General features: G+C 34.2%; 4 protein-coding genes across 5 annotated transcripts; 3 read left to right on the plus strand and 1 right to left on the minus strand.

Moving 5' to 3' along the window:
* Nucleotides 1–856: 856 nt before the first annotated feature.
* On the plus strand, nucleotides 857–28,216 carry LOC120148328 (protein ILITYHIA-like). Its single transcript, XM_039161485.1, has 60 exons — nucleotides 857–1,098; nucleotides 2,274–2,650; nucleotides 2,744–2,875; nucleotides 3,015–3,396; nucleotides 3,516–3,662; nucleotides 3,766–3,950; nucleotides 4,064–4,190; nucleotides 4,308–4,381; nucleotides 4,457–4,533; nucleotides 4,624–4,660; nucleotides 4,759–4,925; nucleotides 5,163–5,346; nucleotides 5,446–5,523; nucleotides 5,619–5,738; nucleotides 5,820–5,879; nucleotides 6,424–6,513; nucleotides 6,609–6,708; nucleotides 6,799–6,968; nucleotides 7,256–7,555; nucleotides 7,651–7,767; nucleotides 7,877–7,978; nucleotides 8,064–8,213; nucleotides 8,308–8,472; nucleotides 8,545–8,721; nucleotides 8,890–9,012; nucleotides 9,159–9,239; nucleotides 9,326–9,442; nucleotides 9,596–9,768; nucleotides 10,003–10,080; nucleotides 10,189–10,336; nucleotides 10,626–10,748; nucleotides 10,862–10,918; nucleotides 10,997–11,107; nucleotides 11,180–11,371; nucleotides 11,457–11,630; nucleotides 12,352–12,462; nucleotides 12,556–12,625; nucleotides 12,742–12,820; nucleotides 15,887–15,989; nucleotides 16,124–16,294; nucleotides 16,409–16,531; nucleotides 16,609–16,722; nucleotides 22,834–22,940; nucleotides 23,028–23,079; nucleotides 23,164–23,270; nucleotides 23,367–23,426; nucleotides 23,538–23,652; nucleotides 23,804–23,914; nucleotides 24,042–24,179; nucleotides 24,261–24,383; nucleotides 24,490–24,561; nucleotides 25,129–25,241; nucleotides 25,884–26,042; nucleotides 26,232–26,328; nucleotides 26,408–26,590; nucleotides 26,777–26,971; nucleotides 27,044–27,223; nucleotides 27,326–27,458; nucleotides 27,626–27,704; nucleotides 27,833–28,216. Exons 1-60 carry the CDS (start codon nucleotides 975–977, stop codon nucleotides 27,873–27,875), a joined length of 7,857 nt encoding a protein of 2,618 aa, XP_039017416.1. The 5' UTR covers nucleotides 857–974; the 3' UTR covers nucleotides 27,876–28,216.
* A 374-nt stretch (nucleotides 28,217–28,590) lies between these two features.
* Nucleotides 28,591–31,869, minus strand: LOC120147946 (secreted RxLR effector protein 161-like). The gene is made up of 2 exons (XM_039161176.1): nucleotides 31,710–31,869; nucleotides 28,591–29,054 (listed from the first exon to the last, which is right to left on the minus strand). The coding sequence occupies exons 1-2, from the start codon at nucleotides 31,867–31,869 to the stop codon at nucleotides 28,591–28,593; spliced, it is 624 nt and encodes a 207-aa protein (XP_039017107.1).
* Nucleotides 31,870–45,609: 13,740 nt separating this feature from the next.
* On the plus strand, nucleotides 45,610–48,942 carry LOC120148337. 2 transcript variants are annotated; one of them, XM_039161493.1, is made up of 3 exons: nucleotides 45,610–45,931; nucleotides 48,270–48,821; nucleotides 48,883–48,942. In XM_039161493.1, the coding sequence occupies exons 1-2, from the start codon at nucleotides 45,626–45,628 to the stop codon at nucleotides 48,804–48,806; spliced, it is 843 nt and encodes a 280-aa protein (XP_039017424.1). In that variant the 5' UTR covers nucleotides 45,610–45,625; the 3' UTR covers nucleotides 48,807–48,821; nucleotides 48,883–48,942. The 2 variants fall into 2 exon arrangements, with proteins under 2 accessions (XP_039017424.1, XP_039017433.1); XM_039161502.1 differs by having other exon boundaries at nucleotides 48,270–48,819; nucleotides 48,854–48,930.
* A 4,323-nt stretch (nucleotides 48,943–53,265) lies between these two features.
* On the plus strand, nucleotides 53,266–56,251 carry LOC120148352 (bifunctional TH2 protein, mitochondrial-like). The gene is made up of 5 exons (XM_039161509.1): nucleotides 53,266–53,678; nucleotides 54,475–54,583; nucleotides 55,154–55,444; nucleotides 55,566–55,980; nucleotides 56,057–56,251. The coding sequence occupies exons 1-5, from the start codon at nucleotides 53,473–53,475 to the stop codon at nucleotides 56,134–56,136; spliced, it is 1,101 nt and encodes a 366-aa protein (XP_039017440.1). The 5' UTR covers nucleotides 53,266–53,472; the 3' UTR covers nucleotides 56,137–56,251.
* Nucleotides 56,252–72,089: the final 15,838 nt, after the last annotated feature.

A 72,089-nucleotide genomic window follows, 5' to 3' on the forward strand; every position in this document is an offset into this window, starting at 1 on the left:
CTATTATATAAAAAAAGGTTTTTCGACGATGTTAAAAGAGCTAACACCTATTAGTGTGAGTTCCCACCGTGGATGAGATTAACGATGGGTGGTAGGAAGTAAGGGTTGACATCTAGGGTTTGATTTTTATTTTATTTTATATATTTTAAAAAATAAAAGGAAATGGAAAAAAAACTTGTCACATGTTTTGTTCTCATTAAGTAACCTAATTTTTTAACACAAGTTAACGACCCTTCGGGGCAAGGCGAGAAACTCAATGGTGGCAGTCGTGTAATGTACAACCAACTGTAGCCATCGAAATAGTCAGATAATAGTGTAGGAAAACTTAAGAATCTGACGACCCTTCGGGGCACTTTTCACAACGATTGGTACAGTTTCATGGTGGGTGGGGGAATGAGTTTTGGTCACGATTGCGAGACGGATGGTGTTAACGGTGATGGCCACGAATCGACGATGAATTTTTTTTTTTGGGTTTTTTTGAAATTATAATATTAATTTTTTTTAAATATATTTTTTGAAATTTTATAAGCATGACATGTGGCAGATAACGACTGTTATGGTCCAGACACCTAAAAGTGTACCGTTGGAAACGTTAGGAACTTATTTTTAACAAAAAAAAATTCTTTAGACACTAAAAGTCAATTTGAGGTATAGTTTAAACACTTAAAAGTGTATTAAGCCTGTTTTGAATAATAAGTTATATTTTATGGGCCTAGCATATCTTAGCCCAACCCATAAAGAAGATCCAGAACTATCACAAGTCTAGCAAGCAGCTACATCCATTTTTTTTATCTACCAAATGTCCAAATTAATATCTTTCTTCACTCCTCTAAAACCCTAACCTAAAACACACACTGAATAAACAAACACAGATAAAGAAGAAATAAACGTCTTCATTTCTACGATCTGAAGAACAAGAGGAGCTCCAATAACCGCAATTTCGGATCTGCGACCCGGATTATTTCTGGTACGAAATGGCGGGTTCTTCTTCTCCGATGGATTCTCTAATCACGATCGCCGGCTCAGTTTCTACCGCGTCAACTAAAAAACGGGTCCGGATCTTCCGCGAGGAACTCCCTCCCATTATCGCCAATTCAGGTATCTGATTCTCTTCTTCTTTTTATCTTTATAACTTCAATTTTTATTTTTTCGTTAAATTTTATTTATATGATTGTTTTATTTGTCTGTTGCTGCCGTTGTAAAATTTGGGATTGGATTTAATGGAAATAAAATGCATTTCTTTTAGGATTTGTTGAAGTTTTAGAAGTCGGAAGGTTGAGTTTACGGATTTGGAAATTTTAGTAGTTCCTCTAAATTCTAATCATTGTTGTTGTTTTTTGTATTCAATGAGGTAGGCGATTATTTGTGTGTGCATCCGTAAAATGTGGACCATCAGTTAGGTGAACTGAGTTGTGTTTGTTGTTCTGAATTGTAGCTACTGTGAGTGATAACATTTCGGCCCACTCAGGTTATTTATGAGATATTCAGTTTCATGAGTAAATACCGGAGGAAGGTTGCTGAAGTACTTTGAATTAAGGTTTGGAATAGTTGAAGAGAGAGTTCATGTTCTTGGTTGTCCGCGGATGTGAACTGGATTTAGAGTTAATGTTAAAGGTTTCCCTTATGGAGCATGATTTCTATTTTTTGCTGGTATCTGCACAATCTTCGGTTGGCTGATTTGGATTGATTGAAATCTGTGTAAAAAAATAGAAACATTTTATGAACTTGGAATTTTATAGTTTGTATTGACTAAAGTAGTCATGTACTTTCCTATTGGATGAAACAGATCTTAAGAATTTTGTGAACTTGGAAACTGTTAGGCATGAATAATGTAAAAGGTACAAATATGTTTCCTCTGTTTTACTCAGAATTCAAGTAATGGTTTTGTTTCCCCTTTTAATGCTTATATCATGCACCACAATCTGAAGAAATTATGTGGATGTTGTAACGGATTAGTTTTGTGAATAGCCTGCAAATATGTTACCTATACTGCGTGATTATCCCAGCTTACCTCTTATTTTTCTAATCTCTAGATTGAATATTTAAATGTGCTCATATATTAAGATATTCTCTCTTTTAACCACCACTTTTATGTAGCATATGTTCATTCCCCCTCTTTATTTCTCTCTGATTGTATTTCTCTGTCTCTCAATAACTGAATAATTGTTCACTCAATGCTGCAAGTATTAGGTAAAAAGCAGAATAACATGAACTTATTTCTATGCACATGCATCTACTGATCAGTTTTTGGTGCTGTTGCTATTTTTGAACAGATATGTCGTCTGAGTTTACATCACTTTTGATTGATATAATATTTAAAACCTATCCAATATATGATGATGGAGGGTCAAGAAAAGCTGTTAATGATGTGATTGTGAGGACTCTAGGTGAGGTTACATTCATGAAAAGTTTTGCAGCGGCACTTGTTCAGGCAATAGAGAAGCAATCGAAGTTCCAATCCCATGTAGGATGCTATAGTCTACTCAAGTGGTCATGTCTCCTCTTAACTAGAAGTAAATTTGCTAAAGTTTCGAGGAATGCGTTGTGTAGAGTGGCTGCAGCTCAGGCCTCTTTGCTGCATATTGTCATGCAAAGATCTTTCCGTGAGCAAAGGGCATGCAGGAAAACATTTTTGCATTTATTTTCTCAGGTTTCTATGGATAACCTTTTCTGGTTTTGAGGAATTTGTCAGCTGGTTATTGCAATAAACAAACTTAGGTTTTATTGTTGTCTCTCTTTACAGTCACCAGATATCTACAACATTTACATAGAAGAAGTAAAGGATGCACGAATTCCATACAAAGATACTCCTGAATTGCTCTGTTTATTACTGGAATTTTCTTCTGCAGTGCCATCTAAATTCGAAAAAAGCAAGGTAAGATTTTTTTTTTGTTTTAGTATTTATGTTGGAATTCTTTTTGACTTTTGGGAGTCTTCAAGGATTTTCAGTTTAACATTTACATATATTCAATGAGCTATGTCGAAGGTTTAACATGGTTGTTTTTTTTGTACAGCCCATATTTCTTGACATCTATGTTAAAGCTGTTTTAAATGCAAGAGAAAAGCCACCCAAGGGGCTTAGTGAATCTTTTTGTCCATTATTTGCACATATTTCACATGAAGATCTCCAATGTATTGTGATCCCGTCGTCAGTGAAGATGTTGAAACGCAACCCTGAGATTGTGTTGGACTCGGTTGGAATACTGTTAAGTTCAGTTGATCTGGATTTAAGTAAATATGCGAAGGAAATTCTTTCTGTTGTATTACCACAGGCTCGCCATGCAGAAGATGGAAGAAGGGTTGCAGCATTGGCTATAGTACGTTGCTTAAGCCAAAAGTCTAGTGATCCAGATACTTGTGAATCAATGTTTAATGCAGTTAAAGCTGTTCTTGGAGGTTTGATCTTCTCCTCCTGTTAGGGCATTTATAGATATCTTCATATTGTGAATGATACTTTAATATATCTCTACTCGCTAGTGTTTCTGTGAACCTTTACTTTAGTTTCATTCAAGCAGGCTCAGAAGGAAGGTTAGCATTTCCTTATCAAAGAATTGGTATGATCAATGCCCTGCTGGAGTTGTCTAACGCTCCTGAAGGAAAATATCTCAACAACCTCGCTCGCACTATATGTGGCTTTCTTTTAACTTGTTATAAAGATGAAGGTAATTTGCTTTGATGACTCTCAATCTCTTCTGTTTACTAGTAAAATTGCTACTTTTGTATTGGTAGGTGTTGAAAAAAAATGATCTTGATCTGTTCTTGCAGGAAATGAAGAGGTAAAGCTAGCAATATTATCGGCTATTGCTTCTTGGGCAGCCCGTTTTGCTGATGCACTTCAACCAGATCTAGTGTCGTTTTTTTCATCTGGCCTTAAGGATAAAGAAGCTTTACGAAGGGGTCATCTTCGTTGTTTACAAGCTATCTCCAAAAACCCAGATGCCCTATTACAGGTTAACGGCATTTTTTTGTTTATTTAATATTTCATGAATGTTCAGTAATTAATTATTTTGTAGACGTTATTCTTGTTCCATTGCATTGAAGCACTTCAAATGTAAATTTTCAGATATCATCATTACTGGTTCCTCTTGTTCAACTTGTGAAAACTGGCTTCACTAAAGCTGTGCAGCGTCTAGATGGCATATATGCATTAAATATTGTTGGGAAGATTGCAGCAGCGGATATCAAAGCAGGTGTGTGTCTTGTTAATGATTGACAAATTGGAATGCCTACCATCTCTTTCCATTCATGATAACTTGCTAGTTTGAGGGTTTTATATCTTTTTTGAATCCCTTCTTTGTCTTTTCCAGAGGAAACTGTGGCAAAGGAGAAAATTTGGTCCTTGATATCTCAGAATGAGCCATCTCTTGTTGCAAATTCGATGGTAGCTGATGCTAAATCTTTGGTTTTAGGTTTCTTTTAATTGGATTTTTTAAGCTATACTATCTACATTATGTAGGTTACAAAATTGTCGATTGAAGATTGCGTATCATGTGTAGATCTTCTTGAAGTGCTGTTGGTGGAACATTCTCGCAGGTTAAAGTCATTTATGCTGCACTTCCTCAAATATTTATATATGTTTGTTTTGGCTTATGGTTAAACTTAAGAGTTGCCTTCTTTGTGCAGAGTGTTGGAAACTTTCTCAGCTAAATTACTATTACAGGTAGATCTGTTACCAATGGAAAAAAAGATTTTTTTTGCATTTTCTCTGTTTTAATGATGAATTCAGTATTTGAAGCCTGATTTTGAATATTGATGCAGTTATTACTCTTCTTAATGTGCCATTCAAGCTGGAATGTTAGGAAAAAAACTTATGATGCTACAAAGAAGATAATTGCCGCTGCTCCACAGTTGTCAGAAGTTCTTCTGGTTGAGTTCACAGGCTTTCTTCATCTTGTTGGAGAGAAAATAAGTACCTTGAAGATGAGGTACAAAATGACAGTTCTCAAGTTTTGGTGCTTTTTATACCTTGCACAGTGATTTTAGTATTTTGATTTTGGAGATATTACTTTGGTCACCATTCATTTTATTTTATGGTTTTGCAGAGTGGGTTATCATTAGTATATTGTATTCTATTATTTCTGAGGCTTTATTTATTTACCCAAAAATTTGGTTTAGCCTTTTATCTTATCTTACGAGTGAAGTTTAAATCTGTATACCTGTAGTGATGCAGATAATTCCCCGGACAACCATCTTCATGTCCTTCCTTCTGTTGAGGTCTTAGTGAAAGCTTTAACTGTTATATCATTCACAACTCTAGCTACAGCTCCAAGTGTTTCTACGCAAATTATATTCTGCTCTCATCATCCTTGCATCGTCGGAACTGCAAAAAGAGATGCTGTGTGGCGGGTATATTGATTTTTTTCTAATTTAATTTTTGTAGTTTAATGAAAATTTTCTTCTTCAGTGATTAATTTTTGTTGTTTTTTTCCTTTTTCTTGTCCTTAGAGGCTCCATAAATGTTTGAGAACACTTGGATTTGATGTGATTGACATTATCTCTGCTAATGTTGGCAACATATGCGAGGTAAAATTCATGTTCTTATGGAATATGATTTATGCCACTTTATTGGTTGGAAAATTAACCTTTTTAGCTGACCTTTTTGGGGATGTGTTTTGTAGAGTCTAATTGGACCAATGGGTTTGATGAGTGCCAATCCACTTGAACAACAGGCATCAATATATTCTCTACACACTTTGATGTCAATAGCACCCGAAGATACATATTCAGAGTTTGAGAAGGTATTGCTTGTAATTTGTAAATGTCAGTTTCTTTTTTTTTCTTGGAGCTGAGTATTGACATGAGTTCCCCCCTCTCTGCAGCATCTTATAAACCTTCCAGATCGTCATTCCCATGATATGCTTTCAGAGAATGACATTCAGGTGTGGCTTCTAAAGTCTACTCTATTTTTGCTAGTTTCTTGGGTCATGTTGGCCATCATTTTTACTCCTTCGCTCCCTCTTAAGTCTTAATTGGTTTCAGACCTTGAAATGTCATTATGTACTTGGATTTATTAGTCCCCATTCTTTTTCTGTTCTCTCAAGGTTTCTTCAGTGTGTGCTTCATGCTCAATCGACACTTCTTTTCTTTCTTTCTCTTACCTAATGGATTCTCATTTTGAAAATTGCACAAATTATTATGGATTTAATATTTTGCACGTTTTTTTCCCACAAATTTCCATTTTAGCAAGTTGTTACCTGCAGTAATCTTTTCAGTGAGAGTGATTTGATACTCAAGGATGCTTTATTAATTTTTATGGAATTAATCATGTGAATAACTGTGTTTATGTTTAGTTGGAAGAATACTAGTTCATTAGGTCACCTTTGTTTTGCCTATTAGGTTCTATGTAGTTTTATGTTCTTGTCTATTCCCTTGTTCTTCTTGTTTTCTTTAAGGCTTGATTCTATCTTTGATATGTTGCTGTAGATTTTCCGGACTCCTGAAGGAATGCTTTCCAACGAGCAAGGTGTTTATGTTGCAGAATCTATTACAAAAAAGAATGCTAAACCAATTGAGGTCTCATCTTTACTTTTCTTTTTGCCCTCTTTGGTTTGCTGATCTCTTTTACATATATTTTCAGTCATTTATATTGTTTTATGTTATATTCTCAGGACAATAACAATTCTAACCATTATGGAAAGAGGGAAGTATCTAGTAGAGCAGCTGCTGGCAGTGGGAAAAAGGATGGTGGAAAGTTGACAAAGAAAGCTGGCATGTCAACATCGCCTTCACTTTATGGCTTCTTGATTTCTATTGCTTGATTAATCTCATAATATTGTATATGCCATTAAATCCATATAGATAAAGGGAAGACTGCAAAAGAGGAGGCACGAGAGCAGCTTCTTAGGGAGGAGGCATCTATACGTGAGAAGGTTCGGGGAATACAGAAGAATCTATCTTTGATGCTGAATGCTATGGGGGAGATGGCGGTCGCTAATCCTGTTTTCGCACACAGCCAATTACCTTCCCTGGTGCGTTCCATTTTCTGTCCTAGATCCAAGATTGGTTTCATCTACTTCTCTCAAATGCCTGTCCTTAATTTTTCCATCTTGAACTAAATTTACTCTGTTCTCAATTTTTATTTGCATGGTCAATACTCCTTTAACACAATTTTCTGAGGAACTTGGTTTCTATTTTTTTTTCTCTCAGTCGCATTAAATGCTTGATTTTCCTTTGTTGTTAATTTCATATTTGTTCACCAGATAATTGGTCTGGATTAATATTCAGGTGATGCTTTTTGATCTTTGACATTTTTCAGGTTAAGTTTGTTGACCCTTTATTGCGGTCACCAATTGTTGGGGATGTGGCCTATGATACATCTGTGAAGCTTGCCCGTTGTTTAGTGTATCCCCTGTGTAATTGGGCCCTTGATATAGCTACTGCTTTACGTCTAATTGTGACTGATGAAGATCGTATTCAGTTGGGACTCATTCCTACTGTAGATGAAGTAGCCGAAGAAAGACCATCATTGGGTCTTTTTGAGAGAATTGTAAATGGATTGTCTGTGTCTTGTAAATCTGGACCTCTGCCTGTGGACTCCTTTACTTTCATCTTTCCTGTAAGATGTCCTACTTCAATATGTGATCGAGTGCATTCAATGATGTTTCTCTTATTTATTTATTTATTTATCTATCTGAATATGCTTGTTACCAGATAATGGAGCGGATTTTATTATCATCCAAGAGAACAGGACTTCACGATGATGTTCTTCGGATTCTTTATATGCACATGGATCCTCTTCTACCCCTTCCGAGGCTTCGCATGCTATCGGTTACACAATCAAACTTTCAACCTAACAGATTTATGATTTATATTTTTTTATTGTTATTTAATGGATCTAACTCACTATATCATCCATTTATTTTTTAATTTATTGCAGGCTCTCTATCATGTACTAGGTGTTGTTCCATGTTACCAAGCATCAATTGGACCTGCATTAAATGAGTTGTGCCTTGGCCTTCAGCCAGATGAAGTAGCATCTGTACGTCCTTAATTAGTTCCTTATTTTCTACTGTAGTATATACTCATTTAAAATATGTGATCTGTCTAATAATTTTTTCTTACAGGCTTTGTATGGAGTGTACACAAAAGATGTTCATGTAAGGATGGCTTGCTTAAATGCTGTAAAATGCATTCCATGTGTTTCCGGTAGGGCTCTTCCTCAAAATGTTGAAGTTGCTACAAACATTTGGATCGCTTTACATGATCCAGAAAAGGTTTGGCTTAGAACTGCTTGCATGAATATTAAAAGTTGATTGCTTCTGGCTTACATAGGAGTAGTCATTCTCTTCATTATCTCTTTGCTTTCAGTCTGTTGCTGAAGGTGCAGAAGATTTATGGGATCGCTATGGATATGACATTGGGACTGACTACTCGGGGATTTTCAAAGCACTTTCTCATATAAACTACAATGTGCGCTTGGCTGCAGCTGAGGCATTAGCTGCTGCTTTGGATGAAAACCCAGATTCTATACAGGTTTGTTGATTTTTTACCTTTTACATTCCTCTTACATTGTTGTTATCTGATTTCTTTTGGTGGTATTTTCAGGAATCCCTCTCTATGTTATTTTCTTTATATATCCGTGATTCTGGTTTTGGTGAGGAATATCTTGATGTTGGTTGGCTTGGTCGGCAAGGAATAGCATTAGCTTTGCATTCGACAGCTGATGTATTAAGAACAAAAGACCTTCCTGTTGTCATGACATTCCTGATATCACGAGCACTGGTGCATATTCTTTCCTGACTTTTGGTTATAATTATTAAAATACACTGGCTTCGCCATGTAAGCTTGGAGTGGTTCCTCTAGTGTGTTATATTGCACAAGTTTTTTACTTTTAGTTATCCTTTTACTAGAAAATCAGAACAGCTAATTTATGAATATTTTGCATTTCAGGCCGATCCTAATGCTGATGTTCGTGGAAGAATGATTAATGCTGGTATAATGATTATTGATAGGCATGGAAGAGACAATGTTTCTTTGTTATTCCCAATTTTTGAAAACTACTTGAATAAGAAGGTTAGCCTTTCTTCCAAATTATAATTCTTTCTTATCTATGTTTTCTGTTGATTCAGTCTCACATATTCAAGTTCTTGAGTACATTGTTTTCATGTAGTTTTGCACAACCTGATGCACATTTGTGCATAATTGTTCTCATTGTATAGGCATCAGATGAAGAAAAATATGATCTGGTCCGTGAAGGTGTAGTCATTTTTACAGGAGCCCTAGCAAAACATTTGGCAAAGGTGTTGATTTACTGCTTCTTTCTCATCATATGGGAATATGTCATCATCCTAGTTTACCCCTAAAAGATCCATACTTCTGTTAACAGGATGATCCTAAAGTGCACGCGGTTGTAGAGAAGCTGTTGGATGTGTTGAATACCCCTTCCGAAGCTGTTCAGCGAGCAGTCTCATCATGCCTTTCTCCTTTGATGCAATCAAAGCAAGTATGTGTTATGTGGTGCTAAAAATGGGTTTTAAGGTTCAGAAATAAGAATTTGTATGCTTTTTTTTGCAGTTATGCATGGTAATTTCTACTTGAAGAAATATGATACTTCTCAGCATGAGGGTTCAAATTAATGTTAATATTTTTTGTACAGGATGATGCAGCAGCACTTGTTTCTAGAATGTTGGATCAGATGATGAAGAGTGAGAAGTATGGTGAACGCCGTGGGGCAGCTTTTGGACTTGCAGGAGTGGTCAAGGGGCTGGGTTTATCATCTTTGAAGAAATATGGTGTCGTGACTGTGTTACGAGAATCTTTTGCTGATAGGTATGACTTTCATTTTTATATAATGGAGGCTATTATTTCAGTTATTTCCTAACTCTAATTGCTCTTCTGTTCCGTCTGTTTTTTTGCTTTAGTCCAACATCCTTTCCCCTGAGCCTCATTTTCTCTCTTGTTTCATCCATATAAATCAGCATAGCTGTGGATACTTGTTATGAACATGGTTATACTTTTAGTGGCTCGTATAGTTCCTGTTCTCATTTTTTTCTCTTACTGTAGAAATTCTGCAAAATCTCGTGAAGGAGCTCTGCTAGCGTTTGAGTGCCTTTGTGAATATCTGGGAAGATTGTTTGAGCCGTATGTCAACAACCATTAAGGACTTTTTCATTTTTTTAAATTTCGTTTTTAAATATATTCATTGTGCTACAACATTTTATATTTTTGACTCCATGTGATCTTGATCAGGTATGTTATTCAGATGTTACCATTGCTTTTGGTTTCTTTTTCTGATCAAGTCATCGCAGTTCGTGAGGCTGCTGAATGTGCAGCTCGTGCTATGATGTCTCAACTGAGTGCACAAGGCGTAAAGCTTGTCCTTCCATCTCTTTTAAAGGTGACATTTGTGTTTATTTTCCTCTTTTCACCTTTTTCTTAAACTATGTTCAAATATAAAACTTTTGAAATATATGTTCAAGTGTCAACATTGCTTAATAATCGTGAATGGTTTAGAACACTAGTTGGGATTCTTATGTACTGATCTTATGGATTGAGTATTTTAGTTGCATTTGCCCAATGTAAACTGTTAGGCACTTATGATGAGCCACAAACAAGTATTGCTGTTTTAACTTTTGATGTCCTTGTCATGTGGTAAATGTTCTAAATACTTTATTCTGCATTTCTAGGGTCTTGAAGATAAGGCCTGGAGAACAAAACAAAGTAGTGTACAACTACTTGGTGCCATGGCTTACTGTGCTCCTCAACAACTTTCTCAGTGCCTCCCAAAAATTGTCCCTAAATTGACAGAGGTGATTTCAGATTCTGACTAATTTTTGTTATTTCATATTCTGGCTGATATTGTACCCTTGGTTTCATACCAATTTTATTTTGGATTTTTTATTTCTCGGCTTGTTAATTGCAGGTGTTAACAGATACACATCCTAAGGTTCAATTGGCAGGGCAGACGGCACTTCAGCAGGTTGTAGTTTGTCCTCTTTCCAAAGCTTTGGATTCTTCTTGTATTGCCGTTGTTGGGCTAATATACTTGTTCTTTTAGGTTGGGAGTGTAATAAAGAATCCTGAAATAGCTTCACTTGTCCCTACACTTCTTATGGGTCTTACAGATCCTAATGACTATACAAAATATTCCCTCGATATTCTCCTCCAGGTAAGATTCTGAACCTGAAGTTATCAATTTTGAGTGTTCTCTTTTGTCCTAACCTTGCATTGAATTTTGCAGACAACGTTCATTAATTCAATTGATGCTCCTTCACTTGCATTGTTGGTACCAATAGTACATAGAGGGTTAAGGGAGAGAAGTGCAGATACCAAAAAGAAAGCTTCCCAAATAGTTGGAAATATGTGTTCCTTAGTCACAGAGCCCAAGGATATGATTCCTTATATTGGGTTGCTCCTTCCTGAAGTGAAAAAGGTGCATTTTTCAACTGAAGTTTGAGAATTTGGTACTTTTTATTCTCTGTGCAAACCTGAATATTTGATGTTCAAAATATGAACAGGTACTTGTTGATCCCATTCCTGAAGTTCGATCAGTTGCCGCTAGAGCCATTGGATCTCTTATAAGAGGAATGGGAGAAGAAAACTTCCCAGATCTTGTCCCATGGTTATTTGATACACTTAAATCCGACAATAGTAATGTTGAGCGCTCTGGTGCTGCTCAAGGCTTGAGTGAGGTTAGAATTTATCAGTTATTGAATTTCTACATATCCGTGCTAAAAGTTGCAATGAGTTAAAATCCTTGCTTATCCTTCAAAGTTGCAAGAATATTTAACTTAATATCATAGGTTTTTTCCCTTATCTCCCCCCTTCTTCTCCTGCATGTCATGTTTGGACTATTCTTCATCAGTGTATTACTTGGAGGCTTGTCCTGTTTAAGGGATTTAGAGATTTTTGGTGGAGAAGAATACTGGAGTTAGATAAGATCTTGAATATTTTTGAGCTCACTTGTTTTGATCCTCTAAAACCATTTGTCCTCCACTGCATTTCTAGATATCCATTGTTGTAGAAGTTGTCATTATCTCTTAAATTGCTTCTGTGCTTGTACTTTTTTTTTTATAGGAATTGAGGCCTCATTAAAAACCCCCTTCATGATTTAAGGAACTCATATTGAATTCCTAAATCGGAGGAAGGAGGAAAAGAGTGCCTTAAACTTTATTAATATAGATACATAAGATACAATAATAAGATAAAACCCTTACAAACAACCTAAAAACTCAAAATAAGATATCCCAACAACAAAGAAAAATTAACCAATACCAGACTTAGCCAACCCATCAGCCTCAATATTGGCTGTCTTAGCTTGCTCTTCATGAATAGTTTTTAGTTTTCACCGATCAGAAAAAAGAAAAAAAAGGTTTGTATGTTGAGTAAGCATGGGATTTTATCCTTTTACAGGTCTTAGCTGCACTTGGTACTAAGTACTTTGAGAATGTACTTCCTGATATTATTCGGAACTGTTCGCATCAAAAGGCATCCGTACGTGATGGATATTTGACACTTTTCAAGGTAATCTCACCATACCTTCTAATATATTATTTTCACCTGAAGGAATTTGTTTGGTTGGGTTTTCCTAACAGATTTTTTTGAAAAAATTCTTAGTATTTCCCAAGGTCATTGGGTGTTCAATTCCAGAACTACTTGCAGCTGGTGTTGCCTGCTATCTTAGATGGTAAATATTCTTACTTGTGACCTTTTTGTATGCTTCAAATTCTTATTTGAATCTTCTTTGATAATGATTCTTGGCATGAATATTAATAAATCTAATTGCGGTTTATCTTATTGTAGGTCTTGCAGATGAGAATGAATCTGTGCGTGATGCAGCTCTTGGTGCTGGGCATGTCCTAGTGGAGCATTATGCAACAACGTGAGGATTCTTTCTGTTTCTATTTTTTAAAATTAATTCTGTAATTATGTGTATTTAAAAATGCTAGTGAGAGAAGCGGGAGCTTCTCTCTAGAACCCAGGCGATCTTAAAAAGTCCCTTCTCTGAAAACTCATCCACACTCCCCGGCGTCACTCCCTTCACAACCCAGCGGTTGGACACCATTTCGTAGCCGTGCCAGTCATCGTCAATAAGCTCTAACCGTCGCTCGCCGGAATCGGAAAAGGAAGATAAAGCCACCATTCGAAGCCTTTCCTCACCCCGGACATGGATTTGACGCTGGCTTTTTCTAAATCAAAATAGATCGACGTAGATCTAGAACAAGAACTTCGTATCTCTCGTTTTCCGACGAATCTCTCTCCGACGAACCAACAAACGAGAGAATGAACGATATTTCCTCAATAGAGTCTGCCCCACCGTAACGATTAAACCTTCTCTATTTTCCTTCGCCTCTCTCGATATTTCCTCGCCATCTCGCCCTTTTACTTACACTGTTCTTCAGATTCAGTATTTTGATCCGTCTATCTTCTTATAAACTTCCTGTTTGACCTTTCCTCATAGGTTCCACTGAGCATTTTCCGTATCTTTGAAGAAATAAGGATTCCGATCTGTTTTTAATTTCTGCTTTACTTCAGATTTATGTTATAATCTGAATTTAATTGCCTTCCGAGTTGCGAAATTGGTTCAATCTTCAACGCGTTTGCTTGAGTTATATCAGATTTGGTGTTAAATCCAAGCTTGAGCTTTTCTTCGGGTCTGGTTCAGTGCATAAAACATATGGAGACTGAGAGCACTAACGAGACTTTGCCGTTACCACAGCCGCCTCCGCAGAATTATGGAATTACGAAATCTATATCCCTCGCGGGACCAATTGAGGCTGATAATCAGCGGAATAAGGAATTGTAGAAGTTTCAGATAGAATCGGGGCTTTATGAGAGAAAAGAGGAAGCTGCGATAAGAGAGGAGGTTTTTTGTCATATCTCTGAAGATGGGTGTTGTGCTGCCAAATCTGGTGCAGTAGTGAGAAGTGGGAGAACCAGTTTTAATTATTGGTGGAAGGAACGCCGCCCAAACATCAGTAATGGGTACAGAATTGGCTGTTATATGTTATACATTGAAAGAGGTTTGGAGCTTTATTTTGCACCCACGGTTAGGTTATTGCTGCTTTCATTCCAACCAAAAGAAATTAAAAGGGGGTTCGTTTCGGGTTCATTCGCTTTGCAACAATTGGAGAAGCCAGGAAAACCATCTCAATGATGAATAGTTCTTGCATTGATGGTAGCAAAATTGGAGTCTCTTTGGCTAAATATAACCCTAGACTGTCTTTTTGGAGAAAGTCTTCGCCAGTTGTTCACCAAAAGTCTAAGATGGAAGTTGTTACAAGGAATAACCTCTACACAGTAGACAGTGTTGTTGACGAAGATAAATTTAAAGTGTTGAGTTATTGTCTAATGGGGTGGTGCAAGAACTTTATTAAAATTGACAATCTTGATAGACAAATGCAAGACAAAGGACTCGTTGGTTTCTCTTTAATGAAAGCTGCTGGGAATGTAGTTCTAATGATATTTGAAGACTCTGTTACGTTGTAAAGAGTGAAGAATGAACAATTAGATACTCTGGCAGAGTGGTTTTCCAGAGTTGAAGCTTGGTCAGAAAGTCTAGTGGTGGAGTATCGTCGAGTGTGGGTGGTTTGCGAAGGGATTCCTTTTCACGCTTGGAATTGGGGTACTTTCAAAAACATTGCAGCTAGGTGGGGTAAATTATTAGCAATTGACGAAAGCTCTCAATTTCCTTCATCTTTTGATCGGGCAAAAATTCAAATTCTCACAAAGGCTCAAGTGAGAATTGATGAGTCGTTGGGTTTGAAGGTTGGTGCTAATTTCTTTAAAATCATGGTGCATGAAGTTGAGCCTTCTTTCAAACCAAAGTCTTGGATCCCTGAGGAAGTCGATGATTCGTTAGATCGTGTTTGTTCTCTTGGGACCTCATCGGAGAATTCTCTGTCAGGATCATCGGTGTCTTCTTCTACTTTAAATTGCCCCGACGAAGAGGTTGCAATGGAAGTTGCCAACGTAGAAGAGGTTTCACTCCTGAAGACTGCCAAAAGTGATGAGAATTTGAGTAACAAATTTGGTGAGGATGATCTTATTAAAAGCGGGTCTGTCGGTGATAGGTAAGGAATGTCCCATTCCTCTTGTTCAAAATCAGGGTTTCTTTCAAAGGAGGCTTTGGATCAATCAAAATTAAATATAGTGGTGCTTCTAGTTGATAAATCAGTTGACCTTGCTGACGGAGCTTCCACCAGAGCATCGGAAGACGTTCTTATGTTAGGTCTCTCCACTTCTAATGGTATATCCGGTGATGCAATACAATTAAAGGAAGATACCCAAGCAGTGCACCCTCTCCCTGGGAAATTCAGGAATAATCGTGTGGTGAAGAAATGCAAGCAAAAGAAAAGAGTTTTGAATTAATTTCCAAGGATAGATTGATTGATGGTAACGAAGTGTGGTTTTGTTCCATTGAAGATATCTTTAAGAGCTGAATTTTTTGGTGGCTTTGGATCTTGATGGTTTTTGTGGAGTTCCCTTCAGAGGCGGTTGTTTTCTTTTTTATGGTTGCAGTTGTTTTTATGTTATGTCATTAAGTTTTGGGTTGTTTTTCTTTTGCTGGAAGTATATCTTTTAGGTATAGGGTGATTGTCACTAGGTTTTTGTGGTTGAGATGGCGAGAGTTTTAGGTGGTTCTGGTTTTTTGTAATGGTGTATATCCCCGTTTGAGGGTATTACGTGTCTTCATATGTACTGGGTGTTTTTTTAATGAAATATGAGGTACTCTTTTCTTCCTTCCAATGTTTGTTAACATACTTGTTAGTATGTGGATGAATACGAAGGGAGTTTTTAATGAGACCTCCAACTTATATATATAAAAAAAAATCTGTAATTTTTTTCTAGAAAATCAGTAGGAATTTTCCTGTATTTTCAAATTAATCTCGAGCATTTCCGGTAGTGACATAATGATGATCTTTTCTGTTTTCTTCTTTCACTTCAGGTCATTACCTCTTCTTCTTCCAGCTGTAGAAGATGGCATCTTTAATGATAATTGGCGAATTAGACAAAGCTCTGTGGAGCTTTTAGGAGATCTCCTGTTTAAGGTTTGCGTTACTTGCAATTTCTTGGCAAAACAGAAATTTTGATCTTCTTGGTCCTTTTGAGATCCATCCTGGTGATTCTTTCTTTCTGCCTTGGAGCTCAGTGATTTGATTTTCATGCTCTGGTTTCTATCCAGGTTGCTGGAACTTCTGGGAAAGCTTTACTTGAGGGTGGTAGTGATGATGAAGGTGCTAGTACCGAAGCACATGGACGTGCTATTATTGAGGTTCTTGGAAGGGATAAGCGAAATGAAGTTCTCGCTGCATTATATATGGTTCGAACTGATGTCAGCATTACTGTACGCCAGGTAATTTTCTCCATGTTTTAGTAAGTTATGTCAAATTAATTAAATGAACTAGTGACCATTTTGATAACTGTTTATTGTAAATAAACTTAAAAAAGTTCCATTCTCCATTTTCAGGCTGCATTACATGTATGGAAGACTATTGTGGCAAATACTCCAAAGACACTCAAGGAAATAATGCCTGTTTTAATGAATACTCTAATTACGTCTCTTGCATTGGCATCCTCTGAAAGGCGGCAGGTTTGGTTTTGAGCTGTTCTCCATTCTCATTGATAATGTTAGGGTTCACAAGTTACAAATATCTACCGATTATATAGGTTGCTGGAAGGGCACTGGGAGAACTTGTAAGAAAGCTTGGGGAGAGAGTACTCCCTCTGATCATTCCAATTCTATCTCAGGGATTAAAGGACCCGGATGCTGGTAGACGCCAAGTAAATCTTTCCTCTTCTTTTGATTCTATATTTTACTTTCTATTCCTTGCACTATTGAGTGGATATCCCTTGGTCTAACAACATAAAGCTATGCTGATCAACAATTATGGACGAGTTATGAGTAATTATTTTGAATCTATGAGAATGTTGTAGTTCATACCGTTAATAAAATCATTAGTGTTTGAATATTGGTGTATTACATTGTTATGATAGTCTTTTCTTCCTTTTCTTTTCTTTTGTCGTATGCTTGTTAGCATCATTTTTTGCATCTTTTCTTCTGTGGGGATTCCTTTGAAGGATAATGTTGTCTACATCTAATTTCATTATTGAAAATGATTATATTGGTGTCTTTACAAAGACTGGTTTGATATTTGTAACGATTTCATATGAACTAAATGATATAGTCTAGGTCTTGAGTATTCTGATAAGCTTGGTCTGTTCTGGTTTGTGTAGTGAAGGTTTCTCACATTTGTATATGTGATTTTAGTGCTTTGCCACTGGATGATTATTAGTTTTAGGAATTTGAAATTTTAATCTATATTACTTAGACTTGGGTAGGGTGTCCATGTATGTAATTGTCAGAATCATAACACACCGGGGATATGGCTACAATAGGTTGAAGAATAGACAACGGGTGCATGAATTTTTGAAATTTTAATCTATATTATTTTGAATTCTTCGTACAATTTTTTTATTAGGATGTTTTAATGTGGTCAAGGGGTAAAACAACAACAATTGAAAGGAATAAGGCTGAAAAGATGAGTATGAAAGAATGATGGAACTTTAGATAGGGTTATAAAAAAAAACTCTAGTTCAATTAATTCAGGAATAGCAAGGATAGTTCTCTTAGGTGCAACGCCTACAACTTACCTATACAGGCTTGCTTTCTTGTAAGCAAAGTATTAATCTTAATCCTAGATTTAAACCTAAAGATACCTAATAACCGTAAAAGTACTTAATAGCCCTAGCCTTAACCATCTATAAAGTCTAATAATTAATAAATCTTAAAAAAATAAAACTGATATAATAAAATATTATAAAATAAATAAAGCTCATGTGTCATTCTCCCTGGCATGTAAAATTCTTCTTTGACGAGAGAGTTTTCTCCGTTTCAGTATACATTCTTGATCAACTCTTTGTAACACTTATTCCACAATCCGAGTTACACTAGTTGTTTTGCCCAACCATTTCACCAAAAACCTCCTCTGTATTGCTTACCCTATCCATACCTGGCTTCTTTAACTTCCATCACATATTTAGTAGCTTCTGTTTTAGTCTTGGAAAACTGCTAATTTCAGCATCATATGGTCACTTTATCACAACAGTCGCAGCATATTGAATTTCCACAAATTTCCCAAAGCTGCTCGAGTTATTGTATCTGACAGCATTTGCTTTGCCAAATGTTTCCATGGCAAGATTAGATTCCGAGGTCTTTGCTCCATAGACTGTTCCTTTACGTTGTTAACTCTTCCCATATATGGTAGATAGTGCATAAGCACCTTTGTATTTTCTATTTTACCTCCTTTACTTTCACCACTTACCAAAATTGCTTGGCAAATTCCATTGATCGTTTGTCCATGGGCATAATTTGCAGCCGCTAATGGATGTGGGCTCAATACACCGTAATTGCACCTTTATACTTTTCAATCACAGTAGAATTATATTGACATCTTAAATTCTGCAAAACTCTAGGCTCATGCAAATATATTGTGTCATATCATCAACAACACAAGAAAAGGTCTTGCATAGACACTAGATGCCTTGGCCACAACCTCGAATACAGATGGCGAACAAAAGCAATGTATAACTCGAAGCAGTTTTATGAAGGGAAAAACATACAAAATGGAGTAAGAACCGTTGGATGTGGGATAGTACTTTCTGTTGAGGTGTTTTGGATGTTGGAATATTATTTTTGTATTCCGTTCTTAAGTGCTTTCTCAGAGAATTTGATCGTGTTGAAAACTAACCTCATAAATGGTGTATCGAAACACGGCTTAACTAGATCAAGAGCATCAAACAAATAATTGTTATTTAGACGCCAAGGAATACAATCATGCAAAATTATGAACAAAGAGTCCTCATTCGTACCTTTTCATGAATTTCATCCACTTGCCAACGACTTTCTCTAGAACCCATTAGAACTCATATTTTCTGCACAGCTTTTGGAAACTTAGCTTTCATGTTGATTGCAGGCACTTTTTCTCCAAAAATTCGCATCAACTTCACATGGTTACTTGCCTTCAAACTTCCCTGCTTTTTTGTGTGTTTAACAATGATTTCTCTCGGCAAAATCATACCCAGTTGTAGAATTGAATCTACCTTTTTTTAATACCAGAATCATCATCAAACGTTGTGTCCTTTGAAATATCAAGTAGATTTTCGACTCGCCCTTTATCCTTCCCTTCTTTTGAGGATGTGGTTGTCATTCCTTTATGAAAAACCAAAGAGTCTCCTTGAATCAAATATACATCGACTTGTTCACTTTCCTCAGGATTTTTATCATACATCGATCTTAACATGTCATAATCTTTCCCATCCACATGCAATGAAAATCATAATATTATGTAAATCGACAAAACAATACAAAAAAGAATCTCTTGTATTTCAATATTTTGGTTATAGGTTTTGAGACCTATATATACATGTATTTAGGATTCCTAATAGTAAAGCAACTATACAAGAAATATGGAAACATCTATAAGTTAGCCTAGTATTTAGGCACAAATCTGTCAATATTTTTTTTTGATAGGAATAGGAGGTCTCATTAAAAACCTCCCTCATAGTTGGCTCTTATCAAGAGGCAACTAATTGAAGGAGGAAAAGAGTACCTCAATTTATTAATAAACCTGAATTACAAAAGATACACATTACACTCTAACCCTGAAATACATAAGATACACATACACTCTAACCCTCCTAGGAAAACAAAACATAACGACAGGAAACAGTAAACCATCAGCCTATCCCTTCCTTAGCTAACTTATCTGCCTCCAAATTACAACTCCTAGGAATCCATCTAACCATAATGTCCTTGGCAGTAACTAAGGCTCCAATTTCTCCTACCATCAAACTGAGAAACACGGGCAGAAAAAGGCCTCAAAATCCACTCCACTGCCGTTAAGCAATCACTCTCTAGAACGAGTCTACCTTTCACCGCCCATTGAGAAGAAAGAAATAAATCAATTCCTTCTTTAATTGCTTTCAACTCAGCAAATAATGGGGGACCTGGTCCCACAGCAGAAGAAAAAGTGATCAGGATAGATCCATTCGAATCTTTCATAATTCCTCCAATTCCCCCCTTTTAAGCCATCAGCCCTTACTGCCCCATCCACGTTGAATACATCAACAATTTGAGCTCTTGAAGGTGTAAAAGGAATGCAAATCTTCTTATTAGTAATTTCATTTTTCATAATATGATAATCAACTTCAATGTGTTTTACCTGTTCAAATCTTTGAGGAGAGCTTTCAACCAAAATAACTCACATGTTTGATTCATGACACAATATTCTGCATTAGGTCTTGATACTATTGTTTGTTTCTTACTCTTCCATGTTATTAGATTCCCACCAAGGTTCAATAACCTGATGTAGATTTTTTATCACTCGTCATTGGCGTAGCTATCATCATAATAGTGAACTAATTTCACATGATTGTTATTTTTGAATCATAGCCCTTTATTTCTGGAGATTATATATCTCAAAATGTTACAGACAGTCTCCAAATGACCCTTCATAGGCTTGTCCATAAATTGGCTAATATAACCAACAAGTCTTATGTATTCCTGTCCAGTAATTGTTAAGTAAAGAAGCTTCCCAACAAGTATTATGTATTGTCTAGTCTTCAAAGTCATCCTCCTCCTTCAACAAGTCATGATTAGGTTCCATCAGTGTATCCAATGGTTTTGCACCAAGTAAACCAACTTATTGTAGTAGATATGGCTTACTTCTTTACCTTGGGAGACTTTAATACCATGAAAGTACCTTAATTGGCCAAGATCATTGGTGACATATTGATGTTGCAAGTGTTTGTTGGTTTCTTCAATTCCATTTACATTACTACCTGAGAAGAGTGTATCGTCGACATCAACAATAAGTACTATAATCCCCAATGAACTATGTTCCACAAAAAATGAATGATCATCTTGACTTTGCTTGAATCCTGATGCAAAAACAACTTGATTAAATATATTAAACCAAGCTGTAGGACTTTGTTTTAATCGATAAATAGCCTTTTTGTACTTACATACTAGATGAGTCTCTCCTTGAGCAACAAACTAGGTTGTTGCTCGATATAAACGTACAAATTCAAGTCTCAGAGAAACACTTTCCTGACATCTAGTTGATAATATGGCCAATCACGATTGACTGCAACTTAGATGAGCACACATAGAATTTCACTAGGAACATGTGAAAAAGTTTCAAAGAAGTCGGTGCCTAGAGTTGCTGTGCATCCTTTGACAACTAGTCGAGCATTATATTGAGAAGCCTTTAGGGTGTATTTTTATGTAAAAGACCCAACGACATGCAACAAGTGAACTCCTTCAGGAAAAGTTACCAATTTCAATCTTGTGTTTGCTGAGAAGAGTTGGCATCTCCTTATTCATGACATGTTTCCCATTAGAATCTTGAACTACCTCTATAAAATTCGTAGGAATAGATATGGATAACAAGGATAAAACTAGACGACAAAAAACATAACCAATACAATGTTGGTTATATGAACGTTTACCTTTTCTGAGAGCTATTGGCAAATCATCAAGATCATCAATAGAATGCATTTAAGGTAAAGATTGTGAAACATGAGGAATTTTCATCTTATTTCTTCTTGTGTAAACTTGTAAAGGTTTGACGGGAGATGGAGCTATTGTGGTAGGGGTGAAATTGGCTCTGACTTAGAGTTTTGAAAAAACGATTTAGACTCAAAAAAGGTGACATCAATTGAAACAAAATTTGTTTTTGACACTAGATCATAACATTTCTATCCTTTTTTGAGTTCGAGAATAGCATAAGAAAATACAATTTACAGCTCTAGGAGATAAATTATCCATACCGGTTTCAAATAAATGAATAAAGCAAACACACCCTAAGATTCGAGAAGAGTGGAGAGTTTGTAAAAAGAATATCAAAACGGAATGTCACACTAAGAGTAGAAGATGGCATCCAATTAAGGAGAAATCTAGCACTGAAAACAACATTACTCCAAAGGTATTTAGGCACATTCATTTGTATCATAACAGTACGAGAAACATCATCTGTGACACCATTCTGTTGTGGAGTATGATCAGAGGATGTTTGGTGAACAATGTAATTAGCAGAACAAAGATGTGAGAAGTTAGTTGTCGTATATTCTAAAGCATTATGATATCATAAAACACAAATATTGAGTCTTTATTTCATTATAAAAGGTTTGAAATACATCAAAAATAAAAGTCCTGGCTTTTAACAAATAAATCCAAGTTATTCGTGAATAATCTTCCACAAAAGTAATAAAATACTTATGACCACATAAATTAGGAATATCGACAAGATAATCCCGACTTCTGTGGATGATTATTCAACTCCCTTGTCTTTATTTCATGAGGGGACACACCATAGGTATGACTTGGGTTTTGGAATGATTATTCCCCTCAAAAATAAAAGTAATAAAATACTCATTGTCTTTTCTTCCCTTTGTTCGTTCTTGATTTTGGAATTTCCTCCATCTCAGTACTACTTTCCAATTTCAATTATATTCTTTTCCGTCAGATTCTTAGTTCTGATCTGCAATAGTTCCTTGTCCCAGCTCCTGCATAATTTATTGTGATAAAATTTAATTGAATTGAGGGAAAATATGTAACGTAGTTGAAGAGATTGATGGGTAATGAAAGAATTTTTTTGTATGGGGCATTGACTTGGCTCAATTAGTGGGTGATGATTTAGCAATTGTGGCAAATTTGACACAGATCCCTTTCCCTTTTCAGTATTGAGTAATGTCAACAAAGGTGCAGCAGCAAGAATGATCAGTCCTATTAACATGGATTTTGATTTCTTTCTGTGTAAAAATGGCCTGCGTGTAAATGTATTGATTTATGATACTTGTAGTTTTGGTGACTGAAATTCACATGATTCACAGGGTGTATGCATTGGTTTGAGTGAAGTTATGGCTTGTGCTGGTAAAAGTCAGTTGTTGAGTTTCATAGATGAGCTTATCCCTACCATTCGTACCGCCCTTTGTGATAGGTTTGTTTTAATCTTGTTTCTGTAAGCGATTGTTCTCTATTTTTAATTTTACAAGAAATTATTATGTTATACAATTTATTCCCACAGTGTTGCTGAGGTTCGTGAGTCAGCAGGCTTAGCATTCAGTACTCTATACAAGGTACTTTTTTGTTCACTTGTTTCACTTGAACTTGCTTTTATAGGTGTATTTGAATAGAATGAAATATAAAATCTCATGATGCAGAGTGCTGGTATGCAAGCAATTGATGAAATTGTTCCAACATTGTTACATGCTTTGGAGGATGATGAAACTTCTGATACTGCTCTAGATGGTCTCAAACAAATTTTGAGGTTTTATTTCCTGCTCTCCTGAGATTACAATTTGCTGTTTGGTTTGCATGTTTTCAAATTGTCAAATACTAAATTGCTTTCTCTCATCAACTTTAGTGTCAGAACTACTGCTGTCTTGCCTCATATATTGCCTAAGTTGGTTCATCGTCCCCTTTCGTAAGTTCTCACCCTTTTGTGTCGGAGTTCTTTGTCAAAAAATAAGAAAGAAACAAAGAAACAAAATGCTTCAATTACTCTGCTTGATTACTAATTTGCAATTTGGTACAGTGCCTTCAATGCTCATGCTCTTGGAGCTTTGGCAGAGGTTGCAGGCCCTGGCCTTAACAATCACCTTGGTACCATCCTGCCTGCTTTACTTTCTGCAATGGGTGGTAATGACATGGTACACATTATTCCTAATCCATCCTCCTTTGTAGTTCTTATTGTGAATTTCAAATGTGATTTGACTTTTTTATTCACATTCAATTGTTATGAAGCATATAAAAGCTTTTAACTCGATGGCATCTACTGCCTGCTCTTTATGGATTTTTCAGGAAGTTCAACCTCTGGCTAAGGAAGCCGCAGAAACAGCGGTCCTGGTCATTGATGAGGAGGGCATTGAATCATTAATATCAGAGCTTCTTAAAGGAGTTGGTGATAGTGAGGTTCGTCTCTAAGGCTCTCCATCTTTGATTGACACACACATACGATTACTTTTGGTTCAAGTTTCAATTAGAAAGTTCATCTTATTTGATCGACTGACAGACATGCGATTGCTTTTGGTGGTTTCAGGCATCAATTAGGAGAAGTTCATCATATTTGATTGGATACTTCTTCAAAAACAGCAAACTTTATCTAGTTGATGAAGCTCCAAACATGATATCTACCTTAATTATTTTGCTTAGTGATACTGATTCTGCCACTGTTGCTGTATGTTATGAGCTATTCCTTGTTGTTTGTCGTTCATTTATAGCCATGCCACTACCTTGCATCTCATGTTTGGTTTGACAGGTTGCATGGGAAGCTTTATCAATGGTTGTCAACTCAGTTCCAAAAGAGATGCTTCCTTCGTATATAAAGTTGGTACGTGATGCTGTATCTACTGCAAGAGATAAGGAGCGCAGAAGAAAGAAGGTGAGTTCTTGCTGTTCTCACACGGATGCTGTTTATAAGATGTGAATGTTGTGTTGAAAACTAAGAAATATGAACATCTCTTGCTTTTTGTTTAATCCACTTCCAGGGAGGCCCTGTTGTCATTCCTGGATTCTCTCTTCCAAAAGCGCTTCAACCACTGCTTCCAATATTTCTTCAGGTATTCCTTCTTTTCATCTCTGTAATGTGTGTTGTCATCACCTCATGTTGATACCTGAAAATGTTGGAATAGTTCTCAAATATTCGATGTAAATTAGTGCTGGTATTCCTTCTTGATCATCATCTCTATGGCTGGAACTTTCAAGCTCATTTCTTTCTTCATTCACATATATTATGGATGGATGAAAGAAATATTGAGAAAATAATTTCTACGACAATTACCATCATAAATACCACTAATGGATATGGCAAATGTGTTGTGTTCTCTATCCTACAATCACTTTAGAATTTGTCTTCAGCATCTTACATGTAATGTTCTTTTTGCATGTTGAAATCATAGAAAGTTGGAATTATGCTTATATTGCAAGGCAGTTGCTAGCTTGAGTATTCTTTCCTTTTTGAGTTCACTTTTGTTTCAATAGTGAATACAATTAATTAAACTGTCTTCTCTGGAACTTTCTTTGTGAATCCATTAAATATATTCTTTGTTTTGGCCTGTTACTTGATACCTATTTTCCTTTGACCGGTCTATATGAAATTAATAATTTATTCCTGATTGTATCTGCAGGGTCTGATTAGTGGTTCAGCTGAACTAAGAGAGCAGGCAGCCCTAGGTCTTGGGGAACTTATAGAAGTGACTAGTGAGCAATCACTGAAGCAATTTGTCATTCCGATAACTGGGTATGCACTCTAAGAAACCGACGGGTTTAAATAACTAAAAAAGATGTCACAAAGAAAGTCAAGCACAAATGAACTGCCAAAATTGTTTGCAAAACAATGTTTTGATGACTGTTCAGCCTGGCTTGGTTCCCTTATGATGCACCAAAGCCTGGTTTTGACTGAGGTTGTCTCCATGGATTCAATCCTTCTGTTGGAGTAGCTAACTTCTATATCTCTATTGGCCAGAGAGGGAAGTTAATAATATATTCTATGCCTGGATAATGACCTCAACTTGGCTAATCTGATAGTGATAAGGAGGCATGTTTTGGTTTTTATGCAGTATGGAAGTAGCAGTGGCAGAAACATGGAACAAAAGATAAAATTGATATAAAGATGAATTTTTAAAAAATAGGTTTAAGGATTTAGAACCACCAACTTTCAGCATAATATGTATTCTTAAAGAGTCTTGAAGACTTTTGTACTAGGGTTTCATTCTTTAACCAGTGTAATCCTAGCCTTTCTATACTAATAAGCCCCATCATCCTACTTATCCGAACTTGTTAAAATATCAAATACATGATACTATTCCCGTTGTTGACTGCTATTCAGTGTTTTTTAGTCTGATGCATTTCTTTTTCCATTTTTTCTGTATCATAACTGCAGGCCACTTATTCGAATCATAGGTGATCGTTTTCCTTGGCAAGTCAAGAGTGCTATTTTATCTACATTGAGTATCATGATCCGAAAGGGTGGGATTGCACTGAAACCTTTTCTTCCTCAGCTGCAAACAACATTTATCAAGTGTCTGCAAGATAATACAAGGTCTTTTTGAAATCTGTAGTTGTCTCAACAGTACTGATATTCATTTATTTATTATAATTCTACTGTGTTTAGTTCTCCCTGGAGTTAATTGTATCCTTCCCTTTTATTTGCTTTCTTTTTTACTATGTGGTGTCAGCATGTTTCCGGGCTTGCTTGTTGCTTTTTGATTTCTCAATTGTTTGAATGCAGGACTGTTCGCTCAAGTGCTGCCTTCGCACTGGGTAAGCTTAGCGCATTGAGTAGCAGGGTTGACCCATTAGTCAGTGACCTCCTATCTAGTTTGCAGGTGATTTTTATCATTTGATCTCTGTATGGCTCATTATCTTATAGTTGGATGATATTAGTTATTAATATTTAATGTTCAGGCATCTGATTCTGGAGTAAGGGAGGCCATATTGACTGCTTTAAAAGGTGTTGTAAAGCATGCTGGTAAGAGTGTGAGCCCAGCTACTAGGACTCGTGTTTACACTCTTCTCAAGGATTTGATTCATCATGATGATGACCAAGTTCGAATGTTTGCTTCAAGCATACTGGGTATTATATCACAGGTACTTGACAGATTGAAACATTAGTCAAGTTTTATCCTTTTAATTTTACTGCTATTTGTTCTCACGGACAATGCCAGAAGATAATATGTACAATATTTTATGAGCTATTGATCAGTTTGCTTATTCTGAATCTATTTTGGTTTTCTTCAATTGTCTCTGACTTTTCTTTAAATAATGGTACTGCAGTATATGGAAGAATTTGAGCTGTCAGACCTTCTTCAAGAACTTCTAGAACTTTCCTCTTCTTCAAGCTGGGCTGACCGTCATGGTGCAGTTCTCATGTTCTCCTCCTTGCTCAGGCATAATCCTTCCACCATTTTTATGTCTCCAGAGTGCCCATCTATTTTACTCCGTCTCAAAAGCTTCTTGAAAGATGAAAAGGTTTTGCATTTCTAGCAGATTTTATTTCGTTATTTTTGCTTTTACCAATTTCTGACCCTTTCTTGTAAATAGTTCCCACTTCGTGAAGCTTCAACCAAGGCATTGGGGAGGTTTTTACTCTATCAAGTTCAAAGAGACCCCCTTAACTCCACTGCACTTGTGGATGTTCTTTCATCTGTACTGTCAGCATTGCGCGATGACTCCAGTGAAGTAAGGAGAAGGGCATTATCTGCTATAAAAGCAGCTTCCAAAGTATGTACACATGCGTCAACTATTAATGTCAAAACCATAACTGGCCTATTTCTTTATTTTGAGGATCATATTCAGCACCTGAAATGTGTCGACTCGTTACAGGCAAATCCATCGGGTATCATAACGCATCTGTCATTAATTGGCCCTGCACTTGCTGAATCTTTAAAGGACGGTAGCACCCCGGTTAGACTTGCTGCAGAAAGATGTGCTCTCCACAGCTTCCAGTTAACAAAGGGTATTTTTCCAGTAGAATCCCATGTTTAAGAGCTAGCTGCTGCTTCTCCTCAACCGCATCAGCTTTACAATAAAATTAGATGCAATTTTTCTTATTCCTCTTTTCCTTCTCCACCGAGTTGGTAGAAGCAAGAATAAACTTCGGCACTAAACGGTTCATTCTTGTAGGTACCGAAAATGTACAAGCTGCACAAAAATATATCACAGGCTTGGATGCTAGGCGCATAGCAAAGTTTCCCGAGCACAGGTCCCGCTAACATATACATATTACATATCACTCATTATTGTCGTTGCAACGTTGTTCATGTTTATTTATACAAATTTTCTTTTAAACCATTGTTATCTTAAACTTTTTTGCTGAATATGAAAATGCAGCGATGATAGTGATGAAAGTGAAGGAGAAGCAGCAAGTAGCTAAAGATATACCCCATTGATCCAAGTATCGTATGTTTTTTAAGGATCAAGAGCTGAATGGAAGTAACCAAAAATTCGATATCATTTGAAGGCTCTCCTGCCAACATATTTCCATGGCGCACATAGGTGTTTGTCCATAGGAAATACATATTGAATACAGAACAAGAGCCCTGTTTTTTCTCGAATGGGTCTATAATACCAGTGTAATTGCCACTATATATGATGATATAGATACCTAAAATTTCAGGCCTCATACATTTTTGTATTAAATTTTGTTGTTCATGATCTGGCCAAATTGTCACATTGAAAACAAGGTATCCAAATTTTGAGGGCGTTTTTATTCTAGTTTTTCTTCTTTCACAATTTGGCGCACCTTTTTTTTTTCCTAGTCTGTGTATGCCTTACAAGAGCCTGGTGGCTGAAGAGTTTTCTTTGTTATAAGTCCAATTTTAACTTATTTTTGTGGAAACTATAAGAAACAGTTTGGTTTTTTAGTAAATCTCATTCAATCTCGAATGAGTACAAGAGTCTTTTAAAGAAAATACAAGTTAGGACTCAGGTTTACAGCTCTTATCTAAAACCTAGGATAGATTTTGATCTAATCTTAAACTACTTTAACATATCCACGTGGTGGTGAATATGCGTTGTATAATCTCAGGTTAGATGTGAATTCATCAATGGTAGCTTTTGGTAGAGGGAGCACATCAACAGAAAAAAAATCAGTTTTGCAGACCTTCGTTGACCTCTTCTGAGATTAAGTGTTTATCAAGTTCAGCACGTTTTGTTCTATCATGGTGGATTGGATTCTTGGCAATCCTAATGGTAGATTGATTACCACTTAAGATTTCAAGCTTCTCCTCTCGGTGCAGCTGTAACTTCTCTAGTAATATTTTGAGCCATATTCTTTCGCAGATTCTAAGTGTTAATGCTCTATAATTTGCCTCAGCACTGTTTCTAGCCACATCAGTTTGCTTCTTGCTCCTCCAGGTCATAAGATTATCCCACACAAATGAGCAATAATCACTGATTGATCTTCTATTAGTTAGTTCTCCAACCCAACTTGTATCAGTAAACACCTTTACTGTTTTATTCTCAGGTTTTCTGAGAATAAAATCATGTCTCAGGGTCTTTTTCAAATACTTGAGTATATTGTATGCTACCTCAAGATGGTCCGCTCTTTGATCTGTCAAATGTTGACTGATTATGTTTACAGAGAAAGATGTGTCTTGCCTTGTAAGGGACAAATAAATCAATTTCCCAAACAAATCGTTCCTTATCAACCCGAGCTCCTAATTCCTCTTTTCGAAGCTGCAAGTTTATTTTCATTGGAGTATCTACAGGTTTGTACCCAACATTTCAGCCATAGAAAGAAAATCCAAGACATATTTTCTTTGATTTATAACGAGCCCCTTGTTTGATCTTACTACTTCCATGCCTAAGTAATATCTTAGGCTTACTAAATTTTTTGTTTCAAGCTCAAGGCCTAACAGTTATTTCAGTTTGTTAATTTCATTAATATCATCTACAGTTATGATGATATCATCCACATATACTATTAAAATAACCCTATTTTCTTAGGTTTACCTTAATAAATAGCGTGTGATCTCTTTTGTTTGTAACCATTTCTTACAATCAACTTAGTAAATCTCTCAAACCAGGCCCTTGGTAATTGTTTTATCCCATAAATGGATTTTTTCAGCTTGCAAACTTCTTGTTTCTTTAACTGTCCCTTCCTCCATGAAAGAACCTTCATACAAAATTATTCTTCCTAGCTGCATTCTTGATGTCTAGTTGGTAAAGTCCCAATCTTCATTTATAGCAAGACTAAGAACTCTCATTGTATTGAGTTTGGCAATCGTAGCAAAGGTTTCATTGTAGTTAATCCCGTATGTCTGTGTAAAGCTATTTGCCACAAACCTTGCTTTATACCTCTCAATTCTACCATCTGAGTTAACTGTAAATACCGACTTACACCCTACACGCTTCTTTTCTTGTTGCAAATCAATTATAGTCTAAGTCCCATTCTTTTCCAGTGCTTCAGTCTCTTCCTCCATTGCTTTCCTCTATTTGGGATTCTCAAGAGCTTCTTTATGGTTGCTAGAATCTATATTTCGTCCATACTAGATGTACACACTCTAAAAGAAGGTATCAAATTTCCATAAGCCATAAACTTTTGTATAGGGTGTTTTGTGCACTGTCTTACCCATTTTCTTTTATCAATAGGCAATTCAATATTATCTCAATTGGGAATAACAGCCTGAGACAACTCATTACCTACAACACCTTCCATTTTTGAAGAATGAAGAGGCAATTGGACTAGGTGATGGTTCTTAGCAAGAGTCAGACTATATGATGGCCTCTAGAACAGGTTTCTTCCTTCTTTTGTAGACATGAAGCTTTTTCCTCTCGCTTTGTGGAGGGACTAAGCGAGGATCTATTTGAGTTGTTTTAGGATTTGGTGAGGTTATGGCAGTTTATGTAGGGATGGATATGGAGCTGGTAGAGGTGCTGGTTCTGTTAATGGTATAGGGATCAAATGCATAGAATTTTCTAGTGCTGTTGATGGAAACAAAGGCTGCTGCAGTAAGTGTTGCTGTAAAGCTGATGAAGGCCAGAATCCACAAAAAGTCTCCCTTTAAATTCCAGTCTTGGAAAAGTAGGGTTCCTATTAAAAAAAAGTTACATACATAGAAATATAGGTTCTTTTAATAGTAGGAGAGAAACGTTTGTAAACCTTATTAAGTGAAGAATAACCTCAAAATATGCATTTAATGGTCCTAGGATCTAACTTAGACCGAGAGGGACTATAATTGTGGATAAAAACAGTGCAACCAAAGATTTTCAAAAGACTAGATGACATCTATTGAAAATCAGGATACCTTTGAAGAAAGACAAACTTAGGAGTTTGAAAGTTCAAGAATTCACTAGGCATCCTATTGATCAAGTAGGTTGCTGTTAAGAGATTTTGTCGATTCTTTCTTTTAGCCCGCCTATTTTATTGAGGGGTATCTACACAAGAACTAAGTTGGATAATGCCCTTTTCTTGAAGATAGGATCTTATGGTTTTAGTGAAGTACTCTCCCCCATTATCAGAGTGCAAGATCTAAATGCTGCTATGAAATTGAGTTTCTATCTGTGTGGAACCTTTTAAATATATGTTCAATTTTAGTTTTTTTTTTCATAAAAAAAGTCCATATGGTTATAGTGTGGTCATCTATGAATGATATAAATCATCTACAACCATTAATGTTTTTCACTTTAGAAGGACCCCAAATATCAATGTGTATAAGAGAGAAGGGTTTAAAAGGTTTATAAGGAGATGACAAGTAAGTGTTCTTTGTATGTTTGGCTAATTGATACTTACCACAACGGAAAAATTGTGACTTTTTATTAATAAACAAGTCTGGAAACAATTTTGTAAGGTATTAAAAGTTTGGATGTCCAAATCTAAAATGCCAAAGCATAACTTCATTGAATTTATTTGAAACAAAAGCTAGAACATGTTCTAAAAGAGATTGACTAGAACTAATCTTCTGTTCATGAAGAAGAAAGAGCCCACAATAAAGGTTAGCATTGCCAATCACCTTCCTCGAGCCACCATTGCATGTAATTCACAACATTTAGAACCAAATTTAGTAACACAATTTAGATCTTGAGATAATTTACTAAATGGGAGAAGATTGTATGCTAAATTTGGAACATAAAGAACATAGTGTAAAACTATATCCCATTGATCTTAAATTCTTAATAGAGCAACTGCCTGCAATTGGGGGAAGGGATGCATCAACCGTTTTTATAGAAGACTAAGAAGAAGTAGTCTGAAGAGTTTAAAAAAGACCCTTGTTTCCAGTCATATGATCATAGGCTCCAGAGTCTATTATCCATGCTTGTAAATCCTGACTAGCAACCATGACAGCAAAGAAAAAACCACCTTCATAAGCTGGTAGGGTAGGACTGGGGTTACCAGATGTGCCAGGTGCCTTCAACTGTCCAAACATCCTTTGAAGATCCTCAAATAGTCATTGGTGAAGCTGTCAAACCCTTCAGTAGTGACTAGATGAGATTGTGATTCTCTCTGCCCTTGTATTGATTAGGCTTCCATGGACTTTCCAACATTGATCTCTAACATGCCCCACCCTTTTGCAGTGAACACACCGGGGTTTGTATTTCCTTTGTTTTGGGGCTGCAGGGCAGAACTTTCAGACATGGAAAGGACAGGAAGCATCACAACCCAGCTGCTTTCTTCTCTTCTAACTATAGCAAAGCTCTCTCTCAGGGCTGGAAGAGGTTTAATGTTGAGAATTCATCCTTTAACCTCATCCAGATCTCTATTGAGCCTAAATAAAAACTGAAACACCAATTATTATTTGCATACATATCTACATGTTGTCAATACCTCAAAAGAGTGTTACAATAAGAAGTAACAGTCATCTCCTCTTGTCTAAGGGCATTTACCTTACTTTCAATGGCAAATAACTTAGCAATATTGTATGAACTGGAATAAGTTTTCTTAACAACCTTCCAAATCTCGACTGTTGTTACACAGATGAGAAAATTCTCACTAATGTTACAAATAATGTAGTTAATCAATCATGATATAATCAAATGATTCTCACTTAACCATGTTCTGTAGCATGCATTTTTAGAGTCTGGGGTAACCATCTCTTCAGTGAGGTAATCTTCTTTACCCCTTTTGGTGATGTAGTGCTTGACAGATTGAGACCATTGAATACAATTATGACCATTCAATTTATGGTGTGTGATTATTGGTTGAATTATTTTCAGTCTGTGGGATTGGTCATCTCAACAGGATTTGAGGAACATATCAAGAATCCTAAATTCATACCCATGTGGAAACTGATAAGAAATAGCTTTTTTCTTCAGTAAATCTCATTCATTCTCAAAAAGAATAAGAGTCCTTTAAAGACCATAATACAAGAAGTGTACCTAGGTTAGGACTCTTATAGCTTTACAACTATTATCTAAAACTTAGGATAGAATTTGATCTAATCTAAACTACTTTAACATATCCACATAAGAAGTAAACAGAAAATAAAACTCCTAATTTACATTAGGATCAGTTACTACTTATAATTTTGATACCTTTCAATGGATTAAAATGGTGGTAAAGGAATTGTTGTTATTCATTAAGGTTCAGAATTTGAGCACCATGAATGATGTCAGAGCGTGAGCGTTCAATGTCAAATGGTTGTAACAACCCATGACAAGCTGCATTGATGTATTTATACCTTTTGACATGTAGAGCATTCTCCAATTAACTGCTCGTAAGACCCTTTCGACATAGAAAACTATTCATCCTTGTCATTGTTGCAGCATCAATATCAGAATGCCTTCATATGGTTGAACTGTGAAAAATACTGAAGCAATGTCTTCTTCAACTTAGGATCGTTGCCATTAGCTTTCCAATCCTCTTTAGTTGATTACCCTGCGATGTATATTTAGGATAAGCATCTGGATTTTGTTGAATCAATTGAGGTAATTTAGAATCTCGTACCATAAAACCATGGTGAAAACATTGCACTCTTCAAGGTGAAATTCTTGAGAGTGGTCTACCACTACATGGTGAGCTCCTTTCCTGTATATTAAAGAAAAGTTATACTCCGTCGTTTTCTATGAAATCTAGGAGTAATTGTAACATCCGCAATACCGGGTTAGTGACCAAATTGTAAAGTTTCAGAATTTGGTGACTAAAGTAGAAGAATGAAAGAATTCAATGATTATTTGAATATATATATATATTGAAGGTTATTTGGTATTTATTAAAGGAAATTAAGGGTATTATGGTCATTTGACCAGAAAGATTTTTTATAATTTTTTTTAAAGGGTAATAAGCACGGAGGAAGAAGAGTCCAGAGCATTCTTCAGTCTTCTTCCTCCTCTCAACCGTGAAGTTTGGTATAAGGTAAGTGGGTCTTTAGTTGGTTAATTCTTTCGTTTTAAAGCTTGTTTTGATTCTTGGGATATTAAGAAAGATTAAGGAAAGCTTTAAGTGGCTTAAACCTCAAAGATTAACAAGTTATGAGAAATTAAGAAAAATGAGTTTTTAAGTGAATTTTTGATATGGAAGGAGTTAATAGATTGTGAAGTTGAATTTGACTTGTCAAGGATTAAATTAAGAGATATGAAGTGATAGAATGAGAATTAGAACACATTGAAAATTTGGTATGATTTTTGAATCTTATATGGAAGATAGAATTTTGAGTTTAAAGAAGTGATTATGGAGTAGAAATGAGTTTAAGTATGTGTATGAAAGTTAGGAATATTAAAGGGAATGAAGTATGATGTGTTGAGCTGAAAATGAAGGATTTTCGAGCTCAAAATATGATTTCTGGGCAAGGGGAATCGGTACCCATTCAAGGGGAACCGATACCCCTTCAAACGAACAAGAATTTCCAGTATGTCATGGGGGAACCGATACCCCCATAGGGGGGAACCGATTCCCCCTAAAGGAAAATTGGGAATATGGGTTTAATAAGTTAGTTTAAGTTGCTAGTATCCAATTACAAGGTGTAGGTACCTAATGATGGTCTCGAAATGTACATTTATGTAGATTCTACGCATAAAGCAATTCCGGAACGTTTGGCAAGTAAGATCGATCAAGGGAAAGATAAGAGATTGGAATTGGCTAGTGAGGCCAGGTGAGTGCATATTAGTTAGTTTATGGTGCTAAATGGAAACAAGACTTGTGACAAGTCTATTTCCTATGTTAGAATGCATGAATATATGATTATACGTATATGAATGACATGAATTGTATGTATGCATGAATATATGTGTTGACATGCTTTTGAATGTAATGTTATGAGAAGTATGTGCTATATAATGTATATATATAGACATATGTGAAACTGAACTATGTGACTGCATGAGAAAGATATGAGCCATATGACATGATATAGGTGAACATGAGAAAGCAAAGTATGAGATATAAACTATGTGATCATAGTAAAATATAATTATATTATTATATGATAAGTGAAATAAGCTGGATAATATTGATCTATAGGATGAAGTGAAAATAGTACACTAACTAGGGGATTTGAACATAAATGATAAGATGAACGTATAAGATAAGCTAGATGGGAAAGATTCATAGGTTTAAATAAAACTATAACACAGGGGTTGAATGATAGAAATTTGTGAAGTTATATGAGAAGATTATAAGAGTGATATGAAATTGAATTAAGTAACAGATTAGATTATATATAGAAATAATAGAAGTGAGATATGTTTATAAGTCTGCCCTAGATGAATACGAAATATAAGAGTGCTATATGATTTATATTAGGATAATCTTGAGGATATAGATATATAGATAGATATGAAATGAAATGAAATGAGTTATATGAATACACAATTATGTGATGAAATGGTGAATTACCTGAACATGTGAATATATATATATATATGTTTAAGAGAAGGCATAAGATTAAGATATAAGCAATATGACTTATAAGTATTGCTATTATAATGTTACATGATATGTTATGTATGTTAAAGGAATTATGTGATGGTATAAGAAATGCTATGAAATATATATATATGTGAAAACAAGTATAGGTTATGAGATAAGACTTATGACTATAAGCTACGTGAAAGTGTTCTAGGTGTTTCGATATATTATATGAAGTATATGATCTTATGTGAACAAGATATGATAAGTATGTTTATATGAATAAAGGTGATTGGGTGAGAAATGATAGAAATTATATGAAAACATGACATATGTGACATGTGAATTATATGGAAATGATCTACGTGCAAGTGAACTACGGGACTATGTGATCATATGAAAAGAAGTTATGTGATACGTGATATGTGAAAGTGAATTACAAGTTTATGTGAATATTTGAAATGAAATAAATGATAACGCCCATGTTATGTGTCATGAGAGCTAGGGGTATAGTTGGCATGCCAAGAGTCGAGGGTCTATTCGGTTCTTTAGGACATATGTATATTCTTTGGAACATGTGTGAAGTCTCGAAAGACACATACTTGATCCCTAGCATATGTATATGATTCTTAAGGAATTCTACGTGGTCCTTATGGACATCATTATATGGCACTACGGTGCAATTCTACGGGCACTTCGGTGCAATTCTACGGGCACTTCGGTGCATTTATACGAGCTGTGGTGACAGCATAGTGCACAACCTCTATAGACTCACATATCGATAGTTCTCACATATATACATGGGCTAATCCAGAAATATGAACAAATATAAGTTAGTGGTATGATAAATGCTATAGAAATGATATGATGTTGTGTGTGTATAGTGTTTGATTGAAATAGTATGTGATTATATGATAAACTGCTAATGATGAACTATGTGTATGCATGTATTTACTGCAATTAATCTTATATGATTTTATATGATATGAAAAATGCATGAAGTTGCTGTAACATGATAGAACAGAACATGCATGTATCAATATAGGTTTTAAAGTGCATTAAGTTGTTATGCCTCACTAAGTCTTCGACATAGCGTGTGATTGTTTCACACGTAGGTTTCGAGAAGAGAAAGGAGAGATGCGGAGCAAGACAGGTCAGTTTTCCTTACCAAAAGATCAGATCAGAAATATTTGACAAAGTATGTTTTTGGTTATGTATAAAGTGTTGGCATGTAATAAGTCATTAAGTACGAGCACTATGATAAAGTCTGTATTTTGTTTTAAATAAAGTTTTAAATTTCCCGGGATTTTTCTTAAGAGTCAAGGTTTGAAAAGTCAATGTGACACTTCGGACTCGTATCCGGGTCGGATACGGGTTGGGGGTGTTACATTTAATGGTATCAGAGCCATGTTTTAGCCGATTCTCGGCATAAACCGAAGTCCAAAGTGTCATAAAAGGTGTACATGCCAACATAGATTGAAAAATTTCTGATATGATAGTGTAAGGAATACGTTGTCTTGCTAATAAAATAAGAATAGTTTAATACAGTAGAAATCCGATCGTGATAATTTTGAAGTAAGTGAAAGGTGATATTCCTGATGGTGATAGCTATTCACTTGCCCTGGCCAGGCAGGATGAAGAGCGGACACCTCAGGAAATGCCTAGTAAAATCAAAAGTTGATTTCCGAAAGCTTAAATCATATCGGAATAATGATAGAAAATTTTCATCGTTTGGAATCGGAAAAACGATGTAGAGTAGTTTTGCTATTATGTGAATAAGATAGAATATGGTGAACGGGTGTCACCATAAGAATGTTAAAAAGATCTAATGACATGATGATTACGTATAGAAGAACTCAAGGATAAGTGCATCAGTGACAAGCGTATAAGATGTATATGTCAGAGCTTATGAGTTTGGAACGAAGTGATAATATTGCGCATAAACAAGAGTATGTTTATGATAAGGGTTTGCAATTAAGATGGAAAGAGTTAGCATTGGCTACCTAGAGTATGTGATAAAAATGTACTGGAATTATAAGATTATAAGATATTTTCTGGATATAATAACCAGATCTGCAATGGATCTGGATACAGTTGCATATTTGGATCATAGTAATGTGGTATAGTAAAGGAAAAAGGAAGTAAGAATTGGTATATTTAAATAACGCTGAGGATTGATAAGAAGAGTTTGAGAATATGTATATCGATAATCAGATTATAGGACACAGGAAGTCAGAATGTTGAGTATGAATAAAAGAAATTTCGGGATATATGAGAATAGAGGTGAAATTGATAAGTTGAGTAAGTGAATTTTTAAGATAATTTCGATTTGACAGGATGTATGTGTTGGTTGATTAGGGTTTGTACCCTAGATTGAACATATATTATTGACTAGCTGTCAGAGTAAAAGGGATAGAATAATAAGATTGAAGGAAAAGATAAAGTTGAGTTAATTGATTATGATGTGAATTTGAATATGGTTGTATACTCTGAGCAGATAGCTATGATGTAGAAACTGAGATAAGTATTTGCATGGAACCTTCAGGAAGAAAAATACAAGTATAAGAATGATAAAGAATGAAGTTATGTATAAGAAATGGGTTATTAAAGTAATGAGGATGCAATGAAGATTGGTACATAAAGATGAGTATAAGTAATAAGACAAGAGTATGTGAACATGAAAGGAAATATATGATTTATGTATAAGGAATAAAGGAATGAAAGGGATTGATTTAAAGGATCAGATACGATGACTATGGAAGTACCGAGGACAATTTTGATATAGAAATAAGACAAGTGTACAAAGTGATGTGAAAATATTGTTTGACTCCTTAAAGTATAGATTTAATCACATTGAAGAAGATTTAAAGTTGTGTTTTGGTCAAATGATGACGAAATACAAGTTTGGTATGGTTATAAGGTAATTAAAGATTGATAAAGAATTTGATTGATTAAGGATTTTGAGTGATAAGAACTGATGCTATTGGTTATATGATAAGCAACAGAAGAGGAATGTATATACGGAAAAAAAAAGATAGTTGGAACTTAAGGATTGAAAAGTAAGTTTCTCATGATGACAAGAAAGAATAAGTAAAGGAAGCAACATAAGAACATTTGAAGATATGTTCTTACTAAGATGTTCAGTGAAAAAAAAATTCAATGACGAATTTTCTTAAAAGGAGGGGAGATTTGTAACATCCGCAATATCGGGTTAGTGACCAAATTGTAAAGTTTCAGAATTTGGTGACTAAAGTAGAAGAATGAAAGAATTCAATGATTATTTGAATATATATATATTGAAGGTTATTTGGTATTTATTAAAGGAAATTAAGGGTATTATGGTCATTTGACCAGAAAGATTTTTTATAATTTTTTTTAAAGGGTAATAAGCACGGAGGAAGAAGAGTCCAGAGCATTCTTCAGTCTTCTTCCTCCTCTCAACCGTGAAGTTTGGTATAAGGTAAGTGGGTCTTTAGTTGGTTAATTCTTTCGTTTTAAAGCTTGTTTTGATTCTTGGGATATTAAGAAAGATTAAGGAAAGCTTTAAGTGGCTTAAACCTCAAAGATTAGCAAGTTATGAGAAATTAAGAAAAATGAGTTTTTAAGTGAATTTTTGATATGGAAGGAGTTAATAGATTGTGAAGTTGAATTTGACTTGTCAAGGATTAAATTAAGAGATATGAAGTGATATAATGGGAATTAGAACACATTGAAAATTTGGTATGATTTTTGAATATTATATGGAAGATAGAATTTTGAGTTTAAAGAAGTGATTATGGAGTAGAAATGAGTTTAAGTATGTGTATGAAAGTTAAGAATATTAAAGGGAATGAAGTATGATGTGTTGAGCTGAAAATGAAGGATTTTCGAGCTCAAAATATGATTTCTGGGCAAGGGGAATCGGTACCCATTCAAGGGGAACCGATACCCCTTCAAACGAACAAGAATTTCCAGTATGTCATGGGGGAACCGATACCCCCATAGGGGGGAACCGATTCCCCCTAAAGGAAAATTGGGAATATGGGTTTAATAAGTTAGTTTAAGTTGCTAGTATCCAATTACAAGGTGTAGGTACCTAATGATGGTCTCGAAATGTACATTTATGTAGATTCTACGCATAAAGCAATTCCGGAACGTTTGGCAAGTAAGATCGATCAAGGGAAAGATAAGAGATTGGAATTGGCTAGTGAGGCCAGGTGAGTGCATATTAGTTAGTTTATGGTGCTAAATGGAAACAAGACTTGTGACAAGTCTATTTCCTATGTTAGAATGCATGAATATATGATTATACGTATATGAATGACATGAATTGTATGTATGCATGAATATATGTGTTGACATGCTTTTGAATGTAATGTTATGAGAAGTATGTGCTATATAATGTATATATAGACATATGTGAAACTGAACTATGTGACTGCATGAGAAAGATATGAGCCATATGACATGATATAGGTGAACATGAGAAAGCAAAGTATGAGATATAAACTATGTGATCATAGTAAAATATAATTATATTATTATATGATAAGTGAAATAAGCTGGATAATATTGATCTATAGGATGAAGTGAAAATAGTACACTAACTAGGGGATTTGAACATAAATGATAAGATGAACGTATAAGATAAGCTAGATGGGAAAGATTCATAGGTTTAAATAAAACTATAACACAGAGGTTGAATGATAGAAATTTGTGAAGTTATATGAGAAGATTATAAGAGTGATATGAAATTGAATTAAGTAACAGATTAGATTATATATATAGAAATAATAGAAGTGAGATATGTTTATAAGTCTGCCCTAGATGAATACGAAATATAAGAGTGCTATATGATTTATATTAGGATAATCTTGAGGATATAGATATATATAGATAGATATGAAATGAAATGAAATGAGTTATATGAATACACAATTATGTGATGAAATGGTGAATTACCTGAACATGTGAATATATATATATATATGTTTAAGAGAAGGCATAAGATTAAGATATAAGCAATATGACTTATAAGTATTGCTATTATAATGTTACATGATATGTTATGTATGTTAAAGGAATTATGTGATGGTATAAGAAATGCTATGAAATATATATATATGTGAAAACAAGTATAGGTTATGAGATAAGACTTATGACTATAAGCTACGTGAAAGTGTTCTAGGTGTTTCGATATATTATATGAAGTATATGATCTTATGTGAACAAGATATGATAAGTATGTTTATATGAATAAAGGTGATTGGGTGAGAAATGATAGAAATTATATGAAAACATGACATATGTGACATGTGAATTATATGGAAATGATCTACGTGCAAGTGAACTACGGGACTATGTGATCATATGAAAAGAAGCTATGTGATACGTGATATGTGAAAGTGAATTACAAGTTTATGTGAATATTTGAAATGAAATAAATGATAACGCCCATGTTATGTGTCATGAGAGCTAGGGGTATAGTTGGCATGCCAAGAGTCGAGGGTCTATTCGGTTCTTTAGGACATATGTATATTCTTTGGAACATGTGTGAAGTCTCGAAAGACACATACTTGATCCCTAGCATATGTATATGATTCTTAAGGAATTCTACGTGGTCCTTATGGACATCATTATATGGCACTACGGTGCAATTCTACGGGCACTTCGGTGCAATTCTACGGGCACTTCGGTGCATTTATACGAGCTGTGGTGACAGCATAGTGCACAACCTCTATAGACTCACATATCGATAGTTCTCACATATATACATGGGCTAATCCAGAAATATGAACAAATATAAGTTAGTGGTATGATAAATGCTATAGAAATGATATGATGTTGTGTGTGTATAGTGTTTGATTGAAATAGTATGTGATTATATGATAAACTGTTAATGATGAACTATGTGTATGCATGTATTTACTGCAATTAATCTTATATGATTTTATACGATATGAAAAATGCATGAAGTTGCTGTAACATGATAGAACAGAACATGCATGTATCAATATAGGTTTTAAAGTGCATTAAGTTGTTATGCCTCACTAAGTCTTCGACTTAGCGTGTGATTGTTTCACACGTAGGTTTCGAGAAGAGTAAGGAGAGATGCGGAGCAAGACAGGTCAGTTTTCCTTACCAAAAGATCAGATCAGAAATATTTGACAAAGTATGTTTTTGGTTATGTATAAAGTGTTGGCATGTAATAAGTCATTAAGTACGAGCACTATGATAAAGTCTGTATTTTGTTTTAAATAAAGTTTTAAATTTCCCAGGATTTTTCTTAAGAGTCAAGGTTTGAAAAGTCAATGTGACACTTCGGACTCGTATCCGGGTCGGATACGGGTTGGGGGTGTTACAGTAATAATTATGATCGTACGTCTGACATCAACATTAGGAATTAATTAAAAATCTCTCGACCAAGACCAAGAGAAAGTATTAAAAAAGAATCTTTATCGGATCAATACGAAGTAGAAAATTTAAAATCTCCCATTAATAATCTTAAGATATCATGTATATCATACTAACTACGTTATTTAACAGGTTATTTAACAGATTATCATATCAATGATCCTTAAAAATTTGATCTTTCTGTGTTGTCTCTGGCTTTTTTCGATGCTTCCTTTCTGTACCAAAACTTAATTAACAGGTTATTTAACAATATTATTTAATATTATTTCCGAATCAAATAAAGAAATAATAATAAATAAAATATTATATCAAAAGAATATGAATTTATTCTTTTAAATTGGAATGATAAATAACCTTTTAAAATATAATTTAAAATAATCTCATTATCTTAAATTATTATTGAGAGTAAAAACCACAACAATTCTTATTCATTCTCAATGTGTGACTCTATATGTTCAATTAATGTTGGTAATAGATAAAATCACATTTGATCCTACAAGTCATAAGTGATCTCTAACAATATATTATGACTACCCAAGTTAAAGCTACCTTAACACAACTTATGTCATAATCTTTTATCTCACGATGTCTTAAAAGAAAATAACGTATGGAAAATAGAAACCATATGTCGTTCTATCTTTAGTTTCTCGATACCCAATTGAATTGACTAAACAAACAACATTGATCTCTATCAACTCATCTGAATACGACCATTCATTTTGCATTCTCAATCATTGAGGGGGCTTGAGATATCTCTCTTATGATAATGAGAGATAAATTTTATTTTAATCACTAACATCTCACTACATGATTCTTGTCATGTTCAAGCATAACCTTTATAATTGTTCGCTTAAAGGCAACATTTCATTATGTCAAACCATAATAATCGTTATGTTGATAATTATAGTAATTTCAGGTTTAAGGATTTAATGACATCCAAACTAGAAGAGGTGAACCGTCTATGACTAATATAATCCATTTGTTCCTATCAACAAAATCAAATTAAAATATCAGTCTGACCCAAAAAAAAATGAACTATCTAATTTAACAAAATAAAATTACATAATAAAATCAAGAGTTACTTGCATCACATGTATTTAAAGTATGACCCTTATTTTAAATTGGTTCCTTAACTTTTAAATGTTTCAATTTCATTCTTAAACTTTGACATTCATTCTAAATTTTCCCCAAACCTTTTGAACATTCCAATTCTATCCTAAATTATACGTATATACTAATTACAACCCTTGTAATAAAATCGTTATGTCATGTTATATTATTATATGTTTGAAAAAAATAATTTTTAGGTTAAACTCTGGTTGAAACTAATTACATATTTGGATGAATTTGAGGATGAAATTAGAATATTTAAAAGTTTAGGGACCAATTTAGAAAGAGGGATATAGTATAGGGATGGAATTAGAATATCAAAGAGTTTAAGAACTAATTTAAAATGAGAGCATAGTTTGGGGATGAAATTGAAATATTTAAAAGTTCAAAGGCTAATTTAAAATGAAATTTATAATTTGAAACATATGATACAATTAACTCTTAAATCAAACATTAAAATTAAATTCAAATACTAAAATATATATTTATCCTTAATTTTTTTCATACATTTTAATTCCTCCATTACTCAAATCGTAAATGATATCCATTTACGCAGCGCAAAAATCATATTTATAAATAGGGTAAAATACATAATGGTCCATTAACTATAAGATAATGCTTTATCGAGACATTTGATTATTAAAAATTACAAAATATCTGACTATAGGAAGTTACTTTGTTGAGTCCCTCGATTATTAAAAATTATAAAATGATCACCTCACTATTCATTATATTTCAAACTTTTCCTTTTCGTTAAAAAAATTATCGACAGTCTGAACTAGACGTTAACCTGCCAACTGAGATATAATAAAATTTGATCTCATAATCTCAAATGACTATCATGTCACAGTCAACGTGTTAACATCCAACTCAGGCGACCGTTATTTTTTTAACCGAAAAGAATGTGTTTGGAACATAATGAATAGTCGGGTGACCATTTTATAACTTTTACTAGTTGAGGGACTCAACAAAGCAACTCCCAGTTGGGGATCATCTTATAATTTTTAATAGACGGAAGACTCAACAAAGCAATATCTTATAGTCAGAAACCATTCGTGTATTTTAACCTTATAAATAATAGTTAAACGTTATTGTCCGAATAACATGAGATTTTCATATTTTTAGAAATGATAAACATTGTCCGAAAAGAACACATTGCTCAAGATTTCGACATTTTAATAAATAGCCAAACCGTTGTCCAAAATTCCACAATATTAGGTAAAAACCATACTAAATTTGGAATTGGTAAACAAGTATACAAGCTCTCCCCGATCTCTTCTCTCCAACACAAGCGCAAACAGGGATTCAATGATAGTATCAAATTGGGTTTCCCTTCTTTAAAACAAAACATCATAATTTGATACTAATCTTTGAGTCAGCAAAATCATAACCTTTTTTCTGGGAAAACAAACACAGAGAGCAGAAGCAAACGAGCATGGAGAGGGAGAAGATGACGATGATGACACTATGGATATGCGCATTGTTGGTCAGCTCAACGCTGGTTGACGACGCCGAGGCTATCAAACTAAAAGCCATTAGCTACAAAGAACTGGGGAAAACACTGAGGGAGGGCTGTCAAAATCAGGGACGTGTGGTGTTCCGAGAGTGAGTAATACCCATGGCAGAAATGCAGACTGTAACAGAAACTTGAGGTGTGGACTCGGATGGTGACGCCGTGGTATTAAATTGCGGTTGCGGTCACCGTCCAGTCACGGCTGTGGATGCCGTCGACGTTACGACGTGAATTATTTCTTAAAATCAAGGACAATACGAAAATTTCAATGCGCTGACCCAACAAAAGTCCATCCTTTTCATGTATTCTATTATCAAATCAATAAACAATCCTTGTTGTTCTTAACCCTTTGGTCCTACAATTACGTGTGTCACTAAGAATCTTATGTACTTATTATTATCTTACTAGACATGTGATATAAGATGTGAATACTATCAAGTTATAATACAATATATTTATTTTGAAGAATTTAATAGAAATAAGGATTGATTTTGTTTGATTGGTGTTGTCATTGATATGTTACATAGAGAAATCATACATGCTTAGATTTTCTTAATAGAAATAAGATAATATTAAGTTTTATCAATATGAAATATAATTTTTTTAAAAAAAAAGTAAGACGTACTCGTAGTTTTAAAAGGCGTAAGGCGCACCCATACAAAAGGGTCCTGGAACATAGGAGCAAGACTTAGGAAGAAAGAACAAAATATTTTTTGGTCAAAATATATATTTAAAGTTATTTTTTTTTATCAAAATAGTATCTAAAGTATTTTTTTGACAAAATAAATACTAAAGTATTCAATTTTTTATCTAACTACCTAAAGTATTTTAAATAATGTCTCGTGTCAACTTTTTTAGAACTTAGATGAAAAAGACTGGATACTTTAGTAACATATCTTGACCAAATATATTATACCTATTTTGACCAAAAAGATAACTTTAGACATTTACTTTGACCAAAAAAATACTTTAGATACTTAAATGAAAACAATGATATATTTTATATACTTGTTTGTAATATAAGCCAAAAATTTAATACGATCAAACTTCAAGATTTTGCAACCTTCTAAAATTAGTAATTTCAAATGCAAAGCAAAAGAAAGTGTAAAAATAAAATATAACATTAAATATGATTTTAATTAAATAATCAAGTGATCAAAACAGAAACGTGAGAATAGTTGGGTGACCAAATAGAGAGTTTACCCTAATTTTTAGGTAGGTGATCATTTTGTGATCTTTCATACTTGGAGGACTATTTAAGCATTATACCTAATTAATAATAACCTATAAAAATTAATTAATAAATGAATTTATTCTCAACTCAATGGCGACTCAGCTTCACCACTTTCTTCTGCTTCCATCTCCACCTCTCACTTCACTACCTCTTCTCAACCTTAACAAATCCTTAGCGATTACCTCCACCACTAACAACATACTACGCTGCAATTCCACTGGTTTCCCTCGCACAGATGGACGGTCCAGATTCGATCCTCAAAACTCCAACGACGAAGACGATGAGGATGAGTTCGAGTTCTCCAGCGGAGCGAAGCAGAGGATATGGTGGTCTGATTTCGATGATTACGATGATGTCTGGGAATTAGATGAGGATGATGAATTCTGGGTTTTTAAGGTAACTGATTTTATTTTCTATAATTAAGCTTTTTTTATTTGAGGATGATGAATTCTGGGTTTTTAAGGTAACTGATTTTATTTTCTATAATTAAGCTTTTTTTGGGTTGCTGATAAAATAAATTATTTGGGTCAATATTTTGGTGTTGGGGAATGATGTGAATTTGGGAAGCATTTGATTGAGAGAAAAAAACTAGGGTTTAGCCTTGAGGAAAGCATGAATTATTGGTTAGAAGATAGTGGAGTTGCTTTGCCATACTTTTAATTCTATGCTTCTGACGATTCTACACTAATTGAAAGTTATCTTAGAAGGGGGCTGCAAAAATAAGATTTTTCTAATTGTTGCAAAAACAATTTGGGGGAGTTATGGGAAATGGTGATATTCTTGCATGGTTATGTGTCTGTCTCCATAGCATACATGTAATGGATGTAGTTTATGAAGAAAAAGCTCACCGATTTTGCATCATCGGTGGTAGTAGGACTATAAATGAGACGAGTCGAAATCGAGTATTGTTAAGCTTGATTTGACTTGAAAAGATCAAAGCTGAGTTCAACCCGATTCGAAAGCTCTGAGCTTAAACTTGTCATGTTCGACTCAAACTCAAAATAAAAAATTGAAACTTGACTAAAGCTCGAAAAAACTTGAACTCGAAACATTCTCAGACTTAGTTCAAGTTCGAACTCGAACTCGGTTCAAGCTTGAACTTAAACCTTAAGTACATGAAAATCTTATAATGCAATTTTTTAAGAACAATAAATGAATGTTAATATTATTAATAGGGCTTAATACCCGAATAAGTGCCCAAACTATATCCTTTTTCCCGAATAGGTGCCTACAATATTTTTTTGCCGATGCAGGTGCCTAACATTACAAACGTTACCACTTAGGTGTCCGAGCCATCAACGGTGTTAATTTCTCTGTTAAGTGACACGTGTCACAATATTATAATTTTAGATTTTTTTTAAATTAAAAAAATTATATATTTTTTAAAAAAGAAAACATATAAATTTTGAAATAACCTCAAAACTTTGAAAACCTTCATTTCAACCCTTAAACCCACGTCGCCCGTAGCCCTTTGCCGTCGACAAAGCTCAACCCGACATCACCTCCCACTGGTGACCATAACCCCTATGAAATCGTGATCGATCGACTGTCGATCGATGTCGAATCAACGTTTCAAACCCCGCATACTCTAGGATGAAAATCACGATCTCACGCGATCTCGATGACCAATCGGCGACAACTACGATGACATATAACTACGATGATGGCATAGACTACGTTGGCGGCGGTGGTCGTGGCTGAAAAAGGCCGCGACGGGGGGTTAGTGTTAGGATTTGGGGATTTTGAGGGTTTTTTGTAATTTAAAAGAATATAGGTTTTTAAAAAATATAATAATATTTTTTAAAAATATATAAATTTTAAAATTACCATATTGTGACACGTGTCGCTTAACAGAGAAAATTAATAGCCGTTACGTCCCGGACACCTAAATTGGTCACATTTGTAACGTTAGGCACCTGGGTGGGCCAAAAAGTATTGTATGTACCAATTTGGGTAAAAGATATAGTTTGGGCACTTATTTGGGGATTAAGCCTATTAATAATTTAATTTAAGAAGTTAAAATTTAATTATTATTATTTTTCGAGTTGCTACGAGTTTTTTGAGTCGGGTATTATGTAGCTCACTTCAGCTCATTAAGAACTCGAGTCGAGTCCATTCGAATCAAATTTTGACCGAGTAGAACTCGAGTAGCTTATGATCTGTCTGTCTCATTTATAGCCCCAATCGGTAGTATCACATCGCAAACTTATGTCACTCGGATTTGCGTGAGTGTCGGATAAGGGTATAATTGGACTCCTTTTAAGGTTTTCCATGTATTTGGAGGTCATATCCTAATATTTATGTGTCGGACATGAGTGCCAGGCAATGGCTTCTTTAAGAAAAGAAAGCTCGAGCAACATGGTGCAAACACTGGTCACATAGTAGTGAATTTTAGGGCTGTTTATAATAACCAATTAAACTATATTGTCCAGCCAAAAATGTAAGAATAAAAAAGAACCTCTGATGTTTTTGTACTTGGGGGAAAAAGAAGCATTGATGCACATGAACAATGAAAGAAGGAAACTATGATGAGAAATCCCAATAATTTCTGATGTATTTGAAGTAGTTAAAACTTAAAAGTATAAGAATAGTTGTATTAGGCATATTGTTTAATTCATTATAAAGTTTAGGTTTCGTTTGTTTACATATCACATTTTCTTCATGATATGATGTGGATTTGGGTTTCACTCTTTCAGATGAATATGGTAAGGTACTTAAAGATTTCTACATACAGGTATTTAGAGCTTTTGGCTGGATGTTACCAGCCATTGCCATATCATTGCTGCTTGGAACCGGACCAAATGCTTTTATCATGGCATTAGCTGTCCCTCTGGGGCAGTCAGCACTTTCACTTGTGTTTGACAAGGTTTCGGGAAGGACAAGTAAGAGTTGGAAATCCACCCCCAGGCGTAGGACCAAGAAGAAACAATTTACAAGGGCTGCTGCAAATAACACAAGAACAAACAAAGGAAAACGAGAGTCGAATAAGAATGGTGAAGAGAAGACAAGTTATAACTCGTGGTTGAATTCAGATGGTGGTTTACGTGATAAGGGTGGTCAGAGAGTCCCAAAGTATGGCGGATGGGATCAATTGGATGATCAAGTGGAGACCCAAAAGAGGGGAACAAGTCAAAAGGGGAGTGGAGTACCGAAGCAACGAAAGGAGGGTAAATTTAGTAGGATAGGGAGAGTCAGAGACACACCGTTGCTGCTCAGGTTGTTGATTGCCGTTTTTCCATTCTTGGGATCTTGGACTAGGTTCCTGTTTTGATTTTTCTACTGCCGGAAATTATGAACTTTACATTGCTGCCGCTTAGGAGTGCTCGTCCATGCTGGACATCAAAAGAAGCCATTGCAATGGTGCTATCAACCAAGTGCCAGCTTGGTGCTGAAAGTAACCTGCGAAAGAAAAAGGTAAATAATTTGGTAATGTCTTCCCATAGCATTTTGAGTTTGCATCTTTGTTTGTGGCCAATTCAAAGCTTGTGTGACCTTATAAACTGCATACCAGTGGGGTAAGAGTGGAGGAAGTGAGCAGGGATAGATAGGAGGAGAAATTGAAATATAATCGTAGGCAGTCTCGTATCGATGAATGGACTACGATCTTTGTCGAACCCCATACCACTGCATTCCTGGATATATCCTTGTTCATCTGTTCGAATGTGATAAAATCTTAGTAGATTACAATTGATATTTATATGCATTGCTAGCCAAAGAAACTGCCTCTTCTTCCGTGACCCCTATATAACTGATCGATTTGCATCCTATGCCTCCCGTGATCCTTGGCACGAAATCTGTATGCTTCTGCTACGGTGAACTTACGGTCGTATACCATCTTCATCTGCATATGTTGTTGTTTCTCATAGAACCACAGATGGTGGCCTAATGGCCGCAATATGCAGCAAAGTAGCTTGATTGAAGTATCTTTCCAATAAACTTCCCCTTGCCATTTTCCATTTTCCATTTTCCGAACAAGCACTTTCCATAGCAGGATCATAGTTAGTACAGTGATTCTTAAAGGTCCAATTCTACGGTCCATATATCTTCCAGTGCTTTGTCCTTTCACAATGGACCAACAAATTCAAAAGGGCATTTTCTACTGAATCGTGGATGTTTAGAGGTTATAGGTTCAAGCACCAGCGACTGTAAATGTGATTGGACGTTCATTGTCAAATGGTTGAGGGTACTTATATATTATTTTGTAGTCATCTTAATTTAATAAAAAAATTAGTTAAAATAAACTCATTGAGTGACCTAAGTAGTTAAAAGAAGCGTTGTTCTCTCATGAGATCCTTGGTTCAAGCATTTGCGTTTGTAGGTGTGTGCGTATTGTTAATGGTTAAAAAAGATTATGATTAGATGATACTTTTTATAATCACCCTTAGACTATTAAAAAATTATTTAAGGCTTCTAATCAAGAAATATATATATATGTAGTGAAGGTTTGCATCATTTATAAAAAGAAATATGAAATCGATTTATTTTAGGGAAAAAAAGTACTCACTAATTGTTTATCGAGAGTGAAGGTTAAGGAACTCTAAAAACAAAATGCTAAATAATGATTCTTAGTGTCTATGATTTTGAATAATATAACAAAACAAAAACTCGGTACGTAGCTATCAAGCTATATTAACATAATTTTAAATAATAAATGTCAATATTCTAAACGTATTTTTTATAATTATTTTGGATTATTTTATAGAATGACAATAAGACCAGCGCTGTTGTATGGATCAGAATGTTGGGCAACCAAGAAGGATCACGTAAGGAGGATTGAGGCCGCAGAAATGAGAATGCTTCGATGGACATGTGGTAAGACTCTGAAGGATATGACGACAAACTCTGCTATTAGGATGTCCTTGGGGGTGGTGTCTGTTTCCGAAAAATTGAGGGAGGGAAGACTACGGTGGTTTGGGCATGTCCTTAGGCGACTACCGTCGGATGCGGTAAGGAGGGTAGAGTCGATTACAGTCGACGGTGCCAGAAGGAAAGGACGACCAAGGCGAAAGTGGGAAGACTGCTTGAGATCTGATTTGAGGGATTTAGCCCTTACCGAAGACATGACCTCTGATAGGAAAATATGGAGGCTAAAGACTAGGGTAGTCGAGTAGTGTGGGTCACATCTATAGGGTGTATCACCTCTGTCTTCTTTTAATGTCTTTGTAGTATTTTTCATGACTTATACTTTTTATACGTTTCTGTTATTGGTATTTATGAAGGATTAGAACTGGGCTTGCTAACGTTTACTTCTGTGTACCATTCTCTTCATGTTTCCTCTTTTAAATTTAGCCGGATCTTATCTTATGTTTATGTCTATATGCAGAGATTCTTTCGCAGGGATAATTATGCAGGGATTAATTCCCGTTACAGACGCACATTTGATTTTAATGACTGCATATGAATACTGTTTAGCTATGTATTTATTTATACATGCATTGCATTTTATCTAAATTTTTAATTTTCTGACTGCCGGAGGTCTTCCACGGAAGTTACTCTCAACCTGGCGTTGGGGGTAGCCTACTACCCTACCTCCCCCTTACCCCATACATATGGGAATTGGGTTTTGTTGTTGTTGTTGTTGTTGTTGTTTATTAATAAAACAAATTTTAAAATAAACTATTTAAGATGTCCATAATAAGAATAAATAAAATGTAAAAAAACAAAAAAAAAAAGTTGAGAGGACAAATGGAAAGAAACTATTATTAAAAAAAGAAGCAAGTAAAATAACAATAAAAAATAGATAAGAAAATAAGGAACTATAATTTTTTATTATTTTCTTAAATATGGATTGTCAAACTTTATACTTATAAACCAAAAGCCCAAAGTTCTAATTATGATGCACATCAATAAATAATATATATCTATATCACTGTCACTTACAGGGTTAATAAAAATAACATGTCTCGTTAAAATTTTATTAAGAGAAAAATTATATAAAAGAAAGTTATTATCGAGGGTTAATAAAAATAACATGTCTCGTTAAAATTTTATTAAGATAAAAATTATATAAAAGAAAGTTCTTGTCAAAGAAAAAAAGAGTATATATATATATATCTCGTGTAATACTTTGTCTCATTGAAAATCTTACTAGGAAAACTCAATTAGATAAAATAACGATTAAAAGATAAAGAGTACAATGTACAACATCATATAATTTGAGAGTCTTCACAATTCAATAAGTAAGCATAAACATCAATTTCTCATAGAATGCTTGTGTAAATACTTGTTTTAAACACGTTCGACTTGCACATTTATTTTTTAAGATAAAATTCGTATAATATTTTTTTCATATTTTAGCACCTCTTTTATTTTAGCTCAATCTTTAAAAGTTCTAATCAATTTTTGTCACATCGGTACAAGATGATAAATACGAAAACCTCTTCCAACGTCACTTATTTTTACGCGAAAAAAATCACAATCTAAAAGAAAATTTTAAACAAAAATTATTTTTGTTGTTAACTTTTTAAAATAAAATTTGAGTAAAAATGCCTCATATATGTATAGCAAGTCAAATGAGAGAGATTTTGTAATAGATTTATCTGGTTGTAGTTTGTTAAAGCAATAAAATAGCATATTTATTTTTAAAAAATATATAATTTTTTTGAAGCTATTTAATTTTTCTAAAATTATTATTTAAAATATTAAAATAAATAAATAAAATATTATTTACTAATTTAATATATCATATCATTAATTCAACAAATCATGATAACACTCCTGTAATTAAATTAAAATTTTAATAATAATTATATAACTTCTAAATTTTATTAAGGCTTAGCAGGAAAAAATTTGCACAAACTATACATTTTTTTAACTTTAGGTGTCTATTTTTTTTTCTCAAATCAAGTGTCCAATGTTTATGAAGTTATTCTTTTAAATGTCCGTGTCGTAATTGTTGTTAAAAAATTTATTATCCGACATGATACGTGTTTATATTTTTAAAAGATTTTATTTTAAAAAATTAAACTATTATTTTTATTATTTTTTTAAAAATCTCCCTCCCTCTCTCCGAGGCGTAAACTTCTTTTGTCCCCCTCCCTTCCAAGTATTACCCTAATTTTCTTCTCTTTTTGTCTTCCTCCATCCTATGCGCTACCCTAATTTTCCTTCTCCCTCTGCCCCCCTATCTCCCAGGCGTTTCCCTAATTTTCCCTCTCTCCTAAGTGCTACTTTAATTCTCCTTCCCCTTTCATCTACCTCACTTTCAGGTACAAAGTGTGTCCCTCCCTTCTCCTTATCCCTAACTAAATCTCTCACTCATTAAATTTAAAGTTAGAGATTTATGATCCCTCACCCATTAATTTTGGGGTTAAAAATTTAGGAGTTTAAGATAATGGCAAAAACAATAGCCAGTTAGTGGGTGGGCAGCGACAGAAGTGGTGACTGAAAATGATTGATGTCGATCGAAAATATTGTTTGAAATTAGAGACTTTAAGATTTTTAATTTTTTTTTATAATTTTAAAGAAATTTAGGTGTTTCCTTAAGAATTAATAATATTTTTAAGTTTTTCAAAAGAATTTTTTTTAAAAAAAATATAAACGTGACAAATGTTAAAGAACAATATTCTTTAATGGTCGTTATAACGTAAAGACTTAAAAAAACGTTGAAAACGTTAAACAATTACTTTGAATGAAAATTTTTTACCAACTAAAATTAGGTTAAACTATAATTTAATTATAATAATTTAATTATTTTACCTTTTTTACACCAAAATGAACAGTATAAATAAAACACATTCCCTCCCTTTTCACACTGTCCGCTCCTCTCCTCCGCCATTACTACCAAAAGCAACTGCCAACTCCACAATTCTCTTCCTCTGATCCGCTCGCTCCTTTCTTCTTCTCCTTACCCGATCACATCTCTCTTCAAACTCGCCCGATCCCGCAGCCGATTCTGCTCGTTTCCACCTTCGCCTACTCGGAGATCTTCGAATTCAATGGCGATCCTTCCAAAGTCCTCCGTTGACGTTATCCCCACCGATGACCGTCTAGCGAAAAGGTTTTGGATCAAGTTTCGTAGAGAATCCATGCTTTCTCTTTACTCGCCTTTCGCTCTTTCTTTGGCTTCCGGGTCTCTCAAGATCGACACTTTTCGTCATTATATTGCCGAAGATGTACACTTTCTCAAAGCCTTTGCTCGTGCGTGAGTCTCTTTTTTATTTCTCTTTTTTTGGTCTTTTTGATGGAATTTTCAGTTTGGGTCTTGTTTGTTTTGTAGAATGAATTTTTGGGTTTGGATGCATTTTTTTCTTTTCTGTTTGATTTATTTGCTTGTTTGGTAGTACTGTACAGTATATGCTAAGATGAGATGTAAGGGATTTGAAATCTCAAATGGAGATGTACTTTTTGCCTATGTTTAGCTTCAATGAATTTAAGTTTAAAGAAAATTGAAGAATCGACATAAACCCCTTGTGTTATTGAATTGGCGCATGCCTTACATCCTTGTTGATATTCTGTTTAAGGGAAATGATAATGGTTTTTGCATCGTCTTGTTGAGTTGAAGAGAGTGGGAATTTTAGATTTTCATTTTATGAAACTCTGCTGATGATTGAGAGTTGATTTTCTATTATAAGATTGAAACTAGCTAGCTACAACCCCTTCCTAGTTTTGGTTGCTGAGAAAGTTTAGGAAAAGAAGATGAATGGAACTTTAATTTCTAAGCACCACTTGGTTGCTCAAGTAATTCTTCAGATGTTTATTTTATTTTCTGTGTCAGCTTTCGCAGCAACTAATTGGAGGGTTATATTGTTATTATTTGGAGAAAATTAATTACATTGCTTGAGGTGGGTCAGTTCCCAGAATTTAAATTGACATGCAGTGCCTGATGAAACGGAATATCTTTGCGCTCTTAGCTAGTTTTATTTAGAATTGCCTTCTGCTGTTTATACGTAGGCCCAGGTCCTTAGTTGATTTCTTGTTTTCTTCAATCTGGGTTGTAGATATGAATTGGCAGAAAACTGTGCTGATGACGATGATGCAAAATTAGCTATCTCTGAGTTAAGGAAGGGTGTCTTACAGGAGCTAAAAATGCATAATTCTTTTGTACAGGTATGTAAATATGGTTCTTTTCTGTTTCTTACCACATTCTCAATTATTAGAAAAAGTTCAGATGAAAAAAGGAAATTGAATCTTGCTTTCTATTGTCATTGCTTGTATATTTATTAGACATTAGCACCGACTATTAGGTATATTGGTCTCATGGAGATTCAACCATAGGTCATTCTGGCATATGAATTCGTCTCCAATAGATTTTAATCCTGTCTTTTTATATATTTATTGGATATCATTATCCCTTTGATTCTTCTTTCTGATCATATAGATGGCTGTCCCATGAAATATCCAGTCCTCTTCCTGGTGACAAATTTTTGATTGGATGAGGGTTAGATTTTGATATTTTAATTCCACTAACTCACCAGTTAAAGAAATAAAGAGATTTGAGTAAATAATCATACTTTTTTATCGAGTAAATTCTATCTGCCTTGTTATGCAATTTACAATACAATAAAGCTTCTTTTTCACTCTAAGATAGGTATTTATTATTCTATATGCATTGCTTTGTCTCCTAAGTTCTTGTCTGGTTAGGGGTATCTTATTGGTCTGAATGCTCGAATTCTGCAGGAGTGGGGTTCTGATTGTGTTAAAGAGAGCCCTGTCAATTCTGCAACTGTGAAGTATACCGAGTTCTTGCTGGCAACAGCATCTGGGAAAGTTGAAGGACTAAAAGCTCCAGGGACACTTGCCACTCCATTTGAGAAAACCAAAATTGCAGCTTACACTCTAGGGGCAATGACACCTTGCATGAGGCTGTATGCCTTTTTGGGTAAGGAGTTTCAGGCACTTCTAGAATCCAATGAGCATGACCACCCCTACAAAAAGTGGATTGAGAATTATTCTTCTGAAAGTTTTCAGGTGTGGTATTGATAGCATTCATTGTTTGCAGTAGCCAACTTGATTACAGTCTCGGAGCTAAAATCTTTAGATAAGTTGCCCTTCAAATTCCATGGCTCAACTATTGATTCTTTGAATTTAGGCATCCGCTCTGCAAACTGAAGACTTGCTGGACAAACTTAGTGTCCCTTTGACAGGCGAGGAACTAAACATCATCGAGAAACTTTATCACCAAGCAATGAAACTTGAAACGGAGTTCTTCTATAGTCAACCGCTTACTCAGCCTACTATTGCTCCTTTGACTAAGGAGCATGACCCTGAACAATATCGTCTTATTATATTTTCTGATTTTGATCTTACTTGCACGGTTGTTGATTCATCTGCCATTTTGGCTGAGATAGCAATAGTAACAGCCCCAAAATCTGATCAGAACCAACCAACAGGTCAAATTGGTAGGATGTCGTCTGTTGAGCTGAGGAACACCTGGGGTCTACTTTCTGCACAATACACAGAAGAGTATGAACAATGCATAGAAAGCATTTTGCCTTCTGAGAAAGGTATTTAACTATGAAACTTTGCATAACGTGTAAATAGTTCCTTCACATCGACTTTGTACTTCCCGTGGTTTTACAGTGGAGTTCAACTATGAAGCTTTGCATAAAGCACTTGAGCAACTCTCGGACTTTGAGAAAAGAGCAACTCTCGGACTTTGAGAAAAGAGCAAATTCTAGGGTGATTGAGTCAGGTGTGCTTAAGGGTCTAAACCTTGAAGACATTAAACGAGCTGGTGAAAGACTGATTCTTCAAGATGGTTGCATTACCTTCTTTCAAAAAATTGCACAGAATAAAAGTCTCAATGCCAATATCCATGTTCTGTCATATTGTTGGTGTGGTGATCTCATTCGGACAGCTTTTTCTTCAGGTACGGTTGTTCTCTTTCAATGGCTTTCTTTCCACCATCTTCTAATTCCATCTTGTTAGTTGCTGTGAGTGCTTTCTCGAGTGTTGTGTGGTTTAATTATTTCATTTCTCTTGAGAAACTGTATGTCCAAATTTACTCTTTGACAGTCAATACTGACAGTAATTTAAAATAATTCATCAAATTTTTGGATCATCTTCCTTTTCATTCCTATTTTTCCCCCTTTTGTTCCCTCTACGTCTATTCTCAACAAGGTAACAATTGATGTTGTCGCTCCGATGGTTTTCTCTTGTCGCCGTCACCATCAAACGATTATTTTTCTCTCTTACTTTATCAGTTTAGATTCTCCCAAAACAACATGAAAAAATATAATTATCATTTTTTTGTTGTTCGGGGTTTCTCCTGTCGAAAAGACCAAATAATTCTTCCTCTTCTTTCTTAGTTTTGATTCACCTAGAACCTCCACAAAAGCCTTGACTTCTCCCAACTTTTCGGCCTAAAAATGTTCTGATCCAACGACAGTCAGATCGACCTCCTATCAAAATATGTTACTTCTTTCATTGTAGAAAAGCTTATCACCATTGGGATTTTGAAGGCGACCCTCTGATGGTCGACGACGAACCTTGGCTGAACTTGGATGGTTCTCTCCTCTGTTTTCTTTTCGTATTTCTTTGTTGCACGATATGGTGTTGTCGGGTGAATTTTAGGGTTGATGGGGTGTTGAGTTTAGGTTATTCTTCGTTGTTGTAGGTGGTTTTTTGGTTTGGTGGTCGGTGATCGAACGAAGGACTTGGAAGTAAGGAAACAATGTGTGAAGTGGTGATGATGATTTGGTGGCATTTATGTATTTTGCTAATTTCCATTTTAGAGTGGCGTGTACAAAGGCTTATAGGATGAAGTCTATTTTTGATGTGTAAATGTTGAAGTACGTTATGTTTCATGACTTTTGTGTAACAACTCTATATGATTAATGTGGCATTTGGTGCTTTAATGTATTTTCCATGTGGGACGAGGCATGATAGAATTGAATACGTTGCTATTTTTTGTTTTTAAATAGAAGTTGTTAGTTTTATTAAAAAGTGAAAATATCCAAAATTATAATAAAGGTTTACAACTATAATCGTAAAATAAATACATAATTTGAACATTTACCTATAACATTGAAACTAGCCACTTCAGATCGTATAAAGACCATACATGAAAAAGGTTAAAACACCCAAGCAAAAGACTTGAACAAAAAATATATATGAACAAATATGATTGCATTGACAAATGAACCACAAAAGATGATTAAGTTGTTAAAAGACCACCGAAAATCGCAATAGAACCAAGCGTCATGAGAAATTATCCACGAACACAAAATCACATATCTAAATTCAATTCGATGGTCCATAGCAGGGAAGATCAACAAAATTATAAATGAGCGCCATCTTGATTAGTCATGACATCATCAAATCCAACTCTGAGAAAACATAAAATAAAAAGAATGGCCAAACGACTAAGAAAAAAGATGAAAAACGTGTCACAAATACAGAATTATTCATATTAAAAAACTAAAAATGAAACAAAGAGAATAAAAGAACCGTTGGTCGGCAACCCGTATTAAAATCGATATCGTCAATGGCTATACAAAATCAAATAAGAAAAAATTGATCTAACCTATAAAAAACAATACAAACTCTAAAAAAAGCGGCATTTTGAAACATAATGCATTTTGATGCATGAACATGTGTTCCGTATTCATTCTTTTTCGTTAAATAATTAACGGTCGTCTAAGTTGGATGTTAACATGTTGATTGGGATATAATAAAATTATATTTTAATGATGTCTATTGCACTGTCGCTACTTTCAAGCACTGACTCGACAACATAATGTTTCAAGCACTGGCTTGACGACATAATGTAAACAAAGATACGATCCACAAAATATAACTCAAACAATTATGTGATCATATTTTATCATATCTCAATGAGCAAGTTAACGTCCAGTTCAGACGGACGTCAATTTTTTAATAGAAATGACGAGTTTAGAATATATGCATAGTCAATGACTATTTTATAACCTTTAATAGTCGGAAAATTCAACAAAACAGTTCATTGTAATCGAGGGACTCAATAAAACAATGTCTTATAATCGAGAATCATTTGTGTACTTTACTCAAAATTTTATATTAAATCAATATGAATATTGTAAAATTACAACAAACCTCCATTTTCTTGGAATTAAGGGACCCTACAATTAGCTGGTTCACTATTGATTCCCACTCTTATAAAATTATAAAATAGTGTCTTTAATTGAATTAATTTAATTTCTTATTATTACAATTTTGTTTTTAATATAACAACCCAGTGAAGTTGGCATTCACATGTAGGTGGACCTTTGTGCTTATTTTTCATTTATGAAATAATTTTATTATTCACCCCTCGATTATAAATAAATAAATGTATATCATATAATTATCTGTATACACGTTAATAAGGTTAATATTCGATACGAAAATATTATATAATTTAACCGACACATCACTTACGTATAAAATTATTATTTTTTAAATCAAGTAAAGAGATATTATGTTTAAATAAGGGTAAAGTAAACAAATGATCCCCTGATTATATGATACCATTTTATTGAGTTATCAATTTTAAAAGTTATAAAGTGATCATCAACTATAGAGAGTTACTTTGTTGAGTTCATCGACTATTAAAAGTTAAAAATGTCACCCGACTATTCATTATGTTTCAAACTCGTCATTTTCTGTTAAAAAATTAACGATCATTTGAGTTGGACGTTAACATGCTGACTGATATATGATAGTATTTGAGATTATGAGATCATATTTTATTATATCTCAGTCAACATGTTAACTTCCAGCTTATACCGTTGTTAATATTTTAACAGAAAAGGACAAGAATATAATGAATATCGAGTGATCATTCTATAATTTTTAATAGTCGAGGAACTCAACAAAATAACTACAGTCATAGACCATTAAACAACTTTTAATAGTCAAAGCCTTAACAAAACATTATTAATCAGGATTTGTACCTACGTAAGATAATATAAGTATCCTTATCAGTCAAACATTTAATGAGTATACATCGAATATAAATTCTCTCTATATATTAGTCTATCCAGTATCTCTGACTGTTCTCTCTCTCTAGCTTTTGATATCTTCTTCTCAATTATTTTTCTGTTTACATTTTTAGTTCTTTTAGGGTTTTAACTGGTACATGTTGGATGAAGGAGAAGGAGACGATGATCATGGAATTACCTACAGAGTCGATGATCAATGGTATTATTATTCTTGTGCAGTTCGGTCAAGAGTTTTTGAGATTGAGCCATGGGCTTAAATAATTTGGAGAAAATGAAGAAGATGGCTTCGAGGAAATCTTATCCTCTAGGCAAGTCTAATATGCTTGGCTTATCCTCCCTATTTGTTTTCTTTTTGCTGTTTGGTTACTGAGAAAATGAAAGGTATCATATGAATAAGATTTGGAATCTTTGATTTCGTGTAAGATTTCCATGGCTTCTCTTCTTTGAAAACTATGCCTTTTTAGCAGCCATAATAGCTATAATTCAATGGTAGAATTAGATGAATATCAGCGCAGAGAAATAATGTAAAGATAAATGTCATGATATACTCACGAGTTTGTTGGTAATCATAGTCTTCTAAATTTTTTAAATTTTATATAATTTAATTTTTTATGTTTTATATTTATAATTATTTATCTTTTAATTTTTTTTTTTATATTTTTTAAATTTATTTATTTAATATAAAATTTTATGTTTTCATAAATTTATGAGAAGAATCTACATGTACTTAGGAGGGGATGTTTCCCTCCCAAATTTTTAGTATAATAGTATTTTAGATATTTTATAATTTAAATATAATTAAACAAAATCTTTGTCCCTCCTAATTTTTAAATTTAAATATTTAATAAATCATATTTTTTAATATAAAACTATTTTTATTTTTAATTTTGATTCCAACTCGTTCTTGCGTGGTTCCTGCAGCATGAATTAATAGGTGCAAGTTCTAAAATAACATGAATTGCAGCTTCACCTTGTTATTCAAGTTTTAAGTTTTATTTTATATTTTATTTTATATATATATTTAAATATTTTTTTAATTAATCAGATATCCGATCTATTGACCTACTAATCTAATTCGGGTATTACAGAGACGAGGGCGACCCTCTCAACCCAATTTGCTCCATTCGCAAAAAGTCAAAATTTAAACCCCTAACCTTACTTAAAGGACCTAATGTCTTATCTTACTATTGATCTAGAAAATATCTTTTATCATTAAAATAAAGTACAAATAATTGTCAAATTTAATCACTTTAACTTTAGGATAAGGATTCCACTCTTTTAAAGTTTAGCCGCCCGCCAGGTGTCTTTATCATAAACATCCAAAGCAAAATAATAATAATAATAATAATAATAATAAAAGTAAAAGGTAAATCGAAAAAATATTATTAATAATTTAAAATATTTTGAAATGATTATAAGAAAATATTTATTTTTAATTTTATTTAGTTATTGATAACATATACACCTTACAAATATAACTGTTTAAACTTAAAATTATAAAGGTGAACAATACTTTCTCTAACTACTACATCAATTCAATAGTATATGTTTATTTACTTACGAGTGTTGGTACAAATGATTGAGATTCAAGAATTTGAGCTTATAAGGTCAAGTTCAGATCCTACCACCATCACTCTTAGTGAGTAATTTGTAAATTCCTATGCAAAACTCAATTGTCTTAGGTATGTTCTGACCCTAAATTGAAAAACTACCCCTTATCTAAACTTTTATATATAAAAAAAGAGAAGTATTTTTTCTATAATATAAGTTTAATCCCTAACTATGGATTATACAATTAGAAATCAAACTATATAGTTTGGATAGTGGAAAAAAATAATAATCTTTATGATTCTTAATTCTTTGGTGGACTGTTTCTTTTTTTGGTTACATTGGTGGATTGTGAGGCTGTCACATTTGTTTTATGAAATAGAAGTATCATATGTTTTTAAATGATTATCTTAAATTGATTTTTAAATTTTTAAATATTTTAATTTTATCTTTAAATTATGATTTTAGTTTAAATTAGTTCTTAAATTTTTAAATATTTTAATATCATCTATAAATTCATCCAAATATGTAATTAATTTTAATCATAACTTAACTTAAATTTTATTTTTTTTCAAATATATAATAATATAATTTGGCCTAAATTTCATAGAGATGTGCAAGACAATACTTTTATATCCATCTTTTAGTACGAATATTGAAATTTAAGGCTACGAAGTCCATGTATTAGGTAAGAACATTCCAATGTTTTCACAAATTATTGGCATAGAGTTTCAAAATATATGGCCTACATATTGAAAAATATTTTTCACGTTTCAAATTATTCACAGCTAATTAATATTCATAAATTTTGATTAATAATCGGTTAATTTAGTGAGATAATATATTAGATTCCTCAAATAAGATTATAAATTTAAATCATAATGTTTACGAATGGAGTACAATGAGTTAAGAATATCATCTTTACCTTTACAGTATTTAATTAAAATTAGTCAATTATTACCTCAGAAATCGATGGTTATAAAAAAATATATATATTCATGACATTTGAACTCTTTAACTGTCATGGCCACGCACAATATTTTATGTAATCGTTCCAAAGTAAAAAGAACCAGAACTAAGCATATCTGGATCAGAGGAAACTGACGCCAATTGAGTTGCTGATAACTAAAGGGTTAATTATTTGTTTGGTATATGAGTTATATCCGATTCCATAATATGGTACATATTTTTTTCTCTCAATTTCATATATGAAATTTGTTGTCATTAGCAGATTTTAGTCTAATAAAACCCTCTCAAGCATGGCTAGCAACAAGTTGCATGCCTGTGGAAGCATCAATTTATCTAAACGCAAAATAGGGGGAAGTCTCACGTGCGGCAGCTTAATATACAGTTAAGGAAATGTGTTACCAGAAATGTTATTATTTTTTTAACATTTTTGATAAAAAATTACCTAAAACATTATTATTTCTACCGGAAATTTAGGTAAAAAAATAATGTTTTAGATAATTTTTTACTGAAAATATTAAAAATAATAATATTTCTAGTACGTCTTTCTTTTTCTTCTCTCTGAACGGGACCGTGTGAAATTTGCATGTTCCTGTCAAGTCACCATTGGATAAGGATTTCCTTTTCTTTTTGTCTGAGGTGAGGTTACAATATAAATTAATGAAATAATTCATTTAATATATCTAAAACACAGGAAGCTATAAACAAAACAATTATTAAATTAATACATCTAATATCAATTTCTTTAATACCAATAATGTAACACCTACAAACCGATGCGGGTAACCTGATCCGATCCGAAGTGTCACGTTAGGGCCATCAGAGCGACCCACAGTAAAAATTCTGAAAAATTTAAAATTTATGTTAAAACGCTTAAAATCATAAAACAATTTATAATTAAAATACAAGTTTAGAAAAAACCATTCATATGTTACAAACAAAATTAAAATCATACAAGTTTCAAACTCGGATATAAAAACAGAACACAACCTACATGCCCCCTAATCATATGTATCGTACTCTACAAGCAACATCAATGGAACTCCTTTACTGATGTCGATAGATGCACTGGTTTGATTCTTTTAACCTGAAATGGTGAGAAAAAGAGTGAGCTTTGGGAAACTTAGTAATACAGAACTACCAAGTGATGCTGAAGGAGATGTAGATAATAGGAAAACATAAAAATTTCCTTATCGATTCAGACGTCTACAGGTTTTCGGGATGAGTTGTGGTTTCACTGATATTTTTTTTGAGTAAAAGACATGAAGATTTCAGTTCAAATGCAACATTCAGAGGACCAAGTTCAGGAGATCGGAATAGGATGTCTAGTGTGTTCCAACAAAACAGAGTAATGTATATAGATCCTTTAAAAACGTTAATAGTTTAAAACATATTTTAAAACCACAGTAATACCCTCCAATCGAACAAATTTATGTAGTTTACCTAAAACTGCATCCATAAGGACTTACCTAAGCACACAACAAAGGAGCCACGCTAAGGGAGTACCTTGGGGCCTATGAACATACCCAAGGTCTCCTTAGGTCCGTAAGGAATTACCAGCTCGATTGGTCTGAACCTATATAAGAAATTACCAATTTGACCAAGTTGAACCTGCATACTCCGGCCTACCCATTCAGTCCCCAATAGAAATCAGATTTAGCAGTACCCTATAATATCAAAATCATGATCCAGTAGTATATTGTAAAAATGATCATGTAGTTATTTAAATCAAATGAATGTCCTCCACCCATACATCATATGTAGTCCTATGATTTACCCAGGGAGTGCCTTGGGGCCAGATAGCCTACCCAAGAAAGTTTCTCGGGGCCTCGGAGCCTACCCAAGGGTCACCTTAGGTCTGTAAGGAATTACCAGCTCGATCGGTATGAACCTATGTATGAACTACCAGTTTGACCGAGCTGAAACTCCATACTCCAACCTATCAGGATAGTGTCACAATAAAACAGTTCAAGTAGTAACCAATAGATCCCATGATCCATAGATCATGAACGATTATATTTTTCAATGAAAACAAGTAATCATGATTGATGAATCATGTAGCCATAGTTAATTGACGATAAATGAAAAAAATCAGTAAATCCGTAATTTGTGGAAATCATGTTTTAAAACAGGTAAAACAATTATATGTCATATAGGGAACATACTAGAGGGTCCATTTATTCTTTAGAGGTACTAGGTATTTATCAGGTAGGGAACCGTGAAACTTTTGCAATTTAATAGGATTTTAGAATCAAGATCCCTATAAAAAAAGGGTTTGATAGCTAACAAATTCATCAATCATTCGGGTAGTGATTTATCAAGATCATATAGTATTTAGATATTTTTCGGAGGCACTAAGTAATTGGGAAGGTATTCAAAATCTTTTGCATCAGAGTTACTTGATATTTCAGGTATATCAAGAGTGATTCCATTATTCAGGAAATCAAGGGCATTTTGGACATTTGGTTCTTGAAGAATTCTTAGTAATTTAATCTAATAAGAGTGAAACGATGATTCATGGTATTTAATATTCATGTTGATTTATCAGAATATCGAGTCAACTCGAACTAAACAAATCCCAACACTATGGTACTTGTCAATCTGTCAAATCGATGTACTTCAAGGATATTCACACTTTAATACTAACATCACTAGTCGAACTGATCATCTTCAGAATCATCGTTGAATGGATCTTAGGGAGACGAACATGTATTTCAATGGTATTTATTTTATTTTTGTATTGCAACGGTATCAAAAAATGTCAACGTTCTTGATTCGTGGTTCAAAACCCTTATGGACGGTACAACATATAAGTTCATTAGCGTTCCCAGACTTATCCAAGTCATTCACTTAAATCTAGGTCATTGGGGGTACTTAGTCATTCCAAGACTTGAAGGTACTTTAGGTCATTTTACACTTCAAGGGCATTTTGGTCATTTTATCTTTCAAGGGTATTCAATTATTTTCTTTGATTCAATCGTATGGATCATTCTATTAATTTATTTATCAGATGGTTTTATCCAAAAACCAAAAAAATTCTAAATCTTTTGCCATCTTAGAGGTTAAAAAATCGGTTATCCAGGACTTTATAAGCAAAACTAGCATTTTCCATGAACATCAGTAGTTTCATCGGATCAATATACCTATTCAGAGTTATTTTTCCACTTCCAGGAATAATTCTTGTATTTTTACAATATAAGGGTATTTTCGTAATTTTACCCCATAAGTGTATTTTTGAAATTTTACCTAACATAAGTATTTTCATAATTTATCATTCAAGTACCTTTGGCATTTAACCTTTAAAGAGACAAATCAAAATTTACAAATCTTGAGGTTGATTGTTTTACCATTTAATCATAGAACTTGTAATGTAATTCTTACCAGTCTTCCAATTTCTTATACGAGTCATCTGAGTCATATTCAGTTTACTAACTTTACACTATGTCTGATTCAAGTATAGAATAATTAACTATACATAAATTATCAATAATATTTATTCATGCAACTCACACCAATGTGTTCTTTAAAGCATGCAAGAAGGTAGTAATGTATTACCTCGATTTTTGTACTCTACCGATTGCACATTTAAAATCCATTTGATCACTCTCGAACTTGAATCCAACGTCCAATAATATCTCGGATACATATAAATATAAATTACATCATAAATGGGGCTTAATTGTAGAAAACGGATCGAATCAGAAGGTAAAATGCTGGAAAATAACTTATCGGATTGAATTTGGGGAAACGAACTTCATATTCGGACTCAGAACGTCAAAAAACATAAAATATAACTTTTTGAAAATTTTGACTTTTCGGTCAGTCAACGGGTTGACTCGGATGAGTTGACTCAGTTCTGGTTAACTCAGTTCGATCCAAGTTGACTCAGACAGGTTAACTCGATCGGGTCAAACAGACCCAGTTCAGACCAGGTTGGGCCTATTCGAGCTGGTCCAAACCGTTCTAAAAGAAACCAAAGATGAGGGACGAGCCTCGCGCTCACGCGACGGCGTGTGGAGTCACATGAAATGGAGGCAAGGGCGGGCCGGTTGACCGATTACTCTAGTGCATCTACACATAAATACCAAGCCATTTCAACACTAAAAAATAGGATATATTCATCGAAATTTAAAACAAAGGACCGGAATACTTACCCCGACGGTGGACGGACAAAATCAGTGACATTGGTGACAACTTGGGTCGGGTTCTTGTTGAGTTAATCGATCGACGGAATCGGCCAAGAGGGGGTGAATTGGCAATAAAAATTTCGGTGGAAGCTTTTGCAGAAAATTGAAAAGATTTGCACAGCGATTTAGAGTGGTTCGACTTTCTAAATCAAAGTCTACGTCCTACCTTAGCTATCCACACTAAGGATTTTTCACAAATTCACTAATTTGTGTTTCTTTTGAGGACAAAGAGTAACCTTACAAACCCTCAAGAATTATACCCCAAATTCTTGAGAACACTCTCTCCCAAAGAGAACAATACAAATTTTGCAAACTTACAAGGAAATCCTCACAAGGTAGATTGTTTGCACAATTCTAGAATAAAGAAAAGAACACTCAAAGATGAATACAATTGAGCACAATATGTGTTCTTGAAAGCAAGATGAATATTGAATGAAAATAGGCTTGAAATGCTCAAACTTGAGGTTTGATGCTTTCTCTTTGATTCTCTCTTGATTCTAGTTGCTTGATATTTCTTGTTATTGATCAATAGCTTCTAAGCTTGCTTAAATACACCTTGAATCACTTCTGAACGTTGGGAATGATTAGTGAAGATAATATAGTCGTTTAAGTGTGAAAACATTTAATAAAAATGCTTGGAGCGTGGGGGGAATCGGTACCCCTCATAGGGAATCGGTTCCCTAAGTGTAAAATTCAAATATTTCGACCGTTGAACAGAGGGAATCGGTACCCCCCTATAGGGGAATCGGTTTCCTCCGAGCATTCTGGAAATCTCTGAGCCAAACCATTTAGGGGGAATCGGTTCCCTCTGAGCAATCTGGAATTTTTGGCTTTGAAATGGTTCAAAATACTTTGAAAAATTATTTTGAAATTGTTTTAAGATTAAAACTTAATTTTACACTTAAGTAAGGATTAAAAATGATTTTTGAAATATTTGGAGTAATGTTTTGATATTCGAATAATTATATCGAATATACTTATAAAATCATTTGGAAAATCTTAAAATTCATTTAACTTAATTTGTTATATCGAAATATCAAAATGTTTTCAACAATCTCTCCCTTTTTGATATAACAAAACATTTTAGTAATTTTAAGATTTTGAAATCAAGTTTTTGAAATTACTCCCCCTTACTTTAACACTTCTCCCATTTATCATTTTAAAAACACACACTTCTCCCCCTTTTTGTTAAATCAAAAAGATTCAAAGAAACGTGAAAATCATTTAGCCAATTGATTAGGTATATGTATGCATAAGCTGCTAAGATCACAATCAAGAGAAACGTTAGCCATTAGTTCCATAATCAATATTCATAAACAATGTGATATGGCAAAATTGGACATATTGCTAATAATGATGTAAATGATGCAATAACGTTAACTAAACCAAATATATAAATTCAAACATTCAAATAAATCCAAAGTCTAATAATCCACAAAATCAAACAATCCAAAATATTCAAAATGTTGAAACAATATTCTTTTTGTTCAAAGTTTTAAAGCTAAACACATAATCAAACATCCGGATAGGGAAGAGGAAAACGAGCTCGCATAGCGGTCATCTCGTGTGAGAGTGCATCAATACGTTCATTCATCGAAGCGTTGTTTGTGCGCATCTCTCGGAGAATCTCTAATTGTTGAGCTCCCATTGTGGATAAATGGGACTCTATAGAAGTAAAGCGCGAATCCATGGTCGCATATCGAAATCAAATGTCTCCATAAAGGATTGAAAATATGGAGGCATTTGAGTCGATTATTGTGCGTGCTCCTCAGGTTGCTCAGGCTCATCTTCGGCTTCATCGATATCCCTCATTAATTGTTCAAACTCTGGATCTTCGTCAGCTTCGAGTGGAGCTTGTGAAGAACTAGCTCCCGGAGTAGTTGCAGAAGATCGAACCCATTCACCGGTTTCTTTATCTTTGACCCATCCCGATCTTATTAAAGAAATAAGATTGATTTGTTTCTTAAGAGGAAAGGAGGCATCTAGACCAACTCGAAGCTTGGCTTTAGAAAAGAGATTACCAAGGATACAACCGTAAACTAGTGAAGAAAAGAGTTTCTTATTTGGCACTAGGTTAACGGTTTCAACAATCTCAGCAAAGATAATCTCGGAAAGGTTTATTTTTATATTGTGTTCAAAACAATGAAACCACCAAAGATCTAAAGCTCTGAGAGTAGAATAACGACCCCCAGATGGTCGAAACCACCAAGTGATCATGAGATGAAGAAAACGCTCATGAAGATCTAGAACACTTGCACTATCATTTCGTTTATATCGAGAGCCTTAAACTTGTTTTTCGTTTGATAATCCTTCATTATCCAAGCCTAAGGAATTGGCTATGTAAGCCGAATCAAGATGGAAATATTGACCTAGGAGGTAGGAATGTACTCCTATGGTTTTGGTTTTGTCACGATTTTTTATACAAACGGCATTACAATAGAAGATACGAACAAGTTGATGATAGACAACGAGTTCAAGTTCGAAAAGTTTATCAAATTTCCATTCGTGCAAGATAGGGAGATATTTAAAATTAATAGCAACCATAGCTTGAAGAGATGGGATACGTTCTTCCCTAATCTTATACGAGTCAAAATATTGGTAAAACCAAAAACGATAATCTTTAGGACCCGGTTGATTGAAACAAGAATTTTGGATAGTCAAGTTGGGATCAAGATTTGGAATAGGATTTTGAGGGATAGGAGGAGGATTTGTTTGACGACTAGAACAACTAGATGAAGACCTAGCACGTTTAGGATTGGACATGGTGAAGGAAATCGGAATAGATCGAATAACCTGCAATTTTAAAAACAAATGTATGCAATTCAATTAATCCCAAAACTCAATTGAGTCCTCAATATTTCAAGGTTCTCTAAATCAATCCCAATGGGAAAAGTTTTTGAGAAACTTTTGAAAAATATAGTTTTGAGAAACAATATATGTATAGTTTTCATAACAACAACATAATTTGATCAAAACACAATAATTTGAAAAACAACAATTTTTTTTAATTTCGAAAATTTAAAAATGTTGGAAAATTCTTGTGTTTTTGATGAAATTAGTTGTAACATCTAGTTTCTAATCACTAAACAATCAATGCCCGATCACTATTTCAACCTAGAACGAATTAAAACTAATCCTATGTTCAAAATCAATGAAATAGAGAGTTTAGAAAAATTTACCTTGAAAGATGAAGATTGAGGGGATTTTGATGTTGTTTGCACGATTTTAATGATGATAGCAAGTTTAGAAGATGATATTTGAAGTGAATTCTGATTAAACTCGATGATTTGAGGCAAGAATGGAGATAGGGAGAGAGTTGAGAGGGAACGGTGGCAAGAAAAAAAATAAGAGGGTTTTGGGGTTTTGTGGGGGTATTCTGCCCGATTTTAACAGAACCCCAGGGGGGTATCGATTCCCCTGTGGGGGGGAATCGGTTCCCCTTCAAAGGGGGAATCGGTTCCCTCATGGGGGGATCGATTCCCTCTGCACCAAAATGCTAAAATCCGATTTTTAAGCACACAAAATGCTAAATTAATCTTCTCTAGTGGTATTGGCAACTCATATATTGAAAAATAATTATGTTCGAACAATTAAATTAATCTTTAATCGATATTTGAACATAAAATTAATTTTTCATCAAGAATCATAAACTCCCCCTAACTAATAGCAATGAATGCAATCAACAATTACTATTATAAGCATTTTTTAGTATTTATTAAAAGTTCTGAATTATTTTAAACACTAAGTGAAGATAGGTCAGTTAAACCTAATTCTCTCCTAAGTGTCCAAAACCTTTCCTTATCTAAGGGTTTTGTAAATATCCGCTAATTGATGCAAAGTATCAACAAATTCTAGAACTACATCTTCCTTGTGACATGGTCTCTAATGAAGTGATGTCTAATTTCAATGTGTTTAGTTCTAGAGTGTTTGATGGGATTTTTAGTGAGACAAATAGCACTAGTATTGTCACACTTGATAGGAATAGTACCTACTTCAATTCCATAATCAAAAAGTTGTTGTTTCATCCATAAACTTGTGCACACAACTACCGGCTGAAATATATTCCGCTTCAGTGGTAGATAATGCAACACAATTTGTTTCTTTGAAAACCAAGAAATCAACATATTTCCAAGGAATTGGCAAGTACCGGAGGTGCTTTTCCTATCTAATTTACATCCTCCATAATCCGCATCAGAGAAGGCATTCAAGCTAAAACAGAGTCCTAGGATACCAAAGTCCTAAACAAGGAGTGTCCTTAAGGTATCTAAAGATTCTCTTAACGGCTAGTAAATGTGATTCCTTAGGACATGATTGAAATCTAGCACATAAGCAAACACTAAACATAATGTCCGGTCTACTTGCAGTTAGATAAAGCAAAGAGCAATCATGACCTATATAATTTAACATCTACACATTTACCTCTTCATCTAAGTCAAGCTTTGTTGAAGCTCATTGGAGTGTCATGAGGTTTCCCATTTTCCAGTCCAAACTTCTTGAGCATATCTTTGACGTACTTAGCTTGATTAATGAAGATGCCATCTTTTCTTTGCTTGATTTGGAGTTCCAAGAAAAATGAGAGCTCCCCATCATGCATCTCAAACTCACTTTGCATTAGCTTAGAAAATTCTTGGCAAAGAACATCATTAGTAGAACCAAATATTATCATCAACAAATATTTGAACTACTAATAATCTTACCTTTATGCTTTAAAAACAATGTAGTGTCAACCTTTCCTTTTGAAAAACCCTTTTCAATTAAAAAATTTGACAATCTTTCATACCAAGCTCTAGGAGCTTGTTTTAAACCATAAAGCTTTTGTCAATTTAAGAACATGATCTGGAAATTTTGAATCTTCAAAACCTGGAGGTTGTTCCACATACACTTCTTCTTTTATAAAACCATTTAAAAATGCACTTTTAACATCCATTTGATATAATTTAATTCATGAAAATGCAATGCTAATAACATTTAATTACTTCCATCCTAGCTACGGGAGCATATGTTTCATCATAGTCTATGCCCTCTTCTGAGTATACCCTGAGCAACAAGTCTAGCCTTGTTTCTCACTATATTACCACTCTCATCAAGCTTATTCTAAATACCCTCTAGTACCTACAGTAGATTTATTACTAGGCCTTTCAACTAATGTCCATACTTTACTTCTCTCAAATTGATTTAATTCTTCTGCATAGCCATAATCCAATGTCATCATTTAATGCTTCGTTAATATTCTTAGGCTCTATGCATGAAATAAATGCAACATAATTACAAATATTTCTAAGAGAAGATCGAGTTGTTACCCCTTTGGATGGATCACCTATAATCTCACCACCTTTGACATAGTTGTACTCTCTTGGATAAGATACTTCCCTTTCTTCAATGGTTGGATTCTCAAGAGGATCATGAGTTTCCTCATTTTTCGTTTCTTCCTTTGATGATGGTTCTCCAACTTCATGTCTAACATCATTGTATTTAACACCTACATCATCATTCACATAAGAATCCTTCCTTGGAAGGGGATTATCATCGAAAACAACATTTATAGACTCTTCTACAACTAAAGTTCTTTTATTAAATACTCGATAAGCTTTAGAATTTAAGGAGTAACCTAGAAAAATTCCTTCATCACTTTTAGCATCAAATTTGCCAAGGTTTTCTTTACCGTTGTTTAAAACAAAACATTACATCCAAAAAGGATGAAAATAGCTAATGTTAGGCTTTTTTTTTTTGAAAATTCATATGGAGTTTTCTTTAAAATTGGCCTAATCATTACTCGATTAACAACATAGCAAGCAGTATTTGTGGCTTCCGCCCAAAAATATTTGGCAAATTATTTTCACAAAGCATGGTTCTAGCCATTTCTTCTAAAGTTCAATTTTTCCTCTCAACAACTCCATTTTGTTGAGGGGTTCTAGGTGCTGAAAAATTATGACTAATACCATTAGAATTACA

Source organism: Hibiscus syriacus, unplaced genomic scaffold (genome assembly GCF_006381635.1).
Source record: "Hibiscus syriacus cultivar Baekdansim isolate YM2019G1 unplaced genomic scaffold, ASM638163v2 tig00002655_pilon, whole genome shotgun sequence".
In the NCBI taxonomy this organism is placed as follows: Eukaryota; Viridiplantae; Streptophyta; class Magnoliopsida; order Malvales; family Malvaceae; genus Hibiscus; species Hibiscus syriacus.

What these genes read in the sequence shown, in the direction of transcription:
- LOC120148328 (XM_039161485.1), top strand. Translation starts at nt 975, where the DNA reads ATGGCGGGTTCTTCTTCTCCGATGGATTCTCTAATCACGATCGCCGGC. An exon ending in AACTTGTTATAAAGATGAAG is followed by an intron (nt 3,663 to 3,765) that starts GTAATTTGCTTT and finishes CTGTTCTTGCAG; the next exon opens with GAAATGAAGAGGTAAAGCTA. An exon ending in GTGGAGCATTATGCAACAAC is followed by an intron (nt 12,821 to 15,886) that starts GTGAGGATTCTT and finishes CTTTCACTTCAG; the next exon opens with GTCATTACCTCTTCTTCTTC.
- LOC120147946 (XM_039161176.1), bottom strand. Translation starts at nt 31,869, where the DNA reads ATGTTTGGACAGTTGAAGGCACCTGGCACATCTGGTAACCCCAGTCCT. An exon ending in TCATATGACTGGAAACAAGG is followed by an intron (nt 29,055 to 31,709) that starts GTCTTTTTTAAA and finishes AACATTTGACAG; the next exon opens with ATCAAAGAGCGGACCATCTT.
- LOC120148337 (XM_039161493.1), top strand. Translation starts at nt 45,626, where the DNA reads ATGGCGACTCAGCTTCACCACTTTCTTCTGCTTCCATCTCCACCTCTC. An exon ending in ATGAATTCTGGGTTTTTAAG is followed by an intron (nt 45,932 to 48,269) that starts GTAACTGATTTT and finishes TTCTACATACAG; the next exon opens with GTATTTAGAGCTTTTGGCTG.
- LOC120148352 (XM_039161509.1), top strand. Translation starts at nt 53,473, where the DNA reads ATGGCGATCCTTCCAAAGTCCTCCGTTGACGTTATCCCCACCGATGAC. An exon ending in CTCAAAGCCTTTGCTCGTGC is followed by an intron (nt 53,679 to 54,474) that starts GTGAGTCTCTTT and finishes TCTGGGTTGTAG; the next exon opens with ATATGAATTGGCAGAAAACT. An exon ending in CATTTTGCCTTCTGAGAAAG is followed by an intron (nt 55,981 to 56,056) that starts GTATTTAACTAT and finishes GTGGTTTTACAG; the next exon opens with TGGAGTTCAACTATGAAGCT.